Here is a 72,089-nt window from a genome sequence, read left to right as displayed (position 1 = left end):
CAATGGCGAAATATTGGCTTATGTTGTTTAAGACATATGCTGTTTTTGAGGATGAGGGAAGGAGATTTTTTCAATTATGTTTATGTGTTTGCATTTAGGTATACATGCATATGAGTGTAGGTACCTATAGAAGCCAGAAGAGGGCAACAAATCTCTTAGATCAGGAATTACAAGGAAGTTGTGAGCCAGCTATTTTGGGCACTATGAACAGAATTCATGTCCTCTGCAAAAGCAGGACATGCTTTCAAGTGATGAGCCAGTGACTGACACATCAATAACTTAGTAACTTAATTACTTAATAACTTGTTAAATGTCATCTCTATATAATATTTAAACAAAAGCTTCATGTAGACTGCAAGTACAGACTATCACAGGGTATACAAGTAAAGAAAGCCTACCCCCTCAATAGAATCACTGTAACTTTTATTAATCATTCTTTGGGAAGATCTAGAAGCATGTAAGGAAGAATAGACAAGAAAGGCAGCTATTTTGACTTTAGACAATATACAGAAGATGCTGCATTCAAGGTTTAGTCAACTTCTGAATGGATTAGGGACAATTCCGTGTAAATCCTAGAAGAACATGACATATTATTTGAAGTGGATTTAGAAGGTCATTTGATGATGAATGCACTAGTAAAGGAATTGATCTGCAAGCATAAAGACCAGAGTTCAAACGCCCAGAACCAAGTAAATACTGATGCAGCAATTCATATCTGCAATTTCCGAGATGTTACTGCTAGGTAGAAGGCAGAGCCAGACTGAGAATATCTAGAAGCTCATAGGCTAGTTGCCTAATGTGGGAAATATGAAAGTGATCCTGTTTTGAACAGGTGGAGGAAAGAACTGGTAACCTCCATATATGCACGTTTTCAAACACAGGAATAAATGCACACGTATAACACACGTGTACACATATGAACACACACACATTGAAAACAGAGCATAGTTAGATGGTAAGAGGAATGGAGAGGCAGCTGTAGGACTAAAAAAAAAAAGTAGATTCCAGATACACATTTTTCAGATAGCACTATTAAATAATAAAGCTGCAGTGCACTGTTATGTGTTAGAACAGATTATTTGGCATAGAGACTTGTTTTAGGGTTGACAAGATTCATGCTATATAGTAGGTATATAGGTCACAAAGAATTTTTTAAAAAATACTTCTGAAAAGACCATTGAGAGATATATTGTGTTGGAGTTTTGTGTTGATGTTATCTAATTGGATGTAGAAGTGGGATTTGGTGAAGGGAAGACTGATAGAACAGAGATTTTTGGACAAAAGAAAAGATTGATGCAGAGTACAGATGACATTTGACTAAGACTTTTTTCTACCATTAATTATTTTGAATAATTAAATCCATATATATGAATAATAATTATGTTACTATTTGTAAGCTACATCTACAATTATCCTTGTAAGACTTACACATTTTATTACAAACTGAACACCGGGGCAGAACAGTTAGATATGATGTTCCTGTTTGTTCTCTGAGTGTTTTGTTCCTAGAATTATTGAAGAGGAATTGGAGTGATCAGGGCTTGTGTCCAAATGCAAATGTGAGATAAGATAGTCTTCCAAGAAGACAGCAACCTTTGGGTTGCTTGACTCAGTTTGTATTTTTCCCTAGCCTTTCAGCTGACAGATGGAACTAGACATTTTTCTTTTCTCCACACTTCTGCTTTGCAACTCAGTCATACTTACTCATATCTACATGAATAGGAGAGCTTCATCTGTTTGATTTATCATGGGCATGTTTATATAATACCTCGCACCATACTTTTTATGAAGAAAGATGATGGTTTTTAAGAAAGATGTCTGCAATCTTCTTCTCAGCTAGAAAATACCACCAGAGGAGCAGTGTAGAAAAATGGAAAGATTCCCAGGAAATAATTTACAGTCACTCTATCTTCCTCTCCTTTTTCTGTAGAGGAGTCATGATTTCTGATGGAAATTTCAAGATACCCCGCCTCTTCTTATTTACCCCTGTATCATTGAACTGAGAAGAAATATGGGCTGAGGTTTTAAGAACTAAGGTGTCTTCTATATTAAAAAGCATTCCCAATGCCTCCCTGAAAGAAATTCGTGTACCTTCCCTCACTTATATGGGAACGAGAGCTAGGAACTTTCTAATGGTAATTACTCCCTTTATACCTATCACCTCTCATGAATCATAAGCTACTTGTGAGTAAGAGGTTCATCTTTTAAGTATTTCTCAGAGAATTTATTGAAATTATTAGAAAAATCTTGAAATTATCTAAACAATACATTGATATTATCTACACAATATATTGATATTACTCTGTGCCAAGAAATAAATTGATATCTTAATCTCAGTTCTTTATTTCAGAACCTCATCAGAGAGCAAAAGCAGTTTAGAGAGGGACTGAGAGAATCGAGTAAAACACTCCAGTCAGGAGTAACAGACACCCTTGAGACTACTAAGGCTTTCAGCAAGCCTTATACTAAAAACAGAGCCTGAGTGGTGGTAGAGAGCCTCAACTGGTAGTTAGGAATCAGATGAAAGATGACACTATGACTTTTTGCCATTTTATATAGATCTTAGGAAAAAGACATTTTGAGTTTCGATAAATAATTACTACAAAAATGTTCAGTTAAGAAGTGCAGATGGCACTAATAATATTTATAATATCCCTCGCCTGAATTACAAAAAAAAAAATAATGTGTATCTATCTCTAGAGTAACAGTAGGTTTAAATGCATATGTCTATACGGGCATCTTAAAATAAACCATTTTTTATTTTGTGGGCTTTATGTGGCACGGTACACTAACAGCAAGCAAAGTGTGTGGAGTCTAAGGCTACTTTGACTGCAAGAGTTTCTCATGCTTTTCTTATTTCCTGTTGACATTCAGAAAAGAAACCTAAAGTATAGAAAGGGGTGAAGGCTGTGACTCTGACATGACTCATTATGGTTGGTTCTCAGAGCAGAGAGCTAGACAGAGAGAAGTAATGAGGTCTAGAGGTAAATACCTTCTTAATTTATGCTCTCAGTGACATAGCTTTACCCCCTGACACTGGGATTAAGAGCTGATCATATTTCTGTCTATGTGTAGCCAGAAATGTCACCATTAATAGAAAGAATTAGGTCCACTACATTTTCAGTAGTTGGTAATTGTATCTTCAGCTCGATAGTCCATCCCATAAACCTTATTGTATTTGTTTTTTGTTTTGTTTTGTTTATTTATTTATTTATCTATTTATTTATTTATTACATTTTATTAACTCTGTATCCCAGCTGTATTCCACTCCCTCATTCCCTCCCAATCCTATCTTACCTCCCTTCCTTAATGTATTTGTTTGTACATTTGGCGATTATGGGGATCACACAGAAGTTAGCTGATAACATACGGAAAATATCAGTGTGCAGTTATTATGCTGATAATGGTTTAGAATTAGATTGAGTTTTAAGTCAACTTCGCTTATATGTTTGCATATATTTCTTCATTGAAACTTGAGGTCTGTAAATGACACATTATGCAGTGAGGCTTCCGTGTCTTCCCCAAAACCATTAAAAAGAGACTCTTTGAGTTTCGTTTGTGGGATACCCCATGTCCATTTTCCGTGTGTACTGAAGTGTTACTCAAATTACCCAAGATCATTCGAGAAATACCAACATTTTTTGTGCTCACTAGAAGCATAAAGACAAATCAGAAACATCAAAGTCATTTTGCATGCATCAATAGGAACTGAGGCTGACGTCTCAGAATTTATATTCTCCTTTGAAAATTTCTTCAAGACGCCTAAACAAGCAGGTAAAGAGTATAGAATGGCTTATGTCAACCCTTACCAAAATCAGAGTATGTAATATTTTTTGAAATAAATAATATTAAAAGGCATGTAAAATACACAATATAAAATAATCCTATGAAATATAAATGATGTTATAAAATAAGTCTGTAGAGAATTTTTGAAGTATGTAATTGTATACATAGAAAATTCATATTCAGCTGACATAGTGTTGATATGAGTGAGAAAGCCATGATGCTCAGATAAGTAAGCTAAGAGTACAGAATTGGCAGAGAAGGAACTCTGTTGCCATGGCAACCTGATTTGAGATTCACAAGGTGCGTTTTAACCTAAGTTCCTGTCTTGGGAATGAACACAAGCAAATAATTAGATAAGTAAATTGCTGAGACTGCATCCAAGAAGTTCAAGTGTTTTTAAGGAAAATTCTCACTCAAATGTAAATCATCAGTTGATTACGAACCAGAATATTAGCAGTGTGTTCCATGCTTCTATTTCATAATTTCTATTTCGTATCACTGTATTTGATGGCATGGGTGTGCCTCTTCCATTTACTTTCACAATATTTCTTTTGATTTTGTTATTTAAATGTATCAAGCTTCACCCCGCATTGCTTCGTTATCTATGAAATGAAGACGCTGGCGCAGATAATGTTCCAGTGTATTAATTAGACTAATTAGACTAATGAGATGGATGCTGTTGGCTTAAGATTTCAGCAACGGCTCAAAAGAAAATCATATTTTTTTCTTAATAGTTTTCAAATCTTTTTTTCTCAGTTATTGATTTATGTTAAGGAACAGGAGGATAATTTGAGTTAAATGTCAAATATTTGTTCAACTTTGCTTATGCTAAAAAGAGGATTTTTTTTTTTTTTTTTAGGAAAATGCAAGTTATTCTCACACAGAAAAGAAAAAGCTGCTATTTTAATAAGCTGGGATTAGAACTGAAAGCCATTTCGAACTCTTCTTTTTCATCACAATTTATCTCTTTCTCTTCACATTTGCTTAAGTTTTCTTCCCCCTCTGGCATTGCCTTTTATTTTAATTCTAAATGCATGGAAGACAAGCAACCTTCTCATACTTAGATCAAAATTACATTCAAATAATATCACCATGGGGTAAGGCTAGCATGCAGAAATATATGTGCAGCACAAATAGTGGTAGAAAGGGAAGGGGGTGGGTCTGGAAGGAGGTTTTATCTATCTACCTGTCTACCTGTAATCAATATGTATATATATGAAGAATTTAGAAATATGTCTTTGTGAGCTACAGAACTGTAGGTTTCCTATGCTAGACCAGTAGATAATACAAGCATAGATGGAGTTTGATAATTGCTTTCAATAACATTATCATTTGGGGGTTCCGAGCACTAACATTCCAACTCTTCAAGCCCCACCATAAAACAGGGCCCATAAGCAGCATCTTCTCCTGCTTAGGGTGCTGCTTGTGGTCAACTCAAAGCAAAATGGCCTGAAGACGATGAAAACTACTATTAGCAGAAAACATGGAGTTATACTGACATGCTTTGGCTCCATAAATCATTTTGTTTATTCTTTGTGTGTGCTGGAAATCAAATCAAGGCCCCTGTATGTGCTCAGTAACTCTCCTACCAATGGGACTTAGCCCCTCCCCCTTCAGTGAACTTTATATTCTGCATTTAGCTGTTCTTAATGAAAACACTGGTGAGGATGAAAGCACTTCCTAAAATCATCTGTTTCGTGTCGAATACTCATGACTATTTGTCACTTCTGTATTTATGTGAAATTTCCACAGTCATGAAGGACACTGATGAACCCCACAGTCCATAACATAGACAAGAGTACTCACAACTCACTAGAAGGAGCCTTGAAATTCACATCTCTGTCATCTATGGTAAGGAAAGGAGGAAGCAACTCTCTTTTTCTCTTACCTAGGTCTTATTTCAAGTGTCTTAAGTTTGACAAATGTTAAAATAGTGAAAACTATATAAATCTGGGTGGAAGAGAGGTGATTTATCTCAGGAAAGAACATGCCAATTGGTTGTACAAGAAACGTTAGTGCTTATATGGATATGGCAGCATAGATTTATTGATATACATATATAGGTATTATAAATATACATATATAGGTATAATAAATACATATATATTTATAAACAATAATTTTTTTTTACTTTGTGACTTTTTTTAAAATTTTTTTCTTATCAGTTACATTTTATTAACTCTGTATCCCAGCCGTGTCCCGATCCCTCATTCCCTCCCCGTCCCTCCCTCCCTCCCTCATCTCCACCGTGCCCCTTGCCAAGTCCACTGATAGGGTGGACCTCCTCCCCATTCATCTGATCCTGTTTTATCAGGTATCTTCAGGACTGGCTGCAAAGCTCTCCTCTGTGTCCTAACAGGACTGCTCCTCCCTTGGGGGGTGGGGAGGCCAAAGAGCCAGTCATTGAGTTCCTGTTAGAAATAGTCCTTGTTCCCCTCACTATGGGAAACCAATTGGTTACTGAGCTACCACAGGCTACATCTGAGCAGAGGTTCTAGGTTACATTCATACATGGTCCTTGGTTGCATGTCAGTCTCAGAAAATTTTTATAAACAATAAAAATTGATGAAAAGTGAGAGGCCATGAATTTAAGGAGAGTTGGGAGGATTACACAGGAGGCTTAGGAGGGATGATTAGGAAAGGAGAAATTTAATTAAATTATAATCCCAAAATTAAACAAACAAACAAACAAACAAAAGAGCCCAAAGTACAGGTAGTTCCAACTCACAGGTAAATGACTTTCACTTACAGCATGGTAAAACACAACTTAGCTTATTTTATATTTTAACCATTTTTTTTCTTACTACCCCAGTGCTCCATTCTTTCTCATTTCTTGCTTTCCCCAAATAGTTTCCCTACTATTTACATATTACAATTATTTTATCCTTGTCTACATTTATCCTCCCCTTTGTTCTCTCTCCCCTTACTTCTGCAGTGTCTTCTTCCTATCTACCTCTAACAATTGTCTATATGTAGAAAGATTCATTCTATTAGTTCTGTTTATCTATAGAACTCTTACTAATACAAATTAGCAACACACACACAAACACACACACCACACAAACCACACAGACATAAAGCAAGATTTATTTCAATATATCTGTATTTACATGTTTGTTTACTTTTATTTGTATGAGTATTTACCCATATTCTTGTATGGGTACCATTACAAGCATGCTTGCTGCATGCGGAGGCGAGAAGAAGGTGTTGGATCCCCTGGAATAGGAAGATCACCAACACTTGTTGCCATTCATTTCCTTAATGATAACCATTAAATGCCACTTTGAATGCATCACTTCAACCAGACAAAATATTGTAAAGTTGTAAGTTCCCAGCATAAAACTTAACAATTCCAATAGGTAATTTTGCTTGCATAGACACTTGATATTTCAAAGTAGAAGTTCATACTGCCAAAAGGCAGTGGCGTGCCAGAGCTCTATCTTCTTTTTAAAATGTAGTTAATTAAAATATATTTACATAATGTTCCCTTTTTCTTCTCTCTCAGTAACACCCTCATGCCCTATCAAATTCATGTTCTCATATCGTGTGTGTGTGTGTGTGTGTGTGTGTGTGTGTGTGTGTGTGAAGGAATATATAAATATAACCTGATTCTGTTTAGTATTGCTTCTATGTATGGCTTTTAGGAGTGAGCATTTGGAATTGGATAACGATTTAAGTGGCTTTAATTCATGGTCAAGACTAATTCTTGTTCTTTTATCAGTTCATAATGGACATAAATCATCATCTAGTGTGAGACCTTGTGCAATTTTCCCCATCTATATTGGTATGTCAAATGGAAGTGTCAGCATTCATGTCTTGTTTAAGCTGCCATATTGCTGGGATTTCACTTTCATATCTAGAGAACACAATTTCACATTTGACTCCTGGGCCTCTCTCTGTGCCTTGAAATTTTTCTGCTCCTTTTTCAGCAAGATTCCATGAGCCTTAGAGATTGTGTTGCAAATGTATCAGTTGAGTCTGGGCACCCCACAGCAATCATTCTTTGCATTTTTTACTAGTTGTTACTTTACCTAGTAGTTTTCTGGTACAAAAATAAGGGAAATGGGCCTTAAATTCAATTAGACAGTTGGTGCTTATCACTAGGATGTAAGGGACATTATCGAACCTTTAGGGTTATCTTGTCATGTTGATTTCTGTTGTAGTTCAGAGAACTAGAGAGCAGGGTAGAATTGTTGGATGCTTTCTTCCCTTGGCAGCTTGCATAGGAATTTCTGATAATATGAAAGCTAATGCTCAGAAAGTAGTCTTTCAGTTCTAACTCAGTTTCTTTGAGTTCTCTGTCAAATGTACCTGGAGTTTTTCAGCAATAGGGACTTACTTCAACATCTGTAAGGCTACTAAGGGAAAAAGCAATAGCCTGTATTGGTTTTGAAATCTCTTGGATACTTGTGACCAACAATTCAAAAGAAGGTTTCTCATGCCTAGCTCTGAGTTTTCTGTTAGATAGCATATGGATTCATTAGGTCAATGCTGAAGGAGAGGTAAGAAGGAGAGAAAAATAAAACTAAAAATGTATGAATAAACCAGAAGCTATTTGCTATAGATATTTGCAAAAATTATACGCTTTTTTTTTTATCCCAACTAATCATCCACTATTGTGTTTTCTTATTAAAACTCATGAGAGGTGCAGTAGAACCTTTACTATTTGCCCTAACCTTTAGGGCATCAATATATTCACTGTGTCATATGGATAAATAAGGAACTTCGCATTGAAGAACAGAAGGGCTGGAAAGCTTTTGTTGAAAATAAATGCTACCTCACTCAGGCTGATCTTTCCTAGTTCCCACCATTTGCCTGCAAATTTCATGATTTCCTTGTTTTTAATTCTGAGTAGTATTCCATTGTGTAAATGTACCACAAGTTGTGTATTCGTTCCTTAATTGAGGGACATCTGGGTTGTTTCCAGATTCTGGCTATTACAAATAAAGCTGCTACGAACAGAAGCAGAAAGACACACATGGTATAAACTCATTATAAGTGGCCATTAGACATATAAAGTAGGAGAATCATACTAAAATCTGCAACCTAAAGAAGCTAAGCAAGGAAAAGGACCCTGGGTAAGATGCTTAATCCTCATTCAGAAAGGCAAACAGGGTAGACCTCAGAAGATGGAGAAAAGAGGCAACAAGACAGGAGCATTCTACAGAGGGCCTCTGAAAGAGTCTGCCTAGCAGGGTATTGAAGCCGATGCTGAGACTCATAACCAAACTTTCGGCAGAGTGCAAGAAATCTTATGAAAGAAGGGAGAGTGAGAAAGAACTGAAGGGGACTGGAGCTCCACAAGTAGACCAACACAACCAAAAAATTTGGGCCCAGGGGTCTTTTCTGAGACTGATGCTCTAACCAAGGACCATTCATGGAGACAATCTAGAGCACCTGCACAGATGGCAGCTCAGTGTCGATGTGTTCCCTAGTAAGAGGAACAGGGGCTGTCTCTGCCATGAACTCTATGGCTGGCTTTTTGATCATGTCTCGCTGAGGTGGGGCAGCCTTACCAGGCCATAGAGGAAGACAATGCAGCTAGTCCTGATGAGACCTGATAGGCTAGTATCAGAAGGAAGGGGAGGAGGACCTCCCCTATCAGTGGACTGGGGAAGGGGTTTGGGGGGATAGCGAAGGAGCATGGGATTGGGTGGGGAAGATGATAGTGGGTATAGCTGGGATACAAAGTGAATAAATTCTAATGAATTAAAAAAATCATTTTAAAAATGTTACAAGAATCATAGCAAACTTAATTGCTAATTAATATTTTTCCAAAACACTTGTAAATCAAACCGAATATTATATTTGCTAAGAAATACTAAAAATGGGGACAAGCAGAAGCTTAACCAGCTGAGGATCACCCACCCTGTGCACTAATGCAATGAACGAATGTGCGATGGAGAGGTGGGAAAGGTGAAAGAGTGGAGCAGTGCTTCCTCTGTGGAGAGAGGCAGAACTGGAGATGTGACGACAGTGACATGTGCCACAGAGGGCTGAGATCAACAGTGGAACAGGTTGTTACCCAGTGTGTTTGGAGGGGTGGTATACATTCACAGCTTCTGAAAAGCACCACTGAAGAGCACTCTTAAAAATTATGATAAGGACGCTAAAGCGCAGCTCTTCACAGTTGATGCCTTCTGGCCAGGGTGCAGGTGGAGAAGGACTTAGTTTTCTGTAGGGGGGCTGGCCACTAGGAATTTAACCATGTTCCAGTGAATATATGGACAACACAAATTAGAATTGGTTTTTGCTGTCATTGTTGTTGAGGATAGCTCATAAGCACGGGGGCCCAACATGGAAGGACTAGGGAGTGAGTGTGACCAAGTTATATGACATGAAATTCCCAAAGAATCAATAAAATATTAATATACAATGATATATTAAATAAATAACAAACAAATAAAATTTGATTAATTTATCAATATTAAACTTCATCAAAACTTAGTACTAGAACTAAGCTGGCCAAATCATTTTTAGAGCAATGTAATAATTCTCTCAATGCTTTAAACCTTAAAGACCAACTTGTATCCATAAATTTTATTGGTAGGTTTTATTAAACATAAGAACAGAATATGTTTATCTTTTCAAAAATTATGTTTTCTTTTCCATATAGAAATAAGAAATATACTATCTCATTCATTAATTTATGATGAGCTTACCACAATAATCTTGATAAATCTTACAGTCAAAAGAAAACAATAGGGCAAAATTAGAGATATACAATCATATCAAAATTATAGATATGCAGTCAAGTGTATGCCTTAGTTACTATTCCATTTCTGTAAAGAGACATCATGATGAAAGCATCTCTAATAAAATAAAGCATTTCATTGGGGACTTGTTTACAGTTTTAAAGGGTTAGTTGACTATGATCATGGTAGGGAGATTGGTAGTATGTGGGCAGGGAGGCATGGTGCTGATTTGCCAGTGGCAAACACACAGAGACAGAGAGAGAGAGAGAGAGAGAGAGGCATAGAGAGAGACTGGGCCTGGCATGGGCTCTTGAAACCTCAAAATCCATTCCTAGTAGCACATGACCTCCAAAAACGACACAACTACTCCAACAAAGCCAAACACTGAATCCTCCCAAGCAGTTCACCAACTGGGGACTAAGCATGCAAATATATGAGCCTATGGTAGCCATGTTCATTCAAATGACCACAATATACATATAAGATATATCTATCTGTATCTATAAGTCGGGCACACAGATAGATAATCTTTTAGTTTTCTTTCTTTGAAGAATGTCCAACCAATACCGGTGACTTCATGGATGGAACTGTAGATAGGTACATACAGGGGTGGAAACATCAAAATCAGTAAACAAGGCAGTAAAAGCACTCAAATTTCTCACTGATTTACTTACTTTTGGTTTGTTCTCTTGAGCACTTTTCTTAAGACTCTGAACTTTTGAGTTGCCCCTTTATTCAGTGCTTCAAATACTGATAATAAGTTTAAGGCCATCTGGTAAGATTCATGACATGCAGGAAAAATGCTATTCTGTCTTTAGAAAATGGAAAAAAAAACCCACAATTTTAAAGGGGAGATGTTTATGGAAAACTGTCAAGTAATAACATTTCCACCAAAATTACATTAAAGAAAATGTACATCTAGAAGCTGAGTGTTTGAAAATAGAGAACCATGCATGAGCCTTGTATGTATCTTCAAAGGGAACCTTGTTCGGTTTGAAGACTGACGTCTGGGCTCAATCAACACTTCAAATAGTATGGTTTGTAACACATACAGCTTGGCAGCTCATGGGATGGTTATTGATATTTTAAAAATTGGTTACAGTCTCAGCTCCAATGCCAACTCACAGCACTGGAGGTGAGAACACAGCATCAGGGTTAAAGCTCTCCGTGTGGTTCCTGACGCAAAGGCCTCTAGGTCATTCTTCTGAAGAAACTACCATGGCTCTAGACACAAAATACAATAAAAAAAATCAACTTCATTTTTTCTTATTTTCAACACACATAAAGGGAGATCAAGTCCATAGCTTCCAATGATATTTTTCAAACCTCCTATTATTTCTGCCCAACTCTGTCACACTGAATACCTCTGTTCCTGTCACGTATACCAATGCCATCACTCACCTAACTGGAAGAAAATCAAGCAAACAAAATTCTCCGCTCTACTTCCTGTTCCTCATTATGTTGGTGAACTTCCCTGTCCCCTCACCTTTTCTTACCCACCCCAACCACTCTGCTGGGGATGAATGTAAGTGCAGACAATGTTAGTTATTTTTTTTATCTTGTATCGAATTTATTTTCAAAATCTGACTTTAACTCATTTTAATTTTTATTTTTTATATTAATTACAGTTTATTCACTTTATATCTCAGCCATAGCCTCCTTCCTCAGTCCCTCCCAATCCTTCCCTCTCAACCTCATCTCCTCCCATGCCCCTATCCAAGCCCCATTAGTTAATTTCTTTACCACTCAGATTTATTCCCAACCATCTTCCTACCACCTTTACTTCCCAAATATATGCCAGTCCATCAAAAAATGTAATAAATAAAGCCAAGAAAGCAAAACTATATTTGTTTTCAAGGGTAAACAACAGCCAATCACTTAGATTAAAACAGCACTAAATTTGATTGCTTGTCTGAAATATAGGAAGCTCCTGGAGAATTTTTAGAAGAGGCAGTTCAAAGACCCTAAGAGCGACATGTACTAAAAATAAAACATAACTTGTCACAGGATCAATGTACCTTTTGTCCTACCCTCTATATTTTGTTGCTCCATGAATTTCAAGGAGAACATTGACTTTAGTTTGTACGCAAGTCAGCCTGGAATGCCTTCCTTTTGGTCATAACACCAGAGGAAAGTAATGAAAGGACTTTCCACTGGGAAACTCAGATACATATGATGTAAATGAGCACAAATATCTTCTGAGGGATAACAAAAAGAGTGTGGTGTGTTTGGGTCTCAGGAAAGCTCTTTACAGAGAGGCAGCTTGAACTGCAAAGACTTCGTGAGGCTCAAAAGGAAATGGAAACACTGGTCAAATGTAGAAATGTGAATTCTTTCCACAGATGCCCATTTGAATCACTTCCCTTTGTTTCATATTCTCCTCATCCATGTGTTAGCTTAAACACCACTTCTTCAGAGAGACTTCTTGGAGACCCCAGACCACAATTATATTCTCCATTAATTTTTTTTTTCCCTTACAGAAAACTTCTAATACTCCATGTTGGTAGTTTATTTCATTCCTTGCCTGAGAGACTGAAGCAGTGATGAGGGCAGAGGCCTCTGCTGTCTGTGTCCACCACTGTATACTCGGGGCCAACAAGAAGAAAGGAGTTCTTCACTCTACAGTTATCATCAGAAAGTGTTCAAGGTGGAGGACTCTAAATGGGCAGCTGCAAGTGCAACTAACTTTTTGGACTTTGGGCAAGAAATGACATCAGATTGATTGTTATAATTGTAGGTGACAGTTTAATAGTATTTTTGGAGTGCCACCCATCGTGCTAAGCACTTTACATGTAGCAATTATCAATGTCACAATTACTTGATGAGGCAGAAAATCTTATTTCTGTATTTTTTTAGTGCAGGATCTATCAAGCCTTTATAAAAGAGATTTATAATGTCTCCAGTGGCATATACCTTGAGAGAATTAGAGCCAGTGGTATGGACCCCAGTAGATTGGCTCCCACTCAAGTATCGTAATAGTCTGTTTGATCATTTCAGTGCTGCATTTTGCCTTCTATGAAAACAATACTAGTACAATGAGGCCTAGCATTCTTTCTCATTAGGATTTTTCTTTAGCTAATAGAACGGGTATACTTCTAGGTTTCTCCTTTATGTAATGTTTTCCCTTTATCATATATCCTGAGGAACACTTAGTGGTGAATATGAATGGTTGTTATGTCTGTCTTTTTATGATCATTCCTGGAGAATGATCATAGAAGCCAGTAAAAGTAGTAAATGTCTGTAATCCCAGAACTAAGGTTACTGACATAGAAAGATTTGAGTAAAAGATCCACTTAGACTAAGTAGAAAGGCTCTGTGGAAGAGGCTACTGAAAAAGAAAGAAGGGAGATAGAGTCTAGAGCATCTCCCAAAAGTGCAGGAAATTTCAGAGCATGGTATTATTTGCCTGTAGGCACAGCACTCCAGAGGCTGAAGGAGGAGGGTTACTTGAGCCCAGGAGTCAAAGCCAACTGGACAGCAGAGTAAGGCCCCATCTCAAAAATTTATAGAGTTAACTTTGTGAAAAGACTAAGGCATGAGTTAGAGTAATAAGCAAGTAATAATCTACCTTCTCCATTTTGAGGTAAAAAAAGAAATCTGTTATCATTTATAAATGGAAACTACACTTTACAAGGCCATTATGAAGAGTGAATTAGGAATCTGTATGTTTATCTACATCTCTATATATATGTAACAAAAGTTAATCAAAGAGGCTATAAAGTTAAATAAAAGCGAAGAGGGGCATGTGTTTGAAGGGAACAAAGGGAAAGGTGAAATGATTAATTATATTATAAGCTTAACAAAATAAAAGTTATATTTTAAAAAGAGAAAATTAAGCACAGTATTTGCTACAGACTACATAGATGAAATGTTGAAAAAGCATGTTCATTTTATTTTTTAACCATCATTCATGGCTACTCCTACACAAACTCAGAGTACTAGGTGGGTTAGTTTTTGAAGTCTCAGTTGGATAATGAAATTTGAAGTAAGCCTATTTAATGAGGATGACTATGATTCTTTCAGTTTATGTTCAAGAGTATGGTAACTATGCAGGGAATTTGCTAATACATTTTGATCATGGAAAAAGTAATAATGATTACAATATTGTTTTCAGTTATTTACACTGGAATGCATATATATATATATGTGTTGAATTTTGGGATGCTACCAGACCCTGAAGGGTTATAAAAACACTTTCAAATATTTGAGTCATGAGGCCTGTATTGCTTCTTCAGTCAGAGTCTCATCCAAGGTCAGCTTTTCCCCTATGGGAACACAGAGCACACACTGCTAACCTTCAAGTTTTTCTTTCCAGCTGAGCCGTGATAGGTCCTTTAAGTCCTTACGTGATCAGACGTGGCCTGACAACCATATGACAACTTAGGAAGAAAATAATCAAAGAGAAAGGAAGGAGTGGGTCAACGTAAAAGAAGGTCAGGTACTTTAGCCTGGAATTGTGCAGATAATTGTGCACACAAGAAACTCAATTTACTTCACCATTATAATCCCAGCTCCTCCCATCATATAATGAGGAGATTATGAAATGCATCATTGAGGCTGAGCATGGTAATATTTGCCTGTAGTCTCAATACTTTTGGCTGAGGGGGGAGGGTTGATTGAACCCAGGAGTGCCAGGCCAACCTGGACAATAGAGCAAGGCCCCATTTCAAAAATTAACAACTTAGTTAAGGAAAAAGTAATCGTAATTTCTGGTTTTACATCTGCATCACCAATACAAAAGTCAGATGGATTTTATATTGAAGTATTACACTTGTGTTCTGATGATAGTCATTTCTATTTGCTTATCTTTACCACACACTTTCAGGATATTCATTATGAGGGAAATGGCTTATTGTTAATGTATCCACGGAGCTTGGTTGGAGAGAAACTGCAAACGCAACAGGAGATCATAGAAAACACGGATGTCTCTACAGAATTGCAAACATTCTGGCTCTGTAGAAGGAACAACTCTGAATTTCTCCTAGGTCTCCACAATCCATTCAACATCTGTACCTCTCACAGGACACACAAAGAAATGTTATATAAAGAAAAAAGAAATGTAATTTACTGCACAGCAGCAGTCAGTAACTGAAGCAAGGCATGGTCCATTTATAAGGTCCAGTTAAATTCTCCAGAGACACAAAGTACAAGCAGCTATTAATGAACTCTCTGAGGATGTCTACTCCACTGTCAAGGGCAGCAGTTTAGAAGATTGTCAGCTATCAGACAGTTGCTCTATTGTTTGAATCAGTGGTGAGAAGTGCAAGAATGAACTAAAAGTGCCACAAGACAAAGAGGATAGTTGAATGGACAATGACCAACCCATCAGAAAAAAAAATGCAAAATCCACAAATCCAATAAAGATCAAAGAGAAGTTAAATTTATATTCATTGGTAATCAGTGGGAAAGTGGGAACATGGGAACAACCTAAGGTCATGGGAGACAAGGCCCAGCCTGAGCCCAAGAAAGACTTTGTGGATAAGACAAAAACTTCACCCACATGAATAAACTAATAAGGACAGACAGAGTTCCAAAAGCATACTTGGTGCTGGACTTTAATCCAGAGTGTGAACTTGTCATAGATCCAGGAAAAGACCGTTCTGTTTAGAAGGGCAGAAAATGCAAAAAAACAATACAAAGATTCAAATCCCAAAAGGAATGCAGTAAATCACTTACTACTGCAAGATACCAGTTTCTTTCAAAAACACCTGTGCCCATCTGCTCTTCTCCATCTCCTACAGCTGGTATCCCAGCTATTACAGCAGAATATCCACTCTCACAGTCGCATCCATGTAAGCTCATGGAGGGGTAGGAGACAGTGCCTGACTTAGCCACACAGCATGTGCTGTGCAACTTATCAAGTATCCAACAAGTGGTCAGATAAATCTGATACATGTTCTCTATAACCCTGGTGAATAGTACAGCCAGTCCCAGCACCTTGTAGTCATTGATAATGACCTAAATTGTTCATCGCCAGTAGTCTCAGCCAATGTTGCAGAGGGTGCCACCAAAAACTTTAGAGAAAAGATAGATGCAATAAAAGAAAGAAATGACAGGTAAATACCAAAAGATTTTTCCAAAACCACACCTGGAAGCAACATAGTTCAGTTTGCTAGCGTAGAACAAATGTTGAGGCCTATAGGGTTGTGACAGCAAGATCTCTCTAGGATGAAACATAAACCTGGATCTAGCCCTGGTTCAAATGCTGCAGAGCTTGGAGCAGGAATTGTCCAGTTCTTTGCTTAGGTCCTGGAGAAGCAGCTGCTGTATGGAACCATGAATCAGTGATGTGTCAGTTTCAAGAAGTCCATCCTCTACTGCTGTTGAAACACCAGCTATTGAGATACCTGCATCCCAGGATGCAAAAATGGTGCATAATAGGAGGTCTGCACCCAGTCGGTTACACATGTCAACAGAAGCAGATGCTCAGGTGAACAGGGAAATCAGAAGCAGGAACAGAATCATTGTAGGCGATGCCTCAGCACACAGCCAGCTTCTTGGGACAGAGCTAATGATTCAAAAGAGGAGACCCAACTCAGAAAAGGAAGCTCACTGGCTGGATCCTTTAATGTTCTGGCTCCAAATAGATACCTTTGTCCATTCTCTGAGGTTCTAACTAAGGTTGCTTTAGCAGGGGTGTGACAAGCATCTTGCCTGGGCTCCAACCATCATGGACTACCAGCTGCATGCACTCAAAATACTGAGTTGACAAGGACCATTCCTAGAACAGAAAATCCTAGCCCCAGAGAGCTAGTCTTCTCAGAGCATAGCACCAACACAAGTAGAGTTCCCATACACAAAGCTTCTTTGCTGGACACCTTCTGGGAAGTAGAGGCATGTGGTGACCCATACCACCCTTCCTGTGGGTGCAGAATACCTTAGATAGAAAGACTACTGGAAACAGCAAAGATAGAAGAGTCACCTTCAGACCTGGGAATACCAAACCCCGGGGCTCCCAGATAGTATGCCAGGCACCAGCCCAGCTACACACTGGTTGATGTCTTGACAGCACCAGCCTTGACATAGGCTCTTACCTCTCATGAGCCCAGTGCTTGGGAGTGGATATAAGAAAAAGACACTGTAGGTATCACTGACATAACACGCCTTTCCTTTTCATGTGTGTGTTGGTGTTGATTTAGAAAGCATCAAGTTTAAAGGAAATGCATAAAGATTGTTGTGATATCGGAGGAGTGGTCACTTAGGCATTGATGATGTAGTGGTACGGAGCACAGCCCAGCGACGGCTGTTCTACAGAGATCCTTGCCGTGGGTGCTTAGCCACTGCCTGCTGCGTATTGGGGTCAGGAATTTGAGCACAGAGTATGTCATGAACCACCACACCAACCTGTCAGGCCCTTGATCCTATCTCATTATTTTATGAACTGAAGGCTTTTCAACCTGAACATGGAGAAGTAGTTTTGTTTCGTTGGATTCAAATGACAGCTCCTTAAAAAAAATCAGTTTCCTTCCTTTCAGAAAGAAACAAGTGGTAACAAATCCCACTCAGTGTAGTTGCAGAGGCAAAGAGGTAGAAATCATTAGACTCATAAATTCTACTACAAAGAAAACCTTTTGCTCTGTGTTTTTCTTAAACACACCCATAAACACTTGTGAAGAGACCATAAGTCTCTCAGAAACAAGAACTCAAAGACAAGAAACAAGGAAGGCATGAGATAGAGGTGAAGCTTGCATTATTTATGTGTCAGAGTTCTACATGTATAGGCAAGCATGAAACAAGGCAAGCTGAGAGAAAGCAAGTCCTGCCATGCTGTGATTTATTCTGCATGTGCTGCGGCATCATTTTGTATGTTGCTTAAAATAAAAGCAATGCCGAAACCAAGGGGAACTATGTAGACGAGAAAAGTTATCATATAATATCATTCCAGTTTTGTCTGCAATACATTTTAGTCTAGAGTTTAGAAAAACTCTCTCTTTAGTATTGATAAGATGAAAACTGCACATTTTGAAGTTTCTTGCCCATATTATAGAATAAATTAGAGATATTAAAAGATAAGAGAGAAACAACACTTGTGTTTGTCAAGGATATAGCCCACCTGATATCGTAACTGCTTTTATCACATAGAAATATTCTTTCATATTTTTAATAAATGTATATTATATAAGGCCTATGTAATACTCAGTAGACAGAAGTGCTTGCTCCCCAAGCCAGGTGACCTGAGTTCACTTCCCAGGATCCACACAGATGGAGGAAAGAATTTATGTCTACAGATTTGTCCTCTGACCTCCACATTCTTGGCAAGGCATACATACATACATTTATATACATACATACATACATATACATATATGTATATACATACATAAATATAAATGGTGTGTTTATATGTGTTTTTAACTTGGCTTGAGTGTATATATGTGTATGACTCAAGCCAAGATAAACACACCATTTATATGTATATATATATATGCATAAATGCATAAATCTTGCTATGAGTGAATTATAATGTTTTCTCAAAATGGCAGATCATACTTCTAATAGCATTCAATAGTCAGAAGGATGGAAGGAAGAGAACAGGTAAAGAGACATGGGAAAAATAGATAGTAGAGATTATAATAATCTTCTTAGGGTTTTACTGATCTTATAACTTCTGAAATAGAGATGAAGGCTACTGACTCCAACTCCAGAGAAGGCAGAAGCCTTGAGACCTGTAAAGAGTTTTATATGTTCCTGAACCTGCAGGGGTATGTGTGAATCACAGAGTAGTAAACACTGCCTTGACAAGCTTCTGACTTCCTAGAAATTGAAATAAATTGCTCACTAATGTTTGAACAAAAACATACTTTTCCCCATCAGCATAACATCTTATATTGTGGGTTAGATTTGAAATGAACCAGAGCCTCTTCTAACAGTTTAGAGCGGTGTGCATTTTAGAGCATTGTCTCCAATGTTTTAGATACCTAAATACCACATTCAATTTTTATTCAGCAATCCCCCATACATGGTATTTTAGTCTGCATTGTTACAGATACCGGTGATGAATTAATGTCTGAAAGTATGAAATGGAAAATTCTAGAACTAAACAATCAAAGAGTTCTATACTGTGCTATGCTGAGTCATATGATAAAATCCTCCATGTCCTCCTTGGGTGATTAAAGGTCTGGTGGGATGGCTCAGTCATTAAAGTGCTTGCTGTACAAGCCTGAGAAGCTGGATTTAGAGCCTCAGCACCAATGTAAAATACAACCTAATGGTTAAAACTGATTTCTGCACTGGTGAGACTGACAGGTTCCCTGAGGCTTTCTACGAGTCAGTCATGTTGAATTGTCGCCTCAAGTTCAGTCTCAAAAATAAGATAGTAATTGAAGGAGACAACAAACCTCTGGATACCATATTACACACATACATTCATCCAAGCTGATATAAACACACACACACACAGACACCACACCACACACACACACACACACACACACACACACACACACACACAGAATACTTAAATAATGGTATTACTAGACTGATGAGATCACTCAAGATTAAGAACAAGTTTTTTAAAGTTAATTTTGTATCCAGCCACTTTGCTGAAGGTGCTTATCAGCTGTAGGAGGTCCTTGGTAAATTTTTGCAGGTCACTAACATATACTATCCTATCATCTGCAAATAGTGTACTATATTGAAGAGCTATATAGAGAGTGGGCAGCCTTTCCTTGTCCCTGACTTCAGTGGGATTGATTTTTTTTTAAATAAAAGTAGTATTGATCATTTAAATAAAAATAAGTTTTCTGCAATCTTGTACAACAACAGATCATCTGGAGGTATCTCTATCCCCGATCTCAAGTTGTACTACAGAGCAATAGTAATAAAAACTGCATGGTATTGGCATAAAAACAGAAATGAGGATCAATGGAACCGCATAGAAGACCCAGAAATAAACCCACACATCTATGAATACTCGATTTTTGACAAAGAAGCCAAAACCATTCAATGGAAAAAAGACAGTATCTTCAACAAATGGTGCTGGTCCAACTGGATGTCCACATGCAGAAAAATGAAAATAGATCTATATTTATCACCCTGCACAAAACTAAAGTCCAAGTGGATCAAAGACCTCAACATAAAACCAGATACTCTAAATCTGTTAGAAGGAAAAGTGGGGAACAGCCTAGAACTCATTGGCACAGGAGACAACTTCCTGAACAGAACACCAACAGCACAGGCTCTAAGAGCAACAATCAATAAATGGGACCTCATGAAACTGAAAAGCTTCTGTAAAGCAAAGGACACTGTCATCAAAACAAAACGCCTGCCTACAGATTGGGAAAGAATCTTCACTAACCCTTTATCGGACAGAGGACTAATATCGAGTATATACAAAGAACTAAAGAAGCTGAAAAGCAGCAAACCAAGTAATCCAATTAAAAAATGGGGAACAGAGCTAAACAGAAAATTCTCGACAGAGGAATATTGAATGGAAGAGAAACACTTAAAGAAATGCTCATCCTCATTAGCCATCAGGGAAATGCAAATCAAAACGACCCTGAGATATCACCTTACACCCATCAGAATGGCCAAAATGAAAAACTCAAGGGACAACACATGCTGGAGAGGTTGTGGAGAAAGGCGAACTCTCCTACACTGCTGGTGGGAATGTAAACTGATACAACCACTCTGGAAATCTATCTGGCGCTTTCTAAGACAATTATGAATAGTGCTTCCTCAAGACCCAGCTATACCACTGCTAGGTATATACCCAAAGTTTGCTCAAGTACACAAAAGGGATATTTGCTCAACCATGTTTATAGCAGCTTTATTTGTAATAGCCAGAACCTGGAAACAACCAGATGTCCATCAACGGAGGATTGGGTACAGAAATTGTGGTATTTTTACACAATGGAATACTACTCAGCAAACAAAAAGGAGGAAATCATGAAATTTGCAGGCAAATGGTGGGATCTAGAAAAGATCATCCTGAGTGAAATATCCCAGAAGGAGAAAGACAAACACGGTATATACTCACTTATATAGACCTATAAGATATGATAAACATAATGAAATCTAAACACCTAAAAAAGATAATCAAGAGAGTAGACATGGGGTAAGATGATCAATCCTCGTTTAGAATGACAGATGGGATGCGCATTGAACATTGACAGGAGTCTACTGAGCGCATTTGAAAGACTCTAACTAGCAGTGTTTTCAAAGCAAAGACTCATGACCAAACCTTTGGCAGAGTACAGGGAATCATAAGAATGAAGGGGAGTTAGTCTGATGAGGAAAGGATAGGAGCTCCACAAGAACCAAATATATCTGGGCACAGGGTCTTTTCTGAGACTGACATGCAACCAAGGACCATGTATGAATGTAACCTAGAACCTCTGCTCAGATGTAGCCTGTGGTAGCTCAGTAACCAATTGGTTTCCCATAGTGAGGGGAACAAGGACTATTTCTAACAGGAACTCAATGACTGGCTCTTTGGCCTCCCCCCCCCCCAAGGGAGGAGCAGTCCTGTTAGGCCACAGAGGAGAGCTTTGCAGCCAGTCCTGAAGATACCTGATAAAACAGGATCAGATGAATGGGGAGGAGGTCCCCCCTATCAGTGGACTTGGCAAGGGGCACGGTGGAGATGAGGGAGGGAGGGAGGGACTGGGAGGGAATGAGGGATTGGGACACGGCTGGGATACAGAGTTAATAAAATGTAACTGATAAGAAAAAATAAAATTAAAAAAAATATGTTTTCTGTATATTTATTTCGTTGTTGACTACATAATGTGAACATTATTTCCCCTTTCTGTAGTCCTCTACCATGCCTTTGAAAAATAATGGGAATATCATCCATGGTAAATCAAACTGATGCTATTTCTTTTAAATGTGTAAGTGAACGTGTTGATGGGAGGATGAATTTGGTTAACCCTTGTTTAGTACAGAATCTTTAAGTAATGTTTATTGGTTCTGGTTCCCTGCACTTCAGCATAAGCCTTAATGTTTCTTCCTAAACCTGGTTCATTACATACTTGGCTACTATTATGAGCTTTGATGTACTCTATCAATAAGCTCTAATGTACGTTAGGTGTTTAGATACAGCTTCTAATGCCTTAATATGAATGCTAAAAGATACCTTTCTTATTTCTAAATCCCCCCAACGCATTAAAACTAATTTCCACTTCCATCTATAATAGCATTTAGCTAATATTCTGAGGGAAAAAAGTTTTAAAAAATACCCAAGTGACTAATAGACATTATCAACTCTTTCAAGCTTTCTTGATCAGAAACTAAATTTTCCTTTCTCTTATAAAATCCCAGTGACTTGGGGATTTCATTAAATATCACAGTAGATAGAGTAAATCTTGCCTTGAAAGTTAAAATGTACTTTGATGGGGGTCATAGTTCCGTGGGAAAACAAGAATGACTTTATTTTGCACAATAGACATTTCCACTTTAGCAGAAGGCTAAATCCCCTTTGGAGCTGCTTTGAAACATGTCCAATCTTGCCAGCAAGTGCTCATCAATTAGATGTTTCTGTGAATAAGCATTCAATTTACTGCAATAATTCGCAGATATAATTTTGGCTCCTTCTGTGTATCTGTCTTTATTCGACTGCATATAGCAGCAATAGATGTTATGATTACAAACTAGCTATGTATATATCATTTTAAATGGTAATTAGGAAACAAATCACCTGAAAAACTGAAGGAAAGATTGTTAGGGTCTATTAAGTTTGAATAATCCCATTTACCTTTGAAGTTGAATTTAAATTATAAGAACAAAAACATCCAAAAGAAAATATAGGCTGTGAACTACATAGATCATATGTTTCCTGACAGTAAAACTGGAAACACACATTAAAACTGATTAGTATGTATTTTTCCCTTGAGAACAGAGACAGAGAAGGATGCCGAATAGCTTGGACCTTTAATTTAACAATTTGTCTTAGGGATGAGACTCTCTAAGAACAATTAACCTTAAATAGGAAAAAATTATTTACTTCAAAACAAAAAATATTTGAGCAGGCTCTGGAATAAATTTGGGAAATTAAAAGACTATTGGCAATGAACAGTGAAAATTCTCTGCTGTATAAAAATAAATCATTATGGTCCATTTTTCTTATTAATTAAGCTTACAGCTCATCAGAGAATCATGGATGAGCAGGAGACACTAGACTCTTGTGTTCCCTAGCTGTGGCTGTCACATAGCTTGCAGTCCATCTTGGTGTTGAACGTTAAAGGCTTTCTACTGTCCTACCCTCCCTCCCTCATCTCCTCTCATGCCCCTCTTCTAGTCCACTGATAGGGGAGGCCCTAATACCCTTCTATCTGACCCTAGCCTAATAGGTCTCATCAGGACTGGCTGCATCTTCTCCCTCTGCGGCTTGGCAAGGCTGCTCCCCCAACCCCCAGCTCACAATCAGAAAAGGAGAATCTCAAGTCTATGACTATTCCCTAGATGAGGTTTGCGTTCTGAAACATGAGGATGGATAACTTAACGAGGGGCTATAATAGATGAGCATACAGCCTGTACTTACAGGGAAGATCAACCTGTGAGAATAGGGGGCATGCGTTTTTCAGAATCAGAGACCTTAAAAAACACTGTTTAGGACCGCAGAGGGCCAGCGCACAAACCGGCAGGAACCCCAAGTGGGTTCCCTAGTAAGGAGAGCAGGGGTTGTTTCTGACATGTTCTCAATGGCAGGCTCTCTGTTCACCTCCCTCAGGAGTTGGGGGGGTGGTGGTGGAGGGAGGTCTAGGATGAGATAGCCTAGGATCAGATAGAAGGGTAGGAGGACCTCCTCTATCAGTGGACTAGAGGAGGGGCATGGGAGGAGATGAGGGACGGAGGGTAGGATTGGGAGGAGAAGAGGAAGGGGGTCACAGCAAGGGCACAAATTGAATAAATTGTAATAAATGATGATAATAAAAATAAAACTTTTGATCCAAATTGGGCATAGCTGGGGTTTTTTTTTTTGTTTTGTTTTGTTTGTTTGTTTGTTTCCTCTCTAAGCTGATGTCCATTTTTATGAAATTGAAAAATAAAACCTTGGTTGGAATATCAGTCTCAGGAAAGACCCCTGTGCTCAGATTTTTTGGTTCTGTTGCTCTCCTTGTGGAGTTCCTGTCCTCTCCAGATCTTACTGTTTCCCACTTGATATTCCAACCAAGGACTATGCATGGACATAACCTAAGACCCCTGCACAGATGTAGTTCATGGCAGTTCAGTATCCAAGTGGATTCCATTGCAATAGGAACAGGGACTGTCTCTGACATGAACTGATTGGCCTGCTCTTTAATTACCTCCCCTGAGGGGGAAGCATCATTATCAGGCCACAGAAGAAGACAATGCAGCCACTCCTGATGAGACCTAATTGACTAGGATCAGAAGGAAAGAAAAGAAGTCCTCCCCTATCAGTGGATTTGGGGAGGGGCATGCATGCAGAGGGTGGAGAAAGGGAAGGATTGGGATGGGAGGAGGGAAAGAACCACAGGGGGGACACAAAGTGAATAAAGTGTAATTAATAAAGAAAAATAAAAGAAAAAAAGAAAAACAAAACCTGTTTTACTTTTGCCTGTCTCTTGGATTTCTTGTTATGGAGTGAGAGTCTCATTCTCCTATCAGGAATAAGAATAAACTTGCTACCTTAGTAGAAATAGAGGGAAGGGGAGGCTGTCAAATCTAAGTGGGAATTGAGAGAGAAGTAGGCAGTCATGCAGTAGCATGTTGGAGGACTGAACCTCACAGATGGGGACTCAGAATTGGAAGGACGGTTTAGCAAAGTGCAAAGGAGACATCTGAGTTTGTCTGCCTTTCAATGACAGACTTACGGTCAGCCACCTACTTTGCTTCCCGTATCTCTTCCATTAGACAGAAGGTCGAGATGGCTGCTTAGCTCCCATCTCTTTCTTTCACTGTTTATGACCTTGGTCTCTAACAAGATTGAATCTAAACATTAAGCAAGTGTCAGGCGAACCGGATGAGACCTGATTCCAAAATGTTAGGGGACATTTGTATTGTAGCTCCTTTGGCTATCAATGAAGGAGCAAATATTCAGCTGATTAGTGTTTAGCATGAAAGGCACGTGTATGGATAAATAGGTGTTTTTATTATTACTCAGCTTCTTGCTGGGGCATGCATTCTCCTCATGTTCATAAGAGAAATCAAGAAAGACACAAATGCTGTTATTTCAGCCAGTTTTTTGGAAAATTAAACTTTGTCCTTCAAATGCAGTTTTGGAATTAAGTTAAAACAGCATGGATTTCAAAGGCTTAAGGTATCCGTTAGGTTTACATCCCCAAAGTGCTTTACATGGAGTATTTGGCATATTCTTCTTTAAGGTAACTGGAAGAAAAAAATAATAGGAACATTGTCCCTACTCAGTATATGAAGATAAATGTTAATCCAAGATTTCTCAGTCAATATAATCTTCATTAATTAAAGTGAAATTACTATTAAATAGTAAATGCTATTAATACAGTTCCATGTTAAATGTTGAGATTTTCTTCATGATTCTCTAATACTATTTTTACCTAGAAGTTTCTCTTTCTAATCATTTGTTAATTTTTATTCTCATAGCTACTGTGTATTCTGGAAAGCTCAGGTTCATATTGTATAGCTATTGACATACTTACACCGGGAAAAAAATTAAATGCCCATCACTTACCAGTCTGTTTTACCCTCTTGATTAAAGCTTGCCTAGAGAATGTTCAAGTACATTTTCCTCAAATCTAGCATGTGGTGGGCTCTCATAAATTCATCTCAACAAACAGTAGCAGAGGTAGCACTATAAATAAGCTTTCTGTTCCCAGGAGCCTTTTTATTATATTTTATAGTCAAATAATTAGAAAACTCATGCCTTCCCTAGTGATGGAGTTTCACTTCTGTTTACAGTAGCAAACATGTAATACTCCTGGGGAGCAGGACATAAATCTAACAAGAGAGTGGTTGGTTTCCCCATAAGTACTTCTGTCACTACGACATCAATGGGAATATCTTAGCTGGGACATTGATGTTGTACCATGCAGTGATATCTAGCTTTAGGTTAAGGCCATTGATGTCTTTTCTCCTCCAGTAGCTTTCAAAGCACTTTTTAGCACTATGAAAGTTAGCTGGCAGGAAGTTTCCGGGTTAATTCAAGATTGATTTCTTTGTATCCTTCAACAAAAGTATGCAGTACCTTCAGCTATGGCAACAGCCTGTTTTGCTTTGGGTGTCTTTGAGAACTGTACCCAGTAACTACTAGGTAATCTTTGTCTGACACGGCTTTTCATTTAGTAACCTATACTGTCTAGGACTGATCACTGATGTGTGGTCCTTCTGGGTACACTCCTTTTAAAATATTTGAGTGGGCTTATAAACCAGTGTTTCGTTTTGTTTCTTTTAAAGTTTATGGGTCTTCTTACTAGGGGTCCATTGGCAATCAGCCCAGGAGGGCAGAAGAGAGAGGTGGCAGACAGGGCTCAGAGGGCCTTGAGTATGACTGAATGACAGACTTCCTGATCAGCTGCAGGGAGACAGATGAATTTTATTTCAGGGGTGAGGAGAATATGTAGGAAAAGGGTAGAAGCCAGGAGGTAGTCTGACAGGTGCTCAATGGGGAACTTCATCTGCATCAAATACTGTAGTCTTATTATCATATGGGTGGAACTTGGGAGTGGGGGGAGCATTCTGCAGAAACCTGCGTCAGAGGCTACTTCTATGATATGCCAGCCATCTAGCTCAGGGACATCGTCCAAATGAGGACAGACAGAGAGGAAGAAGCACTGCTGGGGGAAGGGATTCATTCCTCCATTTTATGCCGAACTCAGAGAGCTCTCCTGTCATAGAGGATGCAACCTCAGCAGCAGGGCCATCCAACAGAAGTTCATTCATAGAGCCTTTGTTTTGGTTAGCCACCTCCTATTTCTTTCTCCCACGTCTTATGTGCCTGTACACGCTCAAACTTAGCTTTCGGTATCCTCCCTTCTTATTTAATAGTATATATGTTGTACTGTCCTTTTATTGTATATTTTAAAACATGGATTATAAAGCTTGTTTTACATCTATGCTATGTCGAACACATAATACAAAACATCTGAAGCTAAGACCCTCATATGAGAGAGAAAGTGATGCCTTTGTCCGGTGTGCTCTGGTTTATATCACTCAGCCTAATTTTTCCTAATTCCATCCATTTACATGCCAATTTTGTGATTTCATTTTTCTTTAAACCTGAGAACAATTCAGTTGTGTAAAGTTGGCACATTTTTATTATCCTTTGTTCAACTGACATATATTTATGGTGATTCCATTTCCTAGCTATTGTGAATAGAACAGAAATGAAGATGGGTGTGTAAATATCTGTTGAAAGATATGTACTCTCTTGGTTTTATGCCAACGAGTGCTCTAGGTCGGTCACATGTTTTGTTTTGTTTTGTTTTGAGAAACCTCCAGACTGGTCTCCATCGTGTTTGCACTAGTTCACACTCCCCATCAATAGTATATAAATGCCCCCTGTTGCTCATATCCACATTGACATTTGTATTTTTTATAATTACCATTCCTACTGGGGACAGCTGGGATCTTCCTGTGCTTTTCAATGAATGCCAGTGATGACTAAAGATGTTGAACACTTTCGTAGAGTGCTTACACAGCCATTTTCACTTCTTCTATGAAGAACCTATTGATGTTTTTCTAAATAGTCATGTAGTCAAGCTGCCTTCTAGATCTATCTATCTATCTATCTATCTATCTATCTATCTATCTATCTATCTATCTATCTATCTCTCTATCTCTCTATCCATCTATCTATCTATGTATCTATAAATAGATATGAAATGTTGTAATTACATTATAATGTAAAAAATAAGGGAAAGAATGCAAATTTAATAGATAAATAAAAAGAATAAATTACCACTATACCTTATAAAATCTGTCATAAAATGTACATTGAAAGTGTTTGTGATATTAATATCTAAAATAGACATAGGTTCATCTCGCTGAAAACAGTTCGGGGGAAGGATTCTTGGGATGGGTTACATATGTAATAAGATGGTCCTACCATCATCTACCCCAAAACAAATTCATATGTGTTCTTTATCTTTACCTGTCACTCCTCTGTGTCCCTCCTTCCATCACTCCTGTTTATCATTTGACTCACTTCCCTTTCCCAGGCCCCTTTCCCTTCTGCATGTTTTGCTCTGCATGTTTAAATCACACCCACAACAGAGTAAATCCAATTTCTGCAGCTTGATAAAATAGAAGCTGCAGTTAGTGAGCCCACTTTTCTCAATTGCAACAATTCTCTTCTCAACCCCTTTTCTCACACACTAACACTTTACCTTTTAAATATATTGTGATTTCTTCACGAACCAATGCTTACACATCTCTTGAGTATTTTACCTGTCATGTGCTGTCTGCTGGAAATGTCTTTAGCATCACATGCACATCCATAAGCAGACAGCACTTCCTTACCACTGAGTCCTAACTTGAAGGTCATTCATGCTGAGACTCACGATGAATTGGGTGGGAATTTTACCAGTGCCACACCCCTCTCCTAACTTTTTAAACCCTCATCTCTACAGTCATAATACCCGACTGAGTCTTCTCACTATGGCTATACTCAGCCTCCCCATTCTCTCCACTTCTTTTTATATTGTTTGCATCCTGGAAATATCTCATTCGTTTTTCTAACATCCAAGTCTAATGCATTAGATGTTGTATACATACTTTATCATCAGGTTCCCTTTCTCTCCCTTTCACCTGCCCTCCCTGCCATCAGGCCCTCCTCCCCTTCTCATAAAAGGGGAGACCTCCCATGGATAGCAGCCAGCCTTCTATGTAGTTTTTAATTCGTATCACTTCTATTACTTTATTTCACTGCAATATTGCTTTATAATCTGAAAATATGCCATATATTATCAGTTTATCTTATGCCACATTTACCCTGCACTTCTGTTGGATATCTATCCTTGGTGTTACTGCTACATGTGATTTTAGTTATACAAGCAAAATTTATACTGTGAGAAGGAATATATACAGTTTTTATGGGCAAAATGATACATATATACCTAAGCTAACTTAACTAATAATGTCCCAACTAGGTCATAAAAAGTTTGACAAGAATAATCCATTAAATGAATAAATACACGTAATTGATATTAATAATGAATAAATGTGGTTAATTAATGGGAAGGAGATATTCTATAGTGATGAAAAATAAATATAAAATGTATTTTTAATAATTGATGATAAACAACAGAATGCCCTGAACTTTTATTTATATTTTAAAATATTTTATCGCTTTATTGAGAATTTAATGCAATATATTTTACACATATTCACTATCTACCCATAATCCCTGCCATAGCCACTCTGTGGTCCTCCCATACCTTCCTACTCTCAGCTTCTCTTCCCTTCCCCATGGAAAACCCTGAACTTTTAGGAAATATATTAGTGATGACTTGCTCTGAATTCTTAACAAAAATAAAAGTGACCTGGTGAGAATATTAGAAAACAGTTCTCATAAAGAAGAGTCTAGAGTTCTGTGTGGGCCTCTGTCTTCGAGTTTGCTTGTTGTTTTGAAGGAGTGTGTGCTATTCTTACTTGTAATTGAAGGAATTGCTGAAATGCTCTGTCTGCTCGAGAGTTGTTATCTGATTTGCCCCTGTTTTAACATTGAAAATATCATTGTCATAATTGCCACATATTTTATATTTTCATTAGTTAACACTGTTTGAACATATAGCCTGTTGTTTTGTGAGTCATGTCAAACAGTATTCAGATTTAGTAAAGCAAATAATCTTGGAGAAAAGTAATGGCATACCTTCCCTTTTGCATAATGGAACACAGAAAATTTAAACATTTCTTCTGAACATACAACAAATACTACTTCTTTGAGGTTTAACATTTAAAAAGTATTAACTGAGCCAGCATTACTTTAAGATGATATTTAAAAATTTAAAGTTATGCCTATTCAAAGGCATATAATATTTTATATAGCTACACACTGCGGATTTTATATCAGTTTGAACACATCTACCTCTCTAAACTTATAAATTTCCACCTTAATGAAAATAGATAAAAGCTTTTTAATGCTCAAAACTAGTTACTGAAATCTTGTTTTCTCTAGTTACCACACCACGCCTTATCTGCCAGGGAGTCTCATTCCTATCTACTTTCAAATAATGATGGTAAAACATTGCAAAGAATAATAATGAATATGATCTCAGGAAAACTACAAAGGTCTAACGAAGAAGCTGTGCTACCTGAACCTGTGGCTGTGTGTTTACATCATTTCAAAATAACAAAATGACATAAGATGCCAGACACAGAAAATAAAAATACAAATAAGACAGGACAATGGGTTGGAGGTTCTGCAGGTTTTGATGTTTTTTTTCTACGACAGAAATAATAATAATAATAATAATAAAATTGGTTGTGTGAGTTGTTGTAGTGCTGCTGGTTCTGTTGACAGTAAGCATCACCATTTGTCAAACCCCAAAATTAGCTTGTGGGGGCTGAATCTGACACACTGCAATCGTAAACATCGGCAGGTGTCTGCCACACCCCCTTGCTTATTCCACATGTAAGGTGTAGATGCAGCTTGGCAGTAGCTGAAAAGCTAGAAGTCACATTTCCCTCCTCCTTCCCATACTCCCATTCTATTCCATCGAGATCAGAAATTGTAACTGGGTCTTCCTACGAATTTAAAGCATTGAGATGTGTTTTACCTGTGGAATAAGCAATAAACTTATTGTTTCAAATAAGTGGGCTGTATTGAGATATATGCTTGTTTGTGCTTCTGATTGTCAGAAGCTATTTCTTACAGATTGTAGAGCCATAAGCTGAAATACATTTAAGCACCTTAAATTAATGGGGGGGGGAATACCACCTGCTACTGAAAGACCATGGTGTATGCTCTACATTAACAAGAACACTCATTTTGGTCTCAAAACTCAGCTGATTTTGAACCGTTTATGATTTCTTCCAGTACAAACACTTAGAATCTCTTATTGTTGCTATTGTTAGCGTGTGTGTGTGTAAAGTGCATACGTGCATTTGCTTGTTGTAAAGGTCAGAGGTCAATGTCAGATATGACTGCACACTTTGCTGAAAAAGGGTATCTTTTTAATTGTTGTGTGGCTCATGATAGCTGGTGCATGAGCTTGACCCTGTCTCCCCTTTCACTGTAGAAGTTTTGTCTGATTTACATGGGATGTGGAGATCCAAATTCAAGCCCTCACACTTTACCCATCTTCTCTTACTGTTAATTTTGGCTGTATCCTACAGAGAAATCTTGTCACCCATTATTCTATGGCTAACATTGTTTTTAACCACAAATGCTATGTGATTTATTATCTTCTGACTTAGGGGTGAGGAACACTAACAAGATATCAGCTCTGCTTAAAGCCCTGGATCCAATTGTACCTGAGGCCCCCAATTCTTAAATCTTTTTCCTTCTCCTCCTTCCTCCTTATTCTTCCTTTCCTTGTTTCTTAAGCTGGTTTTATTTTTATCAACTGAATATATACTGACTAAATCCCAGGCTATAAGGAGCCTGGTAAATCAGGTAGAAAAGTTTAGATTATAGAAATTAGATTACTGCAATTAGGCATAAAAAGTAAAGTAGATTGCCATTAATTGGGAGGCAAATGTAAGTTTTCAAGGTTATGTTCATTTCATCAAAGGTTATCTCAGAAAACATATGACAGCTGAAGTTTTATCATTAGTATCATAGACTTTATACAAGTTATAGAAGTAGAAAAATATGTCATAGAAAAACTTTAACTTGTTAATAGTTATATAAAACTCTATGCATGATTTAATTAAAAGTTGGGTACAACATAAGTGCTGAGGCATTTGTTCCATAAAATATAAATGAGTTACAGCCAAAAGCTTCTTTCTCTCTTTCCCATTTTTTAATGACCTACATATTTTAAACCAAAAATATATTTCTCTTGGAACCTGAGCCTAATGGATAACAGTTTGCCCAATTTATTTGGCATTTTACTGCTAACTTTTAATTATGACTCACGCAGCAGTCATGAAAGATTGAGAGCTATGGCAAAGGCCTTCAGCCATACCATAATAAGTTTCTATAAAAAAGTAAAACTTTTCTCTCAACAAAGCTTAAGCAATGGCATTTCTACAAATTAAGTCAGAAGAAAAAACTAATACGTTAATATCTTTTAATGTGGGTAATACGACACATCCCCTGTTAGCATACTCAAAAGCCAATATTCAGAGCAACATTAGAGCAGCATCTCTAAATTTCACATGACATTCTTATGTACTAGCTTTAAGATTTATCCTAAAAATCCCTTGGAAATAACTCTTACCAACATCATACATTAAGATACTGGATCTATAGTGCATAAAAGAGACCCATATGAGAGACAGAGGGTGTTTCTTGAAAATTTGCCCAAATGGTAGATTTCTCTGGAAGTAATAAGGCAAGAGCAACAGCAGTAGCATGAGAACACCTCATGAATTTTTGAATTTTATAGAATTGTATATAACTACTGAGATCCATCCCATATCCATGCACCTTCTCTAATTTTGGCTAGTAAAATAACCTTTGTTTTCAAGTCAGGTAATCTTCCAGACATGGCTATTACTCCTACTTTAGTCCACATTGTTCTTCTTATTTATTATCTGCTCATGGTATTCTAAACCAAATGCATGCTTTGTAAGAAGAAAAGTGTGAGCAGGTCGAATAACTCACTGAGGAAAAAAAAATGATACTAAAATTGACCTAAAAAAAAAAAAAGGCTTGAATGTTTTTATTAAAATGTGATACATTTTAATTGAATAAACTTGTTCATTGATAATTTCATACATTCAGAGCGTTCTCTTTAATCCTCCTCCTCCTCAAATTTCTCTTTCACACCTCTTAGCCCTTTACTCTTCCTTGTAAGTTTTTTGTGACCCTCTGACTTTAATCAGGTCCTTCCATGTGATTGCAGGTAGATCATAAAGTCTACTGGGCTCACCATTGGATACACAGCTGAATTCACTATTGCCAATAGTTCAGCATGTAGGATGTTCTACTTTTTATTTTTGTGGTTATGAAAAAATGCCCTGGTAAAAAAGCAACATGGAGAATGAAGGTGTTTATTTGAATTACACTTTTAAGTTACAGCCCATCACTTTTAGGAACTCACTGCAGGTTCTCAACTACTTAGTAATATCACATGTAGAGTCGAGCTCAAAGAGAGAATAAATATATTTTTACTTGCTTGTTATCATCTGGCTTTTCCCTCATTTATTTCTCATAATATCCTGCATAGAGAATGGTGCTGTCCAAAAAAAAAGCTGGGTCTTCCTCCATAAGTTAGCAAGCAAGACAATTCCCAGAGACACGCCCAGAGACCAACCTGATCAAGATAGTTCCTCATTAACATAGTCTTCCCAGACAACATTGAGTTGTTAAAATAAATGATTCCATTAGCCTCTTCCCAATTCAAGATTTTTCTATTGACAAGCCCAGTTTTGTGCAGGCAACTGCAGATGCTGTGAGACCTTGTTTCAGTGGCTGTCTCATGCCCTCTGTTCTTTTCTGCAAGTTTCCCTGAAACTTAGACAAGGTGGTGCAAATGCTCTGGTTAGGTTGAGCACAAAACGATCATTATTTTGAAAATACAAGGCAAAGCAGCATGGCTATATCAGCAAACATCTTGAACAGCACCCTCTGAACTCATTTTCTCTCTGAATCATGGCTTTCCTCTATATTGGAGCCATTTTATCATCCTATTAGTACACGGAACAGCCAGGACTATCAAGCTTTTATATTTTCACTAAGGATAAAAATGTTTTACCTTTTTAACTGTTCCAGAAGCATTCAAAAATTGAATTTCACAGTATTTGGTGAATTGAGTCATTTTCTCATCCCTGTGTGGTCAAGGAAACAAAACATATTAATTGTGTAGGGACAAGTAATACACTCAGTTCAGAGCCAGAGGACTGATAATGAATGACTCCAAAATTTAAATTTAGACTCATTATTCTATCATTATCATCATCATTGTTGTTGTCATCATCATCAATTACTTAAAAGGAGAACAGGTTAATGAGTAAGGGACAAATAAATCACAACAAAGCAGATGTCCTTTACCTATCCTGTGTGAGGATATTTGAAAAACCCATCTACTCCTGTGATCACACCATTGCTTCTTATCAGTACATTTTATGCTTGGTCTATGATAGAAATTACAGCACTGGCAAAGCTCAGAAATTGCAATAACTTGCAAAGCTCCATATCACATATAACCATTTCTTTAGACTGTGTCTCTAAGGATTTGTGATGATTAATCAAGATCAAAGTAGTATAGCTAAGGAGGAAGGGTGATTGTATAGCCAAACCCAAGAGAGACATTTCTAGTTTAAATAGTTCATATAATCAGGGTGTAATTTTTTCAAATTCAAAGAGCCTATCCATTAATAGAGAGTTGAAGCCAAACTCTTCCTGGGAGAGTAACTTCAGGACAGAAATTGATTGTGTAGAGTTTCACATTAATGTTGATTAGTATTCTTTGATGTGCTTCTGATCCTTCTTGAGAAAAATATAATCAACTTCTGGCAAAGAGCTCTTCATATCCGTTTCTAATTAAGCTTGTCTTTATTGATCACATGCAGGCTCCTTAGAAAAGGTTTTGTTCTCTGAATCTGTGTCACTTGACTTCAAACTCAGCTTGTTCTTCCTTTTAAAAGGAATATTTTAGAAGCTCAAGCATACTTCGAAAGTAATGGTTGGTATCCAATGAAATAAGGCACAGAGAAATGAGTGGTTCAAGTCACAGTTAGGTACTGAAGGTTATGTATGTATAAACCTCTTAAGATCAAGAAACTTAATTGTTTTTATACACAGTTGCATTTTGTGCCTGTGATAAAACATAGAACTCAAAAAAATATTGATGTACAAATGGACCATAAAATGAAACAAACTAGAAGGTAAATGTTGACATATTCTAATACTAATGTTGTGGTCATATTTAACATGATAAAAAAATTGTTAAAACTCTATTGTATGTCTAATGAGAAACAAACTGATAAACTGTGTCAATCAACATCGCTAGATCAAGGGCTTGAACAAACATGTATATTGTAGAGTCTACTCATATTTTTCAAGAAAAAATTTACATGTATGAGGAGTAAGCTCATACATGTACACATTAGAGACCTAGAACTCAGACATGTTCAACTCATTAGCACACGGTTGTACTGAGGCTGCTTAAATTTCCTATTTCATTTTCAGCATCAGTGACATATGCCTGTCCACTGACTACTGTCAGCTATTTGGGAGCTTAATGATACAAAGTTTCACTTTCCTCTTACCATTAAGTTTTACCTCACATTTTCACCTCTTCTATTTGCTACTTCTCATTATTATTCCTCCAAACAACTTAAAGAGGTATCCCTTATTTGCCATTGATCTTCCTTTGCATTTCTGAAAACTCACCAGGCTGGCCTTGAATTTATCTGCCTCTGCCTCTACAGCACTGAGATTAAAGTTGTGTGCTGTGATACCCAGCCTAAAAGAAGACACTTAACACAACACAGATACAAATCATATCAGCTAATCATCACATAATACGACACACATCCACAGATACCCCTTACATTTAAGTTTCCATTTCAAATAAACATGTGCGACTATTTTGGAAATACAGATTTGTAGAAGTGAAAAACAAAAACAAAAACGGAGCTGCTTCTTCCTTAATTTCATGCTAAGAGACCTAAAGAGCAATCACTTGCTCCTGAACACCTTAGATGCTCCAGGAAACCTGAAAATAGCTCCTCTTCTGTACAGTTCTGCTACACCAAGCACACACCAACACAGAAGACAATAACCCTAATAGTCAATACAGTGACACACATATCTCCTGACCAATTGACACTATGTTTGAGCTTCATGTTCCGAGGCTTCAGTCTCTCCTTACCATCAACTTTCCACTCACATTTTTTCACCTCTTCTGTTTGCCCATTTCCATTCTTATTCCTCTGAATAACTTGAAGATGCAACCCTTGTTCAGCATTGACTTTGCATTATCTTCTAAAAGTTCATGAAAGGCTCTTTAACCTTGTGATTTTGTTTTACAACACTGATATAAAACACTGGGGTCTTACTTAAAAAATATTTCAAAGCAACTACAGAAGAACCCAACAAGGTTGACATCTCCTTATGCATTAAGCTAACATGAGATTTTAGCTTCCAGGGAGAATGCAAAGCATGTCTATTTTCAAAGATGGAAAGAGTCACAGCTCTCTCTCTCTCTTTTAAATTATTGATTTTGACCTAGGAGCGCCTAAGTTTTTTATGTATACTAATGGGAAATATACAAATTAAGCCAAGTTCTCAAATCTTACTATAAGCAATGAATTATTACATTAATCAGCAAACACAGTTCTTAATATATTTCTGTATGATTTTAACTCATGTGCTCCCATCATACCCTAAAACATTATATCTTAGTTCTGATTAAAAATCAAATGCCTTGCATTCTCTAATTTATTTTTAACTTTGACATTCCCCAGGAAAGTAATCTCTAAGTAAGAAAAGTGTGTATAGTTCTACACTTCTCCGTTAGGTCCTCTTACCCATGAATTCTTTGCTTAAAATTTGCTCTTTGGCCTCCCCACCCCCCAAGGGAGGAGCAGTCCTGTTAGGCCACTGAGGAGGGCTTTTTAGCCAGTCCTGAAGATACCTGATAAAACAGGATCAGATGAATGGGGAGGAGGTCCCCCCTATTAGTGGACTTGGCAAGGGGCACGGTGGAGTTGAGGGAGGGAGGGAGGGAGGGACTGGGAGGGAATGAGGGATCGGGACATGGCTGGAATACAGAGTTAATAAAATGTTACTGATGAGAAAAAAATAAAATAAAATAAAAATTAAAAAAAAATTTGTATTTTTAAATCTTGGTCTCTTATGCTTGAAAATATGACTGCCTTTGATGATATTGTCTTTATCAGTGTAAATTAACTTATAATGATGACATTAAATAGACTGTAAGCCAATATGACTGATATTTTAGTCACAGAAAAGTAGTAAAGTGGGCACATGATCAAAAACTAAGTGCATACAGAGACATGGGAGGAAGATAGTTATCTACAGTTTACAAATAAATTGAAAGCAGAGGCCTCAGAAAACCAGACATATATATATATATATATATATATGTATATATATATGTGTATATGTATATATATATATATGTATGTATATATATATATATATATATATATATATATGTATGTATATATATATATATATATATATATAGAGAGAGAGAGAGAGAGAGAGAGAGAGAGAGAGAGAGAGACATGTAAATATATGGGACATTTGAATACATACTAATACATTTCCTGATAATACAATACCAAGTTTACACGGGGTGTGTTTGCATGTGTATTCTCAAAGTAAGTGATTAAAAGTTAATAAGACTGTTTTGAAACATTTTGTCAAGATGGGAACAACAGTTACTTTGATATTGTTTAAACGAAATTAATGTTTAAGAAAAGAAAAGAAAAGAAACAACAACAAAAACCCTACCAACCTCTTTGCCTTTCTTTTTTTAATTATTTATTCATTTTATTAAATTCCTTACAATTTATTCACTTTGTATGCCAGCTGTAGCCCCCTCCCTAGTCCCCTCCCAATCCCACCTTTCCTCCCTCTTCCCCTCCCATACTGCTCCCCCAGTCCACTTATAAGGGAGGTCCTCCTCCCCTTCCATCTGATCCTAACAGGTCTCATCAGGAGACCTGCATTATCTTCCTCTGTGGCCTGGTCAGGCTGTTCTCCCCTTAGGAGGAAGTTATCAAAGAGCCAAACACTAAGTTCATGTCAGAGATAATCTCTGTTCCCTGTACTAGGGAACCCTCTTGGACACTGAACTGCCATGGGCTACATCTGTGTAGGGGTTCTAGGTTATCTCCATGCACGGTCCTTTTTTTGGAGTATCAGTCTCAGAAAAGATCCCTGTGCCCAGATTTTTTTGTTTCTCTTTTTCTCATTGTGGAGCTCTTGTTCCCTCCAGGTCTTTCTTTCTTCCCATTCTTTCATAAGATTCCCTGCACTCTGCCCAAAGTTTGGCTACGAATCTCAGCATCTTCTTTGATACTGTGCTGGGTAGAGATTTTCAGAGGTCCTCTGTAGTAGGCCTCTGTCCTGTTCCCTGTTCTCTTCCGATGTCTATACTGTTTGCCTTTCTGAATGAAGATTGTTCATCTTTCCCAGGGTCCTTCTTCTTGCTTAGCTTCTTTAGGTGTACAGATGTACACCTAAATGTATAGGACATATAATATATGTCTAATATCCACTTGTAAGTGATTATATACCATGTGTGTCTTTCTGCTTCTGGGATACCTCTCTCAGGATGATCTTTTCTAGTTCACACCATTTGCCTGCAAATTTCATTGTTTGTAATGGCTGAGTGGTATTCCATTTTGTAAATGTACCACAATTTCTGTATCTATTCCTCAGTTGAGGGTCATCTGAGTTGTGTCCAGATTGTGGCTACTATGAATAAAGCTGCTATGAACCTTTTGATTACAGACTTCAAGGCTCCAAAATTATGAAAAAAAATGTGTTTCTAGTGTGTTAACCCACAATCTTGGAGACCTTATCACAGCTACGCAACTAAGTTTCCATGCTGTTGCATTGTCTTTATCATGAGATTTTAAGTGAATGTACACCTAGCATTTTAGCTGAAGTCCTTTAGTTTCAAGCAGCCGGAAGTAGTTCTTAACTAAGTATGCAGAATTCCATAATCACCTGAAGGGCTCCTCAAACGAACTGAAAACTTAGAAAATCCTCCTTTCTTCAAGACAAGATCAGGAAAGCTGAGAGGGTCTGGGAAGCAGACTGCTGTAGATCACAAGCGCCTTCACCTTCTCTTCCTTCCTCCTGGATTAGATTCCAGGGAAGTTTACATGAAAAGGACGATTCCCTGACAGAGGTACAAGGCATTTGATCCACAGATCTACCACAGCCCTACAAAATGCAGAAACGTGGTTCTGTAGATGACATCAGAGTTTGCTTTCTTTGTTTATGTGTTTTAACCAGAAAGTGAGCTAATGGAATGTGGTATACATTACAGTATTTTGTTGTACTTTGGCTTTATTATTTGACATAACTGATCAGTAACCTCAAGATACATCATGTTTGAAATGTTAAATGTGATATTATAATAAATATATATATATATATTGAATTCATTAAAGTTAATTTGTATTTCATGACTTCAAATCCTCCAGAGCCAAATGAAGAAAAAAAAAGTATATATATATTTAGCTTTAAGATTTCCCAGGAAAGTAACTTCCAAGCAAGAAAAATGATTGTTTACAGTTGTGTGTACTCCATGAATTTTTTTTCTTAAATTTTATATTTTGAAATCTTAGTCTTCTCATGCCCAAACTAACATAAATATAGCACATATAAATTTATCTCAATTACATATAATATATATATATATATATAATCCCCAAATTAGTATGTCTGTATATATGTAAATATATGCAGTTATATGTACATATATAATTATATGTACAGATTTATATACATATGTGTATATATATGTATACAGTTTGCTTGCCTTTGGAATTATTGCACACAAATATGTAGGAAAAACTTAACACAGTTAACTGAACTTATTTATAAGGTACTTGAAATTTGTAAACAGTCAATATCATTATGTGACCTTATTTAGATTTCAACAAAGGGAACTGAACATTGGAGGTTTATCACCTGTGAAAGGTAACATGACAAGTGCAATAGCTGTCTAGAAAATTGTTATAATGATAGCATCATCTATTTTAATGATTTCTGTGGCCTAGAAAAAAAAATAACATACCTATTTTCCCAGAGGTACCATGAGTTGAAGAAGGCTTTATTTTCACATCTGTTATTCAAGCTATTTTCAGCCTTAAACTAACAAGCAGTTTGGAGGTTGTTAAAATATTTGGAACATAGTCACTTTTTGCCATTTCAGAAATTTGAGAGAGCCAATGATCACCCCCATTTCACCATAGCTTGTTCTTATCCCTGAGTCCAATTAACTGGAGACTGGTTCGTGATAAGTGACCTACAGATAAAAATTTCCAAGACATCTATTTAAATGTCAAGAAAGACTCAATTTTATATTCCACAGTATAGAAAGATAGATATTCTCACAGTTTTTATAGGTTAAGAAGTTGTGTTTGGTCCCTTCTTTTCTTTTTAACTGTGAACATAAAAGAAGAAACTGACATGATACAGAGATGAAAATAATTTATAAAAGAGGTGAGACTAGATCAACATGTTACCAATTTTTAATTTTTATATATATATTTAATGAAACTCCATAGTGATTTTTATGTTATATATACTTAAAATGCTTTTGTTTATATTAAATGTATATTTAATAGAGCCTTCTGTATACAATAAATGTATATTTCAAATGCTTCTGTATATATATAATATAATATATATGATATTATATATATATTACTCTGTATATTTAAAATACTTCACTGCTTAAAATGTCTGTGGATAATTTAACTGAGTCTTTCTTTTATACAGGCCATTGTAAAAGAACTATTAACACAATGGATAACAAGGTGGGCACAATAGGGCTTTAGCGAGCAAGCATGTAGGACATGTAATTAAATTTGAATTCTAGGTAAACATGATAATAAAAAAAAATCTTCTTTTGATAAAGCAAAATTTTACCTGACATTTTATAGCATATTTGGCAAACCTACACATTATGATAAAAAGGACCAAAAAATCCAAAAGAATGGCCTGAACACATCTTAACAGAGAAGGAATTACTGTATGGAATGTAAAGGTAAGAAATCAAAGGTAGAGGCTGAAAGACATAGGTTTTTAAAATAATAGTATTATATAAAACCTTAAAGGATGCATTACTAATATTTATGTGTACAATTTTCCCCTTATAGTAATAGTTAAATATATTTCAGAATTTTATTTTATAAATTTGTTAAGAAATTCTTACTGCAGCTTGTCATTAATCAAAATTCAAATTAACAGCATATTCTTCTAGGAATCCGTTAGTTAAATTGGAGAAAGTCACAGTGCTTTATGGGTTTATTTTGGGAGGTAGGGTGAGGCGTTTTTGTTTTTTGTTGTTGTTCTGATTTTTATTGTTTATTCTTTTTCATTTTATTTATTTATTTTATTATTTATTACAGTTTATTCACTTTGTATCCCGGCTGTAGCTCACCCCCTCACCACCATCTCTTCTCAGTCTCACCAATCCTTCCTATTCTCCCCCAATGCCCTTCCCCTTGTCCACTGATAGGAGAGGATCTCCTCCCCTTCTCTCTGAACCTGGCCTAAGTTCAGAGCTGGCTGCATCATCTTCCTCTGTGGCCTGGCAAGGCTGAACTCCCTACCCAGAGATAGGTGATCAAAGGGCCAGCCACTGAGTTCATATCAGAGGCAGCTCCTGATCCCCTTATTGGGAACCCATGTGGAAAGTGAGCAGCTTATGGGCTTCATCTGAACAGGGGGGTCTATGTCCTCTCCATGCATGGTCCTTAGTCGGAGTATCAGTCTCTGCAGGCCCACCTGGGTCCAGGGTTTTAGACTCTGGTGGTCTCCTTGTGGAGCACCTGTCCCCTCCAGGTCTTCCATAAGGTTTCTGTAATCTGCCCAAAATTTGGATAAAAGTCTCAGCATCTGCTTCAATACCTTGATGGGTAGAGTCTTTCAGGGACCCCCAGGATAAGGCAATGCTGCCCACTTTCTTATTATCTTTTCAACATAGTTCTTAAAGTCCTACCTAGAGCAATAAAACAACTAAAGGAGATCAAGGGGATACAAATTAGAAAAGAAGAAGTCAAAGTATCACGATTCTCAGATAATAAGATAGTGTATTTCAGCAACCCCAAAAATTCTACCTGAGAACTCCTTCAGCTGATAAACATCTTCACCAAAGTGGTTGGAAACAAAATTAACTCAAAAAAAGAAACAATCTGAAGCCCTCCTGTATACAAAAGATAAATGTGCTGAGGAAGAAGTTAGGGAAACAACACAATTGCGACAAATAGCATTAAGAACCTTGGTGCCACTCTAACAAAGTAGGTTAAAGACCTATAATGAGAAAAGCCTTCAAGTCTCTGAAGAAAGAAATCGAGGAAGATATCAGAATATGGGAAGATTTACCATGCTCATATATAGGTAGGGTTAATTGTGAAAATGGCCATCCCACCAAAACCAATCTACAGATTTAATGCAATTCCCATCAAAATACCAACACAATACTTCACAGACCTTGTTGTTTTGGTTTTCTGTTGTTGTTCTTTGTTTTGGTGGCAACAGGGATGAAAACCCTGGTGTTGTCCATGCCACACATGTAGATACTTATTTTATTACTGTGTTCATCCCATCCCCTAAAGTTTTCTTGCTTAGGAACATTCTAGGGCTTCTAGAGTCATCAGAAAGAGAAATCTATGGTGAAAAGCTTAATTTAGACAAATTTTTACTCTTATGGCTTTAGTAATAAAATGTGTTTGGGTACCGATGCTAGTCATCTCAGTGATTTATCAGAGCAATAGCCCTGTTTTGAGTAAATATAAGTTAAAACGTAAAAATAAATGTTCCTTAAATCAAAGTGTAGATGGGCTTTATGTGAACTAGGACTACTGTTACACTTTTACAGGAGTTCTAGGCAAAAGGCATTATCTAATGTTAAGGCATCTCTGCTCAGCACCTATTCAGAAAGGTCATAATTACAAAATAATTCTATTTCAGTAAAGTAGATCTCATCTTCTATCTTATGTTTGCTTATCTCCTTGGAAGACTTAAAGATATGAATTTTAATGTTGTGAACAACGTTGCGTTGTTCTGTTGCTATTCTGATGTGCAAATGATGCATGAATAAGCTGTCCTGTGTCATCACGTTCGTGTAACACTGAATATCTAAGGTTTTATGAAGATGTAATTTTTGAAGAGTGTGATGGTTCCTATGAGTGACATGCTTTTAAATTACTTTATGGGAAGCTTTGATGAAATAAACAGCTGTAACTCAATGATAACTCAATGATTCTTTCATCTTTTACAGTTTCTTTGAAGTAAAAAGTGGGAAAAGACAAAGGAAATGAGCAACTCGGAGTAAGGATTTACATAAATAGGAAGAAAATAGAAATTAATCTTTTTTTTTATTTTGAAGAGAAGGTCTCCTGCATGGGAGATTGAACTCAGAACCATGTATCGCTAGACAAGCAGTCAGCAAACTAAGTTATAGCCCGTACTTTTACTCATTTCTTCATTCAAACGTACAGTGAGTAATGTGTTCATCTCCTCAGACAGCTTTGACAAAATACAATGGATTGAGTGAATTAAATGGCCGATTCTCACCTTTCAGTTTCAGAGATCATTTAAATTAACCATGAAAGAGCTGACAGATATGATTTTGGTGAAGAACTGTACCCTGGTTTGTAGAAAATCTCTTACCTTGTTAATTTACAATAGGACTTTATGTTGTTTTATCTTTCGTAGGACCTTGAAAAGTACCTTTCCAACCAGAAGGATTCCACTCTCATGAGTACATCTCACCTTAGTCATTTTCATTATCAGTTAGGAGTACCTAGATCCAAGCATGCACAGGTAAGAAAAGCAAGCCCAACAACCAGATCTTAGTTCAATAAGAAGAAACTAAATAGACTGATGCTAAGACTTCTGTAATAGATACTTAAGATGATCCTTGAATAACAGTACTTCCCAACAGTAAAATTATTCATGAGAATGTGCTAAAGAGACACAGTAGGCAACAGTTGGAACCACTGAGACTGAAACACAAAATAGTGTTGGATTATCAATTGAAGTCTAACGTAAATGCCCATCAGTTCATACTTACTGAAACAAATAATTCGCTAACTTCACAAATAAAGAATAAGAGTAAATCCGTTGAGGAAAATGATCTTGAAATTACCATGTACACTGCAGTTGTTTCAATGGAGGTTTTCATTCTTGAACTTGAAGTCTCCAGTAGAGTTGACTAACACTGAAGATCAGCTTCTTCCAGAAGTCCAAGATGGCACAGACTAGCGCCCCCCATATCTGAGGGGTACAGGATCTGAAACTCTGAAATTGGTGGGGGGGCAACTAAAGCCAGAAAATCGACATTGAGGATTCCTGGGTGAGAGAGGAAACCCCATGAGCTAGGTCAGTTTGGATCCAGGTCACCCATGGACATCCCTGCGGCCTGAGAGTGGTGAATATTTGATCCCCCTGCACTGTCACGCCCCACAAACTGGCCTACTTGCTTGGTAGAGGCAGCAGTGGCTGCCCCAAGCACAAGCTTCCCTGCTCAGTGACAGAGACAGCAGAGGCTGCAGCAGAACTGGCCTCCCAGGTTTGTAGCTGTGGCCTGGGGTGGCTGCCGCAAGCAGTAACATCCATGCTCAGTGACTGAGATGGCAGAGGCAGCTATCTGAGGTATGCATCTACCTGCCCAGTGGACAAAGAGTGGAGATCAATGAATTGATGGATCTCCTACACTTTCCATTTTTTTTTCTTTTAATTTTTATATGAATCACAGGTCATTCACTTTGTATCCCAGCTGTAGCCCCTCCTTTCCCCCCCCCAATCCCCCCCTCCTTCCCTCATCTCCTCCCTACCCCCTTCCAAGTCCATTGATAGGGGAGGTCCTCCTCCCCATCCATCTAACCCTAGCTTATCAGGTGTCTTCAGGACTGGATGCAATGTCCTCCTCTGTGGCCTAGTAAGGCAGCTCCTCCTTCAAGGTGAGGCGGGGTCAAAGAGCCAGTCATTGAGTTCATTTCAGAAATAATCCTTGTTCCCCTTATTAGGGAATCCACTTGGATACTGAACTACCATGGCCTACATCTGAGCAGGGGTTCTAGGTTATAACCATACATGGTCCTTCGTTGGAGAAACAATCTCATTGAAGACCCCTGTGCCCTGATATATTTGGTCCTTGTGGAGCTCCTGTCCTCTTCAGGTCATATTAACTCTCCATTCTTTCATTTGATTTCCTGCACTCTGCCAAAGTTTCAGTTATGAGTCTGAGTATCTGCTCTGATACACTGCTAGGTAGAGACTTTCAGGTGTCTCTGTGGTAGCTCCTGTCCTGTTACTTGTTTTCTCCTACTTCCATTGTCCATCCCATTTGTCTTTCTAGGTGAGGATTAATCATCTTACCCCAGGACCTCTTTAATAAAAAAGATCCTGATATTTTACCTTACACCCATCAGAATGGCTAAGATAAAAAACTCAAGTGACAACACATGCTGGAGATGATGTGGAAAAAGGGGAACTCTCCCCTATTGCTGGTGGGAATGTAAACTTGTAAAACCACTTTGGATATCAATCTGGTGCTTTCTCAGACAATTAGGAATAGTGATTCCTCAAGATCCAGCTATACCACTCCTAGGCATATATCTAAAAGATGCTCAAGTATACAACAAGGACATTTGCTCAAACATGTTTGTAGCAGCTTTATTTGTAATAGCCAGAACCTGGAAACAAACCAGATGTCCATCAATGGAGGAATGGATACAGAAATTGTAGCACTTTTACATAGTGTAATACTACACAACAATTAAAAACAAAGAAATCATGAAATTTGCAGGCAAATGGTAGGATCTAGAAAAGATCATCCTGTGTGAGGCATCCCAGGAGCAGAAATACACACATGGTATATATTTACTTATAAGTGGGTACTAGGCCTATCAAATAGAATAAACATACTATAATCTGTACATCTCCTGCACTCTCATTTGACTCTTCGGGCCCAATCTGAGAGTAGAGAACAGGGAGAACCCCTGTGCTTTCCAATTAGGCCTGCAAGATAGTGCCTTCAAGAGAGTACATAGAGAGCCCCAGATCCAGGGTCCCTCTAAGCTAGCAACCAAATATCAGATCCCTCTCACCCACACCCCCACTGTGGGCAACACAGGGATCTTTGGAAGAGCATTCTCAACATTGAAGCCCCTGTTCTGTGGGTCTCCCAGTGGAGTACAGGCAAACAATTCCTCGAGCCAAGATGTAACCCAGACAGATCTGAATACCTAGAGGACACTACTACAGGCCTGTGGGCCACTGAGGCATTCAGGGCACCTGCACATGCACATTGCTCCCCCAAATGGCACCAGTACCCCCGCCAGCACTTACACTCCACCCTTCCAACACACTCTAGCACCCTGGACTTTAAGGCACACTTCCATGCACACTCCCACTTGCTCACATACACCTGCAAACTTTCTCCCTTAGCTACAGCTGAAACACCAACATCCTCTCTCAAACTGGTGGTCCTCACTCATCTTCCTGAAGAATATTCCAGACATCACAGACAGACAGACCCAGTCTGAAGTTTAAACTCCAGGAACAAACAGCCAAGGTTATACATAATTAGATGGCTAGAGGTTGGCATAAGAACACATCCAACAAAAATCAGGACCATTATGGCTTCACCAGCAATCCCAGAAAACAATGGATATTTTAATTCATCTGAAACACAGGAAAATGATCTCAAATCTATGCTTATCCAGTTATTAGGGGCAGATAAAGAGGAAATGAACAAAGCTGTCAATCAAATACAGGCAAATGCAGCCAAACAAATAGAGACATGGGTAGAGACTCAGATAGAGGTAGATAGAGAAGAAAGAAACAAAGCTCTCAAAGAAGTACAGGCAAATACAGCCAAACAATAAAGGCACAAGTAGATGCACAATAGAGATATATGTAGAGAAAAGGAACAAAAAAACAATAGAGGCCATCCTGGGAAGACAGGAATCCACATGCAAACAGATGAAGAAAATGGTACAATAAGAAAACAGATTTAGAGTAAAAAAAGAAAACACAAAAGGAGAAAACCCTGGAGCTAGAGAACTTGGAGAAAAGATCAGGAAACACAAAGGTAACCATCACCAACAGAATACAAGAAATGAAAGAGACAATCTCAAGTGCTGAAAATACAATTGCAGAAATTGATATATCTCTCAAAGAAAAAAGGAAAATCAGAAAAGCCCCAAACACAAAACATAGATAAATCAAGGACACCATGCAAAGACAAAATCTAAGAATAATAGTAATAGAAAAAAAAAAGATTCCAGGCTCCAAGGTCCAGAAAATATTTTCAATAAAAAATCATAGAAGAAAATTTTCCCAACTTAAAGAAAGAGATGTCCATAAACATACAAGAGGCCTACAGAACACAAAATAGACTAGACCAGAAAAGAAACTCATGTCACATCATAGTCAAAACACTAAATCTACAGAATAAAGAAAAGATATTAAAAGCAGCAAGGGGAAAAAGCCAAGTATCATATAAAGCTAAACCTATCAGAATCACACCAGACTTCTCAACAGAAACTCTAAAAGACAAAAGGGCCTGGGCAGATGTCATGCAGACTCTAGGAAACCACAAATGACAATCCAGACTACTATACTCAGCAATGCTTTCAATCAACATAGATGGAGAAAACAAAATATTCCATGACAAAACCAAACTTACACAGCAACCCAGACCTACCATATATACTTGAAGGAAAACTCCAATCTAACAAAATCAACTACACCCAAGGAAAAACAGGCTATAGATAACTTCACAACAAAATATTAAAAGAAAACAAGCATAGAAACACAGTACCACCACCAGCTCCACAATAGAAGAATCTAACATGCACTGGTTACTATTATCTAACAACATCAAAACACTCAAATCTCCAATAAAAATACACAAACTAACAGAGTGGTTACAGAAACAAACTGAATGAAAAAAAAAAAAAAAACAAACACATGATCATCTCTTTAGATGCTTAAAAAGCATTTCGCAACATTTCAAGACCCATTCATGTTTAAAGTCTTGGAGATATCAGGGATAAATGCACATACCTAAACAAAGTAAAGACAATCTGGAGCAAACCTATAGCAAACACCAAAATAAAGGGAGAGAAACTTAAATGAATCCCACTGAAATCAGACACAAGGCAAGGCTGCCCGCTCTCTTCATATCTCTTCAACATATTTCTTGAAGTCCTAGCTAGAGCAATAAGATATCTAAAGGAGATCAAGGGGATGCATGCTGGAAAGGAAGAAGTCAAAGTATCTCTATTTGTAGATGATATGATAATATACGTGAGTGAGAAATTAGGGAAACAACACCCTTCACAATAGCCACTAATAACATAAAATGACTAAGTGTGACTCTGACCAAGCAAGAGAAAGACCTGTTTGAAAAAAAACTTCAAGTCTCTGAAGAAAGAGATTGAAGAAAATATCAGATGATGGAAAGATCTCCCATGTTCATGGATCGGTAGGATTAACAGTGAAAATGGCCATCTTGCTAAAAGCAATCTATGAATTCAATGCAATTCCCATCAAACTACCAACACAATTCTTTACAGAACTTGAAAGAAAAATTCTCAGTTTCATATGGAAAAACAAAAAACTCAGTATTATTAAAATAATCCAGTACAAGAACAGATTGTCTGGAGGTATCTCCATCCCTGATCTCAAGCTGTACTACAGAGCAATAGTAATAAAAACTGCATGGTATTGGCATAGAACTAGAATGATGGATCAATGGTATCAAATAGAAGACCCAGAAATAAACCTACACACCTACAGATACTTGATTTTTAACAAAGAAGTCAAAACCATAAAATGCTTCCTCAAGATCCAGCTATACCTCCCCTAGGCATATATCCAAAAGAAGCTCAAGTACACAACAAGGACATTTGCTCAACCATGTTCAAAGCAGCTTTATTCATAATAGCCAGAATCTGGACACAACCCAGATGTCCCTCAACTGAGGAATGGAGACAGAAATTGTGGTCCATTTACACAATGGAATACTACTCAGCAATTAAAAACAAGGAAATTATGAAATTTTCCGGCTAATGGTGGGATCTAGAAAAGATCATCCTGATTGAGGTATGTATCCCAGAAGCAGAAAGACACAGCTGGTATATACTCACTTAAAAGTAGATTTTAGACATATATTATGGGATAAATATACTAAAATCTGTACACCTAAAGAGTTAAGCAAGAAGAAGGATCCTGGGTAAGATGACCAATCTTCATTCAGAAAGGCAAATGGGATGAGTGCTGGAAGAAGGAGAAAACTGGGAACAGGAAAGGAGCCTACCACAGATGGCCTCTGAAAGACTCTACTCAGCAGGGTATTAAAACAGATTCTGAGACTCATAGCCAAACTTTGGACAGAGTGGCAGCTCAGTATCCAAGTGGGTACCCTAGTAAGGGGAACAGGGACTGTCTCTGACTTGAACTCAGTGGCTAGCTCTTTGATCACCTCCCCCTGAGGGGGCATCAGGCTTACCATGTCACAGAGGAAAACAATGCAGCCAGTCCTGATGAGAACTGATAGGCTAGGGTCAGATGGAAGGAGAGGAGGACCTCCCCTATCAGTGAATTGAGGGAGGGGCATGGGAGGAGAAGTGAGAGGAAGGGTGGGATTCGGAGGGGACTTGGAAGGTGTCTACAGCTAGGATACAAAATGAATAAATTGTAATTAATAAATATAAATTAATTAAAAAGATTATCTTCTCATGATTATTTTGGAAGAGCCACAGGATCATATAAAATTAACTCCAAAGTAAAGCAAACCCAACAATTTCAATTAAACATAACATGACATTAACGAGCTTCAGATTAAAATATATTTATGTAATGGGAACCTACTCTGTGGTTAGAATCTTTGGTGACATTTATAAATGGACAGCTCTTTGATCCCTAGGACAAATAGCATCAATGGAAGGAATGAACTGATTTTCTGCAACATTTCCTTGTTATGATGTGTAATAAAAAATCATTTTTATTTAATGTAATTGTTTTAGCATGGAAAAGAGGACATGGAATAGAGCATATATTTGTTTTAAAAGAATATTCTATTTTATAACCAGGATTATAGTGCATGTCTTTGATCCATCTCTTGCAGGAGATATAGAGGCAGGTGGAACTCTGTGAATTCAAGGCCAGCATGGCTTATACAGTGAGTTAGATTTCATCCAGGACTACACAATAAGAGCCTGTATAAAACGAAGACAAATAAAACTTTAGTGTGTAAACAATCAAAATTAATAGGGAAAAATATCAGACAATCAAGAAATTAAAATTATACTTTTATAAGGACAGAACAGAGAAGGATTTGCATCTGTTTCTTCAGTTTAAAAGTGTTAAAAGCACTTCATGTTGTACTGGGGATTTTCTGTAATGTTAGGCTCGCTCTTCTGAATATCATTTTTAACAGCATTGAATACTGTTAGCATTTATAAATAGAATAATTCATTTTATCAGAGATAGGATAGAATATCTGTAAATCATGCCTGTGAGCTGTGCATATCCATGTTTTGTTATTGACACCAAGTTCACTTTTTCACTTGTTTTTAACCCTTCTTTAAAAGTATTTCTGCCAAATATCAACTTCTCTGTCAAAACCACTGTCAATTTAGTTTGCTCTAGCTCAACTTTTTCTGGACAGTAACAACAAATAAAAACCTGAAGTCTGTTTCCTTTTTAGGTGCACCATGTTTGCATTCTTATCATCCAGTGAAGAAGGAAATCAAAGTCACCAGACATAAGTAATACCACAAGTAAAAGGATTCATAGTCAGAACAATCCAAGTGCCTTAGAGAAAAGTACTGAACACTTCTTTGAAGGTACACAGAAGTGGATGCTAAACAAAGGGATACGTAGGATACTAGATGCGAAAAATTTTGTTCAACAAAAATCCATAACAACAAAACACGATCATTTTACATAATGCCAAGCTTGGGAGATATCGACAGCTTGAAATGACTCCACAATGTCTGAATAAAGCCACTGAATGAATAAACAGAACAGGGGAATAGGTAGCCCCCTGGGCTTGCTATTGATGAAGCTGTCTCTGGGGCATTGCGGCTAAGTCACAGGTGTACAAATGCAAACTGCTGAGAAAAAATAGGGGCATTCTGATGAAGAATAAGGTCTCTCTCTGTTACTTCAGAATTGATGTTCTTCCCAGCTAAAAATTCCCTGATTTGAACAATGAAAATTATATTTTTATGAAGAGGAAAGTAAGAAATTTGGTTACATGAAGAACTAATGTTGTTCAGTTAGGCTTAAAATTACTTGAATTGCCAGAGCAACTTTCTGCTCTAAGCAGAGTCATTAATACAGTGCTGTAGAGATTATTTTTCTATGCTGAAAAGTGACTAAAGGCCCCGAGGCCTTCTGCAGGTCTCTATTCACTGGTGGCTTCTGTCACCAGTGCTGTGATGAGAACATTTCTGAGTGGTCATGTTTCAGCAACAGTAAAACAGACCATCATTACAGCTTGATGTTTTGTCTTGCTTCAGTGTGTGATACACTGTGTAAAACTGGAGACTAATTTGAGGAAAACAAAACAAAACAAAATGAAACAAAACAAAACAAAACAAAAGACACTGTCTGGGCCCTGGGGCTTGGTTATTAAACTAGACAGTGCCAATATACTCAAAAGTAGATAGATCTTAGATAGGAATTAGAAGCAGAGCTGCGGCATATTTTCTTATTAAGAATTAACTAAACCCAGATTAAAAGAAAAACTATTTTCCACAAACAGACCTCTTAATAAAAATCTGTTCCCTGTCAGGCATACACTTTTTTAATTTTAAACATTATATTTTCTTCTTATAAACAGCAATCGTGTTTAAAGAATTTTGCTGTACAAATAACATGGTAAAATGGCAAATTTTTATCATTTTTCCTGGTTTACTGTATGTTACTTACACTGAATAGAAAGATGTACAATTAATTAGAGCACCGTTTTGAGGGCAGAAATAAGCAAAACAATTACTATAATGTTAGGTACAGCATACAATTGGGAAAAAAGGGGTCATTTCACAGTCCTACTAAAAGTTGTTATTTCTGAATTATCTAATGCAATAATCAGTACCTTGAAACACGTTGACATAGCAAGAAAAAAGGAACAGTAAATATATAATGTTTGAGTATCTATGTACGCCTAGAAATATGGAAGAATTTTTATTGGTATTGTTTTTTATCCTTTGCACATAATAGTGATACTGTCATACACTTTCCATGTGTCAGACACATAACTCATAATAATAATAAAACAAAACAATTTTAAAAAGTAATGCGGTTTAAAAAAAAGTAGAAGTGAGTATTGCAAATATATTTGCAAGGAAGATGTGGAGAGATGCAGTACTAAAAATAGAAATATGAAAATGGCTTTCTTTGGGAAAAGGGCTTAACACCTTCTGCAAAATCTAACTAATTCTCAAAGTTTTTAATCATGAGATTTCTCTTTTTAGCTGACAAACAAAAAAAAGTGAGGAATACTATTTCCAGTTCCCAGCCAAGGCAGGTTGAACTTAATGAGCCTCATTCCTATGTTAATGTGATTATTTTTTTTTCCTTTTTGCTTCTGAGATAGACTGAAACTCTAGGTGTTATCAGATCATCAAATCAGCTTTGCAAGGAGCTATGTGTTAGCTAGAGATCTGCAACAAAACACAAAAACAAAAACCAACCCTGAGAGATAAAGTGGATTATTAGGGTAAGTTACAACTTCCCAGACAGAGATGTATGTGCTGATGCCATCATGCCTGTAGGTGTCCTGTGGACCTGACAGGGACATTTCACATGTTTGTTTACAGGAGATGTGGGTCCATGCGCAAGGGCTGTACAAGATCCGGACAGAGCTGAACTATAGACAATAGATGGGTGCTAGAGAAGGTAGACCAGATTTCTTCAGAGTTGTCTCTGAGAGGCTACCCATGTGACATAAGCAGCATTCAGTACTGAGTGGGCTGAGATTGACTAAACAAACAAACAAACAAATAAATAAATAAATAAAGGAGTAAGTTAAGGTGGAGAGAAACAGTTTCAAGGCATAAGAGAAATTAATCAAAACATATTACATAAATGTATGAAAAGCTCAAAAAGAATTTCTTTTTTTTTGGTTTGTTGTTTTTGTTTTCAAGACATGGTTTTAGTTCTCTGTGTAGCCTTGGTCATCTTGGACTTGCTTTGTAGACCAGGCTGGCCTCAAACTCACAGAGATCCACCTGCCTCTGCCTCCCTGAGTGCTGGGATTACAGGAGAGGGACACTGTACCTGACTCTCAATAAGAATTTTTACGGAACTCAATGGCAGGCTCTTTGACCTCTCCACCCCCCAAGGGAGGAGCAGTCCTGTTAGGCCACAGAGGAGGGCTTTGCAGCCAGTCCTGAAGATACCTGATAAAATAGGATCAGATGAATGGTGAGGAGGTCCCCCCCTATCAGTGGACTTGGAAAGGGGCAGGGTGGAGATGAGGGAGGAAGGGTGGGATTGGGAGGGATTGAGGGAGCAGGATACGGCTGGGACACAGAGTTAATAAAATGTAACTGATAAGAAAAAAAATTTAAAAAAAAAGAATTTTTACGGATCAGAAGAAGTAGAAAACAGGAAACAACCTAGGAACCTGCCACAAACGGCCTCTGAAAGGCTCTGCCCTGCAGACTATCAAAGCAGATGCTGAGACTTATGGCCAACTGTTGGGCAGAGTATATGGAATCTTATATAAGAAGTGGGAATAGTAAGATCTGGAGAGGACCGGAACCCCACAAGGAGAGCAACAGAACCAGAAAATTTGAACACAGGGGTCTTTCCAGAGAATCATACTCCAACCAAGTACCATGCATGGAGATAACCTAGAACCCCTGCACAGATGTAGCCCATGGCAGTTTAGTGTCCAAGTGGGTTCCATAGTAATGGGAAGAGGGACTGCCTCTGACACAATCTGATTGGCCTGCTCGTTGATCACCTCCCCCTGAGGGGGGAGCAGCCTTACCAGGCCACAGAAGATGACAATGCAGCCACTCCTGATGTGATCTGATAGACTAAGATCAGAAGGAAGGAGAGGAGGACCTCCCCTATCAGTGGACTTGGGGAGGGGCATGCGTGAAGAAGGGGGAAGGAGGGTGGGAGGGGCTTATGCGGGGATACAAAGTGAATAAAGTGTAATTAATAAGACAAAATAAAATTTAAAAAAGAATTTTTAAATAACATAAAAAAATTGAAAAAAATTTGGATTAGTAGCCTAAAGAAAAAGAAAGGATGTTCTTCTTACTTTGTTGTGAGAAAGGTCTCCCATTTCTGATTTCTGGATTTATATGTTATTTGGTAATGCACCCTCAGTCAGTCCAACTATTATTTAATCGAAAGAGAGAGAGAGAGAGAGAGAGGAAAAGAAAAAAGAAAAAGAAAACAAAATATAAGAAAATAATAATGGGTTACACAGGAAAACCGAACCCACATTACTTTTTGGCTTTTGCAATGCCAAATGTAGTCTTCCTCATCTCTTGGCTACACTGTGGTCTTGCTGCTTAGTTTAAACACCATTTGATAAATTTCCTTATAGCAGCTCCCAGAATCTAAGCCTCAAGATGTCTCTAGCAGCATTTGTTTGCATTTGTCCTGAGATGTTTCTCTAGAGGGCACTATGAGAAACTGAGTCTGAGGTTCATTTTGAAGCGGCTTGAATTGTATTAGGTGCAAACTAGCATTAATGTCATGCATTTTTTTTTTTTTGGTGGTATCATATCTCTGAGAGAAGAAATCCTATGCAGCATATATTGTCACATTAGCCACCAAGGTGGCAAAATTACAAAAAATAAATGAAGGCTTGTGTACAGCCCAAAATTAGTACATAACAGTATAGGAGTAAAATTAATGCTTTTTTTGGATTTAGAAGTCATTTATCAGTATTTTTACAGTCAAGTGATTTATTGATAGTTATAGGAATACCAATGGTAGGTTTTTCATAAATATACATTTTATTACTTGCAGAATAATATGTTCAGAAAACAACCCAAATATTCTAGATGGACTAATGACTAAAAGTAATGTTAACAGCAACTATTCAATTTCACTTGCCTGCTTATATTTTAGAAACTACAAGTAATTATATAAATAACACTACTGTTTTTCTTAGAAATTGTTACAGTGAAGCTACGTACTTTTAGGATAAAGTTTTGCACATTGTAACACATGTACAAACAATGCAAGCAGTTCCACACTGAAAATACAAAACAGTCTCATTTCCATTAAAATGTCATTCATATTATCCATTTTATTTAAAAACCTGCCACATGAATATTACTAATTTATTTTATTTTTTCAGCCTTTTAAATTTTTTAATTTTTTATTCATTACAATTTATTCACTTTCTATCCTGGTTGTGGCCCCCTCTCTAATCACTTCCCAATCTTACCCCCCTTCCCTCTTCTCCACCTATGACCCTCCTCTAGTCCACTGATAGGGAATGACCTCCTATCAGTGGTCATTCTAGCTTACCTTAGCTTATCAGGTCTCATCAGAACTGGCTTCCTCTGTGACTTGACAAGGCTGCAACCCCCAGAGGGAGGTGATCAAAAAGCCTGTCTCTGAGTTCATGCCAGAGAAAGCCCCTGTTCCCCTTACTAGGAACCCCACTTGGAGACTGAGTCTGTGGGCTACATCTGAGCTAGGGCTTTAGGTCCTCTCTATGACATTGTCCTTGGCTGAGGTTTCATCTCTGCAGGGCCCCCAGGGCTCAGGTTTACTGGCTCTGTTGGTCTCTTTTTGGCGATCCTGCCCCTTCTAGGTCTTTCTATCTCCTCCTTTTTTCATAAGATTCCCTGCACTCTGCCCAGTGTTTGGCTATGAGTCTTAGCCTCTGCTTCAAAACCTCAATCAGTAGTCTTTCAAAGGCCAACTCTGGTAGGCTCCTCTTCTGTTCCCTGTCTTCTGCTTCCAATGTCTATCACATTTGTCCTTCTAAATGAAGACTGAGCCTCTTACCTAGGGTCTTCCTTGTTGTTTAGCTTCTTCAGGAGTGTAGATTTTAATATGTTTATCCTATATTATATTGCTAATGTCCACTTATGAGTGAGTGTATACCATGTGTGTCTTTCTGCTTCTTGGTTACTTTATTCAAGATGATCTTTTTTAGTTCCCACCATTTGCCTGCAAATTTCATAATTTCCTTGTTTTTAATAGCTGAGTAGTATTCTATTGTGTAAACGTACCACATTTTTTTTTTTTTTTATCAATTCCTCTGTTGAGGAACATTTAGGTTCTTTCCAGGTTCTGGCAACTAAGAATAGAGCTGCTACGAACATGGATGAGCAAATGTCCTTGTTGAATAGTTGAGCATATTTTTTTTCTTACTTATTAGTCACATATCTTCTCTTCCTCCTCCTCCTCTTCTTCTTCGTTTTTGGTTTTAAAAAGCAGTATTTACCTGTGTATCTTTAGTTGTCCTGCACTTGCTTTGTAGACCAGGCTGGCCTCTAACTCCCTGCCTGCCTCTGCCTCCCTGACTTCTGGGATTAATAGCATGTGCAACCACACCTGGCTGTATAATAATATTCTTATTATTATCATCTATATACACTTTTTAAAAAAGACAAATCAGTGAGCCTCAAATTCCACACGTGGAATAGCTTAGCTACCACCTTTGTTCCACTTCAGAAATTACTCTGTTTCAGAACTAGACAGGCTCTCACACTTCTGATCGACTGGCCACATATTTTGAGTTGCTATCATCCTCAGTGTGACTCATGGAACTCAGAAAAGGGTTCTACTTACAAGTTAGCAATAAAGAATATATAACAGGGCTGATAACTAACAGACACATTAGTAGGTCCAAAGAGAGAATTTTAATAGTTTCTCCCAATGTAATCAAGACAGATCATCCACAGTTCCCAAGCTCCACTGTGCTTCAACATGCAATATTATCAAAATTTTGTTTCCTAGGGATGTTTTATTGTGTCACTAATTACATAACTAAACTCAACGTTTAGCAGTATTCCCCTACCTTTGGTGAGGCCAGACCACAAATAATCTTTTACAGCCAAATGATCTTTCTGGTAAAGCCTGTCATAATTCTAACATGATCTAGGGATTTGTGATGTGTTCTCTGGTTGGACGTAATGAATGCTAAAGACTCTTAATATGGAGGGAATTATAGTATGTGTTGGGAACTTGATTCTAGATAAAAAGACACCGACCAGACAAAGGACATATTAATATTGTCCACTATTAAATGCATTAAAGAATTACAAAGAGAATAAAAATAATTTAACCAATATTTCTCTATTTTGTCTTTGATATCCTGGGGAATTATATTTATCTTTTGGGGTACAGTTTTATTTATATATAAATATTGTCTTCCATTAATATAGTGTAACACTTTCACTGGAGACAGATTATCTCTGTTTTTCTTGACCTAAGAGGTCTTCATTTTACTGCCAGTCATTGACAATATTTTTAACTAGATAACTGCAGTTTCAAAGCCTTTCAGGTCTACCTAGCTCAATCCTATTCATGTACTGCTATAGTGTCAGTTTTAGACAGAGTTTTGGAATATATGACCCTTTGGAGTAAGTATAGAATGTTACAGAAATGTATTGTGGGTGTCTTTCCAATCTCCTGCCTTTTATTTTGTTTTTTTTTTTGTTTTCTTTATTTTAATTACAGTTGATTCACAGTGTATCCCAGCTATAGCTCCCTCCCTCATTCTCTCCCAATCCCACCTTCCCTCCCTCATCTCTTCCCATTCCCCTCTCCAAGTATACTGATAGGGGAGGTCCTCCTCCCCTTCCATCTAACCCTAGCCTATCAGGTGTCATCAGGACTGGCTGAATTGTCTTTCTCTGTGACCTGAGAAGCCTGCCACAGGGGAGGTGATCAAAGAGCCAGCCACTGAGTTCATGTCAGAGACAGTTCCTGTTCCCCTCACTAGGGAACCTATTGGACACTCAGTGCCATGGGCTACATCTGAGCAGGGGTTCAAGGCTATCTCCATACACGGTCCTTGGTTGGAGCATCAGTCTCAGAAAATACCCCTGAACCCAGATTTCTTGGTTTTGTTGCTCTCCTTGTGGAGTTCCTGTCCCCTCCAGCTCCTGCCTTTCTTTAGCTTCCCTAGTCATATTTATTTCCTTGAATTTTCCATGGTGGATATTTTTCTGTATTCAGGAAACAAAAATTCCAGTTAGCTTGATTTTTTCCAATAATTTGCCACGTGGTATGACATTTTTTGACCAAAGAAAAGAGGACAAGGAATAAAATCATCAATGGACAAACTTTATCAGTAGATTCAGAACAGAACTCTCACCAAAGTGCAAGCTTTGTGTAGGCTCCTGAAATATGCAGTTGTTACCAACAGCATGTAATCACGTGAAATCTGGGTTGTGGAAAAACTTGAAATCTGGAGTGTGTGTAAAATAGACAGAGATAAGAGGATACATATCTAGATTACTTATGAGTGTTTCAAGATTCTTTTCTAACACTGATTGATCTGGAAATTGAGAATTCTACTTGAATCTTTCTTCATTGGTGCTGCATTATGGTATACTTATTTAAGCCAGAAGATACCAACTGAGAGGAAGGCATGAACTCCTTGTAGGGTCCATAGTCATTGGTAGTTCGTTTTTACCCTTCTTGCCTGCTTTTCCTTCCTGTATCCTTATATGGCATTCTATTCACAGTTCTATTTAATGAAAACCTTATGGTAGTATTGTTTACTCCATCTCATTCAGCACTTGAGCCTGAACTCCTTGAAAACAGAATAGATTTCATGCACTAAGTGATTTATAGAGACGATCTCTTTATCTTTGACAGTAGACTGCTGAGGTTGTTGCAATTTTATAATTGAAGACACTGAGTATCAAGAGGCTAAAGAGCATTTTCATAGTCAAGCTGCTACTGAGAAGTCTCCAAGCTCAAGTGCTCAGGACTGTTGAGTGGCAAGGCATAGGGCACTTTCTTGAGAGGGACTCAGCTTGAACAATGACCCAAACTGAGAGTAGGTAGGGAAATTGGTATGAAAGCTCTTTGCAGCAAAGCTTGAATTATGTAAGTAATGCTGAGACCAATTTTCTTCTTTCATTATTTTGTTTGACTCTGGTCCTGCTGCCAAAGTCTTCCCAAGGTCAGAGCTAGCATTTCTTTGCACTCAGAAATGTGCCTGTAAAGCTTCTTAAAGCTCTGGGAGTCTGCAGGTTTGGAGAACAAACCTTCCATACAAACTTCAAAAATTGCACAGTAGAATGTAGAAAAACAACATTTTTTTTTTTTGGTAATCTTCTGGCTTTATCCAATGATAGCTTAGCCTTTGGTAATGGCTACATAATAAGCTTCAAGGAAGGTTTCTGATATTTTTAGCAAAGTGGGATTTTATTTCAGCATTTTCTTTTAATGTTTCACATAAAGCATTTTTAAATATGTTTTTTTACTGTTAACAAAAGTTTATCACCTGGAATTTTATTACATTCCAACAAATTTTGCATTCTACAAATGCCTGAGGGAAGGCCCCATATTAATGATTACATTATTAATTGTACGACAATTAGATCTTGACTTCGTTACATTTTGATCATGGAACTACTTTAAAAATATGAGGTTTTGTGCAGTGTTTATGATGTTATCTGTCTCTTTAATTTTGGAGAAATCTCAAGGTGTATCAGTTCTCAGAGTTTTCCCTATGTCTTAATCTGATCCTCTTTATGCCCTGTCCTCATTTTATTTTAAAGATTTTTTTTCATGAGTGTGTGTGTGGCACAGGTATGAAGGTGCTTTCAGTAGACAGAAGAGAGTGTTGGACCCCATAGATCTGGAACTAAAGGCAACTGCTATACATCACAGTTGGAGCTTAGGAACCCTACTCCAAGCTGTTAACCCCTGAGCCATCTCTTCATCCCTTCGTATTTATATACACTTAATTTTGTGGCAAATGTTCATTTTATACTGAGTAGATTCCACTGGAATGAGCTAACTTTGTCGTAACCACATCTCTTCACACATGGTCTCCAAATAGTCATATTCTCAGGCATCGAGAATTAGTAATCCAACCTGTGAGTATTGAGAGAAAGGCATGACCCAGTCTATAACAGCAATATTAGATGTTATGAACTTACATACACCCTGAGTTTATATGTATGTGTGTATCTGTGTATATTTACTTTGAGGGAGAATATTCAAACCGTTTATTGCTATCAAGTTACAGATTTTAATCTACTCACTACAGGAAACAGATACTTTTCACTACTAAAAATCATTTGTAGACACATGCCCAACTGTGGAATACACTGCAATCATTTTTAAAAGTCAAGGATTTTGAGAAGGTAAGTGCTTGTTATAAACATTGGTTACCTTTGATTTTTTAATTAAATTATTATTTTCATATTAATTGCAGTTTATTCACTTTGTATTCCAGCTGTAGCTCCCTCCCTCATTCCCTCCCAACTCCACCCTCCCTCCCTCTTCTCCTCCCAGGCCCCTCTCCAAGTCCACTGTTAGGGGAGGTCCTCCTCCCGTTCTATCTGACCATAGCTTATCAGGTCTCATCAGGAATGGTTGCATAGTCCTTCTCTGTGGCCTGGCAAAGCTGCTCACCCTTTGCTGGTGGTGTCAAAGAGCCAGCCACTGAGTTTATGTCAGAGACAGTCCCTGTTCCCCTTACTAGGACACCCAACTTGGATACCTTTGATATTTATTCCACAAGTATCAGTAAATAATATTCACATTACTATAGATCCTGGAGGCAAACTATCATTCAAATCTATTACATTACTTTCATCGTTTGAACTACTCTTGAAGACTGATTTTAGCACTGATGGGCAGCAAAGAGTTGGTTTAGAGTCTTACCATTCTATAATGTTGATGTGACTAGTAAACTTCGTATTCCATTATTTCCCCTCAGAAAGACTATTTATTCATTTATTTGTGTCGTTAGTCAGACGTGGCTGGGGCAAGAGCTCTTTCAAGAGCCGATTCTCACACAGCTGCACGGAAGCCCACTTACTCTCTCAGCTGGTAAGTCATCCTCCGTGGATGAGCTGGGTTACTTCATTAATGACTCGGAAAAAATTGTTACAGAAACCAATTTCTAGGTTGTGCCTTGTAGGGAAATCTCACGAATGTCAAAGAATAGAAACAGAGATTTCAAGACATCTGCTCACTGATAATCCCTGGAGTCTTCATGTCATTGATGGAACCAACAAGAAGAACGCGGTTGACAGCTGGGCCAGAGAAATGCTTACCCATGAGATAAACCTGAAGTTCCTGCTCCTTGCTCTGGACATAGTCCACTGCTTGGAGAACCAGCACTCCAGGCATTTCTGTTTGTGACACAGTTGCTCCTTGGAACAGTGACTCTTGTGCCTATTGGGGCTCTTAGTACTCTCACCATCATCTGCTTCAAGGCACCCAGGCACATATACTTAGTTTTTATAATGAGAATAGAAAACATTGTACTTAATTCCTTTCCTTTAAAATCATAAGCTCTGCTAAGGCCTAACCTGCATTTATAAAACACGAATGGGAGAAAGGCAATTACAAATTGGTCTTTAAATTTTTTTCTCCTTGCTGTGGTATGTTTGTCTCCAAAAGCTGTGGCATTTAGAGAAGTCAGAGTAGTCCCTGGCTCTGTTGTGCCTATGGGCATATCATATTGGGGTTAGGACAGTCCCCAGAATCTGAATTACTGACTTACTTAGGTTTCCTGTCTTGCCTTTAGGCATGTGATTTTATAATAAACATTTTGAGAATTTGGGAGCCATGAAAATAGCATCAAATGACCTAACTTCAGGTTCTCTCTCCCTGGAAGGAAGTGATGATGGTTTTGATTTTTTGTCTAATATTAGAAGCTTCTGAGAGGCATGGCTCAGTTAATACATACAATTAGTATCAGATAAAAAGGACTCAATATCCTTGAAGGTTGAATACACCTTCAGAACTTGAAACTCTGAGTATGTTACATGTTTACTGTAAGTGTTCCAAAAAGGATGGAAAAGTTACCCTAGGAGTTGGGAACCAAAGCCTACAACAAAGTGATAGCACACAAGAAACTTTGCACAAGAGATTTATTGAGAGGGAAAAATACAGGAGGGTGGCTGCCTTTTCTCAGGAGAGAAGCAGCAGAGAACTGAGCATCACACAGGGTTTATATAGGGATTGAAGTGGGTGGAATTTATCAGGGTGGTCTGGGATGACTGGAGAGATTATGTGGCCTGATCTTGGGGCAATTTGAGGGATTGTAGGTTTTGTTTTGTTTTGTTGTTTGTTTGTTTGTTCGTTTTTCCTTGTAGAGCATGGTCTGGCCATTCCTCTTCCTTGGGACTGGGGATACTCTTTTAGCCATTAGAGAACAGGGAAGTCTGTGGCAAAAGCCTAGTGACTAGAGCTCTTCAGGCAGGGGCCTGGCCACTTATTTGCACACCTTGATTTACAAAATTTAGAATCTACACAAGGAATATCTGCCCAGGGTTTCCCTCCCACTTGAGTTGGTGCAAATAGTCAACAGTTATGTTAGCTTAAATGTCAGTTAAACCCAGGTCTATTAAAATTGAAACATAAAAATTTCAACCAATTTTACCATGTGTATAATTTACATTATTCCATGGAATTGTCTATTTCGTTCATTTATGTTTGTAATAAATTGACTACAGTTATATGCCTTAACTAGTTATCCTTTTAGAAAAAAAAATCAGTAAACACGTTTAATCTTGTCTGCAGTATAATTTTTCAAATGCCCCTGAGATGACTGGTTTCACCCCACTTTTCACTGGATTGTTTGACTGGGATGAAGATGGCCATAGAAAATGGCAAGAATATGTGAACACTCGTGAATGGAATCAGACTGCCAGAAATTAGTTTCAGCATTCGCATATATCACAGAGATAATCAAGAACAAATGAAGCATGTTAATCTCATGAAACATGTGTTATGTGCCTGATGTTGTGGGATTCTAGATTTGATATGTCTTAAATGAATTCTGAAAGGACAACTTTTATTTCTCAAACAATTCTCACATCAGGGTCTAACATTCCAAGGTTCTTCGTGTAATAAACTGTAACTTTTTGAACTGCTTAACAGTACATCCATAGTCATGTGTTCTCAGAGTTAATGAGAAATGTATATGCTAACTCCAATATTTTCCTTTTACACATTTTTGTTTCACTTTAATCCATTATTGTCAATATTGCTTTATGATAATCATCTTTCAGCAATACTAGTTTTCCAGTCAACGCCCATTTTTTTCCTCTTCTATTCTGACCTATAATCCTCCATTTTGCTGCCTGCATAAGGTTAATATTTTGATATATTTTTATGGGAAGAAATCCAGTGGCTAATCTATTTATCTCTTTTAGCCAGGCCCTGTACTTTTACCACCATTCACCAGTGCTTTCAATTTTCGAATTTTTTCTCTCTCTCTGGTTTTGCAGATTTGCTGTGGGAGCTGAGATATAGTCAGGTAGGCAGCCAAGTAAAGTCTTTGATCAAGGATTCTTGTGACCCAAGATATACTTTGGTGCTCTGATTATGCTGACTTCATTCTTCTATTTCCTGTGCTGATTATCTTATTAAAGGGTTCACCTGATTTAAAGCTTTAGACCTAGCAAAACACCTTACTGTATTACTGTCTATGTGTACACATAAGTTATCTCAGTGCTTTGTTTTTGTATTGTCACTGAACTACCAGCTCAACAAAGCCACATTGCCTTTGGACAATGATAGTTGGAAATGGGTCAAAGAGTAAGAAACAGCCCTTGGTTGAAAGAAAGCACTTCCTAATGATGCTGACATGGGCCCAGAGGGTGAGGCAAGAACAGAAGTGTGACCTTCATGACTCACTGGGCATGCTGGCACCTGTCTTGACATATTCTGAATAGATGCCCTGAAGAAGTGTGAACCCTAAACCTCAATTGCAATAGTAGCAGGAAATGGAAGGCTCCACCTTGGGAATTTCTCCTGGATGACTATTTCTTTACAGCTTGGCTGGTGAAATGACATCCAACTTAATTGCTAACTTGCTGATTATAATTGTACATATTGTTTTCTATTGTTTATTTTTTCTTCCAATACTCCAGAGTTTTACCATCCCTGTGGTCTCTGCACAGACTGTTTTTCTCCCTAATGGTGTGTGTGTGTGTGTGTGTGTGTGTGTGAGAGAGAGAGAGAGAGAGAGAGAGAGAGAGAAAGAGAGAGAGAGAGAAAAAGAATATGCTTTGCAATGTAGTGTGATCTTGCAGAAAAGACAAACTTCTTTATAGTCTTCCCAGCACTCCCTGTCAGTTCTTCTGGCTGATTCAAGGTGACTGCTTTTTGTGTTACATTTCTTATCTTAACATTCTGTTTCAGGAGCTGCCAGAACATTCATTTTTATTTTCACTATGAATGCAAAAATCCCTCAAGCTTCTGCAGGACCACTGAGGCTTACTAATTAGATTTGTTAAACAGTACTCAAAAGCAAAAGAAATTTGTTTCTTATTGTTTTGTTCTTCTTCTATGACTTCCGTTCTCTATTGCTTTATTAAAAATGTGTTTTTTAATAACCCTTCCTGCTAAAACATCAGATCATCAAATGCAACATTGTCATTGACAATTCTTACCCTGTGAGGATTCCATCTAGTGTTCTCATGTTTGGCATTTTTATGGAATAGTCAAAAACGAGATTGACATGATGTCTAATTTGGGAGCTGTGAATGTGCTAGGAAAATTAGTTTCTTGAGGGACTTATGAGATTATTTTAAATAAGATAATATTATCTCTATTTCTGTATAGAAGAGTGATAACTGAAATAGATCAGACTTTTTTATTGAACATTTCTGAGCATTACCACATACATAGATTTAGGTAACAACAGACACACTAAGAGAACAACTTCAGCACTACACAGCAGTCTTTTATCTTCTCTCCTGCTGATAAAAGTCAACTACAGGTTAGGTCAATCTGTCAATGTAGATCATTTCTCTCTCTCTCCCTCCCTGCTTCCCTTTATCTATCTTTATCTATCATGTTACTTTCAATACTGGCTTCTTTCACTTAGGTATTGATTCCTTTGGAACCTAGTCATCATGCTGCATACATTCATTGTCTTTTTCTTTTCTTGCTGGGAAGTATTCAAAATATTTTGAATGAGAATTTATCTGTTTTCTTATTAAAGGCCATTTGTGTTCTTTTCCATCCGCAGTCACTATGAACAAAGTATGAACTATTCATATTGAGGCTTGGGGGTGCAAACAGAAGCCACACAAGTGTTAAAGATTTTGCAAGGCCAATTAACTGATAAGACCTCCCATGATTATGGAGACCTGGAAGATTATGCATAGTTGTAAAGGCTACATTTGACTTTTTCAGTGAACATTCATTGCTCCCTCCATTTTTGACCCAACATGCATGTAAACTATTAAGTAAATCTTCTTTGGAATATACTAACAGACTATCACTTCCCACTAACCCAAAAGTTAAAAATATCATCAGACAACATGTAAGGTCTAGGCGCACATTTCTGTGCTTTGCTGTAAGCTATCTACCTAATGTTTCCATGTCTTTTGAAAGGGATTTCTTTTATGACTTCTTTTGTTTCTTTCCTACAAAAACTTTCTAAGACTGTTCTTATGTTGAAACATAGTTTTAAAGTGACCTGAATCTGTGTGCTTAGGCTATGAGCACTCATTTCTGGTTCTAGAATTAATTTTCCATTACTGCTTTCGAGAAGAGGATTATTTTTGCATCGGAAGTGATAATGGGTTACAATTTTCATAGAAGTCTAACCTTACAGGAATTGACTAGACTTCTTATTCTCAGTCTAGCATATGAGAATTTTAGAAATACCCACTCTATCCTAACAAGTGCAAACCTGAAGAAGCAGAAAAATCAAAAGCTCTCCTCCAATCTTTCAGAAAAGTGAAGTCTTGAGACAAGCTGCCTCAGAGAGAAAATATTAGACAAACAGAAGGAATCACAAACAAATGGAGGAGAAATCCTGGAGCAGGCTTCTCTGAAGAAGTTAGCAATATAGAACATTAACTGTGACTCAGCTCATGGAAGCGTAATGGAGAGGATTCAAAAGAAAACTTCAGAGCATAGTCATAGGAACACCCCCATGTCTGGTGACTATACCTCGCTGCCATGTTTTCTCAGTGGTTATCAGAAACCCCCTCATGTCCTAGCAGAGAGGAGTTAGGAGGATTTAAGTGAAGTATGTATTTAACCAGGATTATACTCAAAGAGAAGCTAGTTGCTTCTCTTTGAAGAGAAGCGTAGCTGGCCTGCTGAAATGTAATCACAGCATAACTACCCCAAGAGACCATAATTCCATTCCCCTGTAGCACCTCTGTATCACTATTAGAATTGTGAACGTTGGCAGTGGGGACATTCGTAGTCAGTGGACATTAAAAAAGAGCTTTGTCTCCATCCGACAACTTTCTTTCTTCTTCTCATTCTTGAGCTACTGCCCCTGTGCTTTTCATTCTTTAGGTCACATTCCCCTTCCGACAATGAATTCACAAGCCATAAAGATAAAAAAAAAAAAAAAAACATAGTGTGAAGAAATTTAACAAGCTATCAGAATTATCATCACAAATAGAAAGAATGTTAGAATAATACATCCATATTTCTTAAAAAAACAATCTATGATTTATATTAGCTAAAGTTCAGTGGAAAGACAAAGTGTAGGAAGAAAAGGAATGGAGGAAAACAGATGGGAATATTAAGAGAATAAAATAAAAATGGTAGACATAATGGTAGAGGAAAAGGATCAGAAAAATCACCATAAAATGCTTTGAAGAACTGTACCATTATGAAGGTAAGCCTTAATTAGTGACTGGTCTGTGCTTTAAGTGGGGAGGGGGCATGTCCCATTGTGAGTAAGGCCATACCTCTGCAGCTGGCCCTCTGTTCTCTAAGGAAGCTTGTTTCTTAAAGATCAAGCCAAGTGAGCAGCACCCAGCATGGACCTGCCCCCAAGTTCCTGCCTTGTCTGAATTCCTGCTCTAGCTGCCATCAATGATGAAATGTGATCCGGAATCATATGCAAAATAAACCCTTTCCTCTTTAAGTCATTGTTGATCCTGGTGTTTCATCAGAACAATAGTAACCCTAAGATAATCACCACAGTGGAAGCAAAGGGAAAAAGGACTAGAAAAAGTAAAATAAAACACCCAATACAATTCCAAATATCTGAAAGAGGTCTGGAAAGATAAGCAGATTGACAGAAACATTAAAGGACAAGAGAAGAGAGATATTTGAAGAAAATTCAACAATATCTTCAAAATTAATGTCACACAACAAACTAAAAATCCCAAATGCTTAAAAAAACAAGAAACATAGTTTTCCCTTGCAGCTTTTAGTTTTTGTTTGGTTTTTTTCTATTCTATATGTTTACTGTTTTGATTACTATTTGGCTAGAAGATTAATATATACACTTTGAAATAGTGTACATTAATATGTTGGAAGTTATAATTTCAAACAGAAAATTAAATGGTAGATTTTTTTTTTAATTGTAACTATTTGAAGCTCAACAACTGGGTAATAAAATAAAACAATAGTGAATAATGGCAGAATTAGTTGGCATTTAATAAGATATACCTCCCAATATGTTGAAGAATTCAAAAATAAGCCAGGCATAAGTTGTAAATTTACAACTTATTGTGGAAAAAGAAAGAATATTATGTTGGGGTTGGTATCTGAGATGAGTTGGGGAGGGGAAAATATGGTCTCAACATATTGTATAAAATTCTCAAAAGTCGGTTTATCCTATATTATATGACTATATGAGTGAGTATATACCGTGTGCATCTTTCTGCTTCTGGGATAGCTCACTCATCTTTTCCACATACCACCATTTACCTGTAAATTTCATTATTTCCTTGTTTTTTATTGCTGAGTAATTTTCCATTATGTAGATGTATCTCAATTTCTGTATCCATTCCTCCCCAGAGGGGGCATCTGGGTGTTTCCAGCATCTGGCTATTACAAATAAGGCTGCTACAAACATGGTTGAGCACATGTCCTTATTGTGTACTTGAAGATCTTTTGGATATATGCCTAGGAGTGGTATAGCTGGATCTTGAGGAAGCAATATTCCTAGTTGTCTGAGAAAGCACCAGATTACTTTACAGAGTGGTAGTACAAGTTTACATTCCCACCAGCAGTGGAGGAGGGTTTTACTTTCTCCACAACCTCTCCAGCATGTGTTGTTTCTTGAGTTTTTGATCTTTGGGTGTAAGGTGAAATCTTAGAGTCATTTTGATTTGCATTTCCCTGATGGCTAATGAGGTTGAGCATTTCTTTAAGTGTTTCTCTGCCATTCGATATTCCTCTGTCCAGAATTCTCTGTTTAGCTCTGTTCCCCATTTTTTAATTGGATTACTTGGTTTGCTGCTTTTCAGCTTCTTTAGTTCTTTGTGTATACTGGATATTAGTCCTCTGTCAGATATAGGGTTGGTGAAGATCCTTTCCCAATCTGTAGGCTGTCGTTTTGTTCTGACCACAGTGCCCTTTGCTTTACAGAAGCTTTTCAGTTTCATGAGGTCCCATTTATTGATTGTTGCTCTTAGAGCCTGTGCTGTTGGTGTTCTGTTCAGGAAGTTGTCTCCTGTGCCAATGAGTTCAAGGCTCTTCCCCACTTTTTCTTCTAAGCGGTTTAATGGGTCTTGTTTTATGTTGAGGTCTTTGACCCACTTGGACTTTAGTTTTGTGCAGGATGATAAGTATGGCTCTATTTGCATTTTTCTACATGTAGACTTCCAGTTAGATCAGCACCATTTGTTGAAGATGCTGTTTTTTTTTTCTATTGAATGGATTTGGCATCTTTGTCAAAAGTCAGGTGTCCATAAGTGTGTGGATTTATTTCAGGGTCTTCTATTCGATTCCATTGATCCACTAGTCTGTTTCTATGCCAGTACCATGCAGTTGTTGTTCTATAGTACAGCTTGAGATCTGGAATGGATCTCAGATACCTCCTGAAGATCTTTTACTGTAGAGAATTGTTTTAGCAATTCTGGGTTTCTTGTTGTTCCATATAAAGGTGAGGATTTTTCTTTCAAGGTCTGTAAAGAATTGTGTTGCTAATTTGATGGGAATTGCGTTAAATCTCTAGATTGCTTTTTGTAAAATGGCCATTTTTACTATATTAATCCAGCCAAGCCATGAGCATGGGAGATCTGTCCATCTTCTGATATCTTCTTCTAATTATTTCTTCAGAGACTGGAAATTTTTTTTCATACAAGTCTTTAACTTGCTTGGTTAGGTTCACACCAAGGTACTTTATGTCCTTTGTGGCTATTGTGAAGGGTGTTGTTTCCCTAATTTCTTTCTTGCCCTTTTTGTCTTTTGTATACAGGAAGACTACTGATTTTTTTTTTTGAGTTAATTTTGTATCCAGCCACTTTGCTGAAGGTGTTAATCAGCTGTCAGAGTTCCCTGGTAGAATTTTTGGGGTCACTCAGATATACTATCATATCACCTGCAAACAGTGATTCTTTGACTTCTTCCTTTCCAATTTGTATCTCTTTGATTTCATTCAATTTTCTTATTGCTCTAGCTAGGACTTCAAGAACAATGTTGAAGAGATATGGAGAGAGTGGACAGCCTTGCCTTGTCTTGGTTTCAGCATATAGTTGGTTACAAAGAAAGCCTCAACAGGTACAAGAAGATTGAAATAATCCCTTGTATCCTATGTGATCACCATGGACTAAAACTAGACCTTAACCAAAAAAATAGCAAAAGGCCTACACACACATGGAAACTGAACAACTTGCTATTAAATGACAGCTGGGTCAGAGAAGAAATAAAGAAAGAAATTAAAGACTTCCTAGAATTCAATGAAAATGAAGACACAACATACCCAAACTTATGGTACACAATGAAAGCAGTGCTTAGAGGAAAGTTCATAGCACTAAGTGCCTTCAAAAAGAAATTCGAATCATCTCATGTAAGCAACTTAATGGCTCACTTAAAAGCTCTAGAAAAAAAAGAAGAAGAAGCAGACACACCAAAGAGGAGTAGATGGCTGGAAATAATCAAACTCAGGGCTGAAATCAATAAATTAGAAACAAATAAAAAAATTCAAAGAATCATTGAAACCAAGAGCTGGTTCTTTGAGAAAATCAACAAGATAGACAAACTTTTAGCCAAACTAACTAAACGGCAGAGAGAAACTATCCAAATCAACAAAATAAGAAATGAAAGGGGGGACATAACCACAGATACTGAAGAAATCCAAACAATAATTAGGTCTTACTTCCAAAGTCTATATGCCACAAAATTTGAAAATCTAAATGAAATGGACAATTTTCTCAACTGATTCGACATGCTAAAGCTGAATCAAGACCAGGTAAATCAATTAAATAGTCCTATATCCCCTAAGGAAATAGAAGCTGTCATCAAAAGTCTACCATGCAAAAAAAAAGCCCAGGACCAGATGGTTTCAGCACCGAATTCTAGCAGACCTTCAAAAAAGAGCTAACACCAATACTCTTCAAACTATTTCACAAAATAGAAACAGAAAGAACACTACCAAATTCATTCTATGAAGCCACAGTCACCTTGGTACATAAACCTCACAAAGATCCAACAAAAAAAGAGAATTTCAGGCCAATATCCCTCATGAACATTTATGCAAAATACTCAACAAAATACTTACAAACCAAATACAAGAACGCATCAAAGATATCATCCATTACGACCAAGTAGGCTTCATCCCAGGCATGCAGGGGTGGTTAAATATATGGAAATCCATCAATGTGATCCATCACATAAACAAGCTGAAGGAGAAAAACCACATGATCATCTCCTTAGATGCTGAAAAGGCATTTGACAAAATCCAGCATCCATTCATGTTTAAAGTATTGGAGATATCAGGGATACAAGGCACATACCTGAACATAGTAAAGGTGATATACAGCAAGCCTATAGCCAACATCAAACTCAATGGAAAGAAACCCAAATCTCCTTTTCTTTAGAAGCTGATGATGTTTCCCCAGTTTACTCTACAGATGAACTATTTTGTACAGAGCATTTTAAAATAGAAATTCTATATTTCAATTCCTGTTAAAATTATTGGGGAAAAATTTTAACAGATAATTATTTGGTCAGCCCTCAAATTCTGTTATGATTTAACTGGGATGTAGTTTCAGTACTTATTCTGTTTTTAATTCTGCCCTTTCCCTTATGTAGATCCATCTTGCTAACTTGCAACCTTGACACAGTTGGTACTTGGAAGTTTGCCTGAACATCCATCAGTCAGCAAAGCTTAGGGAACAGCCCTTCTCTAGCGAGGTCTACAGACTTTCCTTTCTGATAATTTCATCAGACTCTCTGTTATTCATAATCCCAACAATTTCACTGTCTTTTAGAGCCATAAATGCCAGATTTTAAAGTCCCAGCATGGAATATCTCCCGAACTTGTGCCCCTTTGTAGATAAATCAGTAAACCTGAAAATTCCTATTAACTCATGATGCACTACTGAGGGTGGACAAGCTTCAACCTCCAGAGCAGGCAGAGGTGAGAGAGAAAAATAATTTTTAAAAGGTGGAGACCTCTCCTTCCGCTCCTGCAAAAGTCACTGTCCCAGTCCTCTGATCACAACAGTTTTTATTTTTCATTGTTGTTTCCCCTTTAGACTGCTCTTAGTACAAGAAAGATCCAGGTGAATATAATAAGATATAAGAAAGGGAGATGATCCTATGGTCATTGTTCAAGTTTTCATTTTTTTTTAACATTTAGATAAACAACACCCTTCACAATAGCCACAAATGGCATAAAGTACCTTGGTGTAACCCTAACCAAGCAAGTCCCATCAGAATGGCCAAGATGAAAAACTCAAGTGATAGCACATGCTAGAGAGGTTGTGGAGAAAAGGGAACCCTCCTCCATTGCTGGTGGGAAAGTAAACTAG

This window comes from Psammomys obesus, unplaced genomic scaffold (assembly GCF_907164565.1).
Source record: "Psammomys obesus unplaced genomic scaffold, mPsaObe1.curated_primary_1811, whole genome shotgun sequence".
Classification (NCBI taxonomy): Eukaryota; Metazoa; Chordata; class Mammalia; order Rodentia; family Muridae; genus Psammomys; species Psammomys obesus.
This window is presented reverse-complemented; position numbering follows the sequence as displayed.